Source organism: Amborella trichopoda, chromosome 9 (genome assembly GCF_054954075.1).
Source record: "Amborella trichopoda isolate Santa Cruz 75 chromosome 9, AtrichopodaSantaCruz75HAP2 v2.0, whole genome shotgun sequence".
In the NCBI taxonomy this organism is placed as follows: Eukaryota; Viridiplantae; Streptophyta; class Magnoliopsida; order Amborellales; family Amborellaceae; genus Amborella; species Amborella trichopoda.
The window spans coordinates 10,186,694-10,258,782 of NC_142344.1; the positions used below are offsets into that span (position 1 = coordinate 10,186,694).

Below are 72,089 nucleotides of genomic sequence, written 5' to 3' on the forward strand. Positions count from 1 at the left end.
ATATATGTTTGATTACAATGGAAATGGAAATGATTCCATGCAAGAAAATCCAAAAAAAAGAATAGTCGTTTTTAAAATTACACGTTACTCCTCCCATCAAAACGTGTCTTAAGAGGATCTTTTATAGGCTCATTGAGTAAAAATACCCAACTTTTGAACCATAACCTAATTTTATCTGGCTCCGCTAAAACTTGGTTATTGGGATATAACTTTTGGATAGCATCTGAATAGACCCCAAGTTATACAAATCCATGCCATGATTGTGTGAATAAATTATCGCATATTATTTTAATAACAATAACAACAACAACAACCACAACCACTACTACTGTTACTGTTACTGCTGCTGCTGATGCTACTATTACTACCATTGTTATTATTATATATTACTATTATGCATAGTACTATACTATGATCATATTTCTTAGTATTATATGCAATTATTTTTTTATTATAATATTAGCAACATTTTTTTATTAATGATACATTTTTATTATAATTCTATTATATGAATATTCATGTTACTATTCTCATGATATTATATGTGTGACACTCCTTCATGGCTGAGGGAATTTCACAAAACCGAAAACCCTGGCTCTGTAGGGACCTTGACCTAGTCACATTCTTGAACTTAAAACCTAAACCTTAGATACACCTGAATACCTTAAATTACTCATTCTAGATATATATATAAGCTTAAGAAACATAAGAAACTAATTCATACACCAATATGACACTCAAACCCCCCCCCCGTTAAAAAATTAGTCAAATTGATTCCAGTTGGATTTTAAATTTTAGAGGAGGTTAAGAGTTCAAAAATCTCTCAAATCCGATATATGGTTTGAAAGTTATAGTAAAAAACAAGTTTGTTTACCGAAGTTCTATTTTGGTCACTGTGTACGCAAGGTTTATTCACACGTAAGAAAGCCCAATGTGTATGGGACTTATGTCAATGCGCCGGCAAAATTTAGGGCATTTGTGGAGCTTTTTTTTTGCCTAGATTTTTCGGTAATCTCCGAATAAGACTTTTTCTCATCCAAGTAACCTTAGCTCGCAAACCACAAAACTGCCCCAAACGCCTAAAAACACTCGCCTTTAACCGTTCATGCCGTCCACGTTCGAGGACTAACCGTGCGAGTTAGAATTGCTCGTAAAAGATCGACGGCTCAGATTGAGCCACCGTTTGGTCGGGGTGTTAACTTTTTAATGGCTGGAAGGTCTCCATCCTACCAAATTTACTATTTTACTCCTATGCTCTGAAAACCCTAGGTTCCACCTACATCTAACCCTAGGCTCCCTAGGTGCCCCAGCAACCACAGAGAACTCACCACCTCTCCAACTCTTAAAAAGACTTCAAAAGCCGTAAAAATTATGTTACGGACCACTACAGGACTACCGTAGACTACCATGGTCCATACACACCTCGAGGCAACTTCAGGTTTGATCAATTTTTGACAGCAAGCCTCTCTGGCCCAACTCCCAAACTAACGATGGGAGGGAATAGTAATGTGGGCCCAATTTTGCTTCAAATAGCTTGATATGTTTATTATTATAATATTATTATTATTGTTATTATTATTATTCATAATATGTAATAATATATTATTATTATTATTATTATTATTATTATTATTATACATACTATTTTACTATTAAGATTTTGTCATTAATATATTATATTATATTTTTTATAATAATATTATATTACTAATACTAGTCAAATACAATAATAATTACATTTTTTATTCTTATAATGTTATATATTAATGATATTATTGATATATTATATAATCATCATCATCTGAGCCTTATCCTAACTATTTGGGTTCAGCTACACGAATTCTATTCTGTCATTTTGCGCTATCAAGGACCACACCTCAATCAAGTCATAGGTCACCATATCTTTTCTCATTACTTCTATCTATGTTCTTTTAGGCCTTCTTTTTACCCTTTTAAAGCCTTCTACTTGAAATAAATCGCTAACCGGTGTTGTTTTAAGTCAACACTATACATGGTCAATCCACTTAAATCTACTTTTCTTCATCTTATCACCTATTAGAGCCACTCATAAGTTCCCTAATATGTATTAATTTGGGATTCTATCGTTTCTTGTTGTACCACTCATCCATCTCAACTGCACTCCTTCTATGGATATGTTGTCTCCTGACTGCCCAATATTTAGCTCATAAAGTATGGTTGGTCTTACAACCATCTTATAAAACTTATCCTTCAGTTTCACATTCAATTTCATTGGTATACAACAATCATATAAAACTCTAGAAGCACATTTCTATTTTAATCATCCATCTCTAATTCTATGTGCGATATCTTGCTTAATCTCTCCATTTTTATAGATTATTGATCTCAAATGTAGAAAATAATATCTTTTAGATACTTCCTGATCATCAATATTAAGCTACTTCTTCGTTTCTATTCCTATTATTGCTAAACATACATTCTATATATTATGTTTTAGTCCAACTAATTTTAACAACCTTTAGATTTTAGAGTGTACTTCTAATATTCTAATTTTACATTGATCTCATCTCTAGTCTCATCAATCAAAACTATGTCATCCACAAACAACATATACCATGGTACGTCATTCTATAGATGTTGAGTTAAATTTTATCCATAACCAAAACAAAGAAGTATGGGCTTAATGCTAACTCCTGATATATGCTTACTATCACTTAAAACTCACTTGTCGCTCTATTACTTGTCCTCGAATTAGTTAGCGCTCCCTTGTGTATATCTCTCACTATGTTAATATATCCTCTAGCGATTCTTTTTTTTTTTTTTTTCTAATACGTACTAAATAACTCTTTAGATGCCCTATTAATGCTTTCTCTAAATCAATAAATACTATGCATAGATCTTTTCACTTTTCCCTAAACTTTTCAATCAATTGCTTTAAGTGAGAAAATATCCTTAATTATTGACCTCCTTGACATAAAACCAAACTGATTCTTTGATACACATGTTTTATATCTTAATTTTGCTTTAGGGTAATTCAATAGGGATGATGAGCCCTTACCCTTTTTTTGAAATTGTTAGTGATTTTTTGAATGAGTTAGGTGAGAATGGAAGCCTAGACTTTAGCTGGAATACAAATGGTACTACCACCACGACCCAAACCTTATTCTCAAGTGTCCCAATGCTTTTCATCTATTCATATGCACTTTCTTTGTTCTCACGATCTTGTTGGAAGGCTTGGTTAAACATAATATATTACTATCTACCATGCACTCTGAAACTTCTATTGGGATATCATCTGGTCCTAAAGTCTTTTCTATTTTCATCTTTCTCAAAGCTTCTTTCACTTCAAATATCTCAATCTTATAAATGAATTTTTGAATCTGACCTTATTGTCAAAGGTTCCTCCTAATACTATGCTCCCATAGTGTTTATTATTAATAATTTTTCAATAAAAAAAATTTCTTCGCCTTATGTTGACCTTGTCATCTTTCACCAAGACCACTGTTATATAATACATTAATTTTGACAATAAATTCCTTTATTATTTGTTCGATTGATTGGTGTATTTATAATATATATTTATTTGATGGAAGGCATTCTCATTATTGCTATTATGTATTATATAGAATAAAATACATGGTATATATTCATAAATAAGTACTAACTAATATAATATTTTGTATATATTATATTATATTGTATTGTATAGTATTATATTTTAATCAAATAATTTATTTATTAGGATCATATACAAAAAATATAATAATAATAACAATAACAATGATAATAATAATAATAATAATAATAGTAGTAGAGGTGGAAAGGTTAGTGGGCAATATTCTCCCAAGTGAATCAAAGCTTACTTCTCCATGGTCATGTTATTCATAAAGCAATTTTTTTGCTTTAAGATAAATGTTTTTTGGGGTAAGTCGTGGGGAAGACATGCCCCTATCCATTTTTTTTAGATATATAAAGAAATTAGTTTTTTTTGAAGGTGTCAATAGGTGATATCAGGAGGATTGAAAACCATAATGTGGTAATTAGGCATGGGGTGCCATCACCAACTAAGTATAGGGTGCGATCACCACGACCCAGCCCCTTTCCTAGTCGGTCAAATAACTTGAGTTTGCATACTTTAGGATCAAAACGACCCATAAGAGTTAGCGTCAATCGCGCTGGGAGATGGGCCGCTCCACCCCATCAATCCACTTTAGGCTAGAACATTTGTTTCTCTGTTGGAGCAAATTGTTCAGTCGCTGAGCAAAATGCCAAGCCTGGGAGTCTTACTTTAAACTTTCATCTAATCTTTATTCATCTCAGTGATCAATTTGAGAGAGTGAAAGAGGTGTTTTTGTGTACTGTAAATAATACAAATGAATGTCAAAAATAATTTAAAAAAATCCAAATGACTGTCTATTTCAGTAGTGAACATGAGCAGAAACCAATAATAACAAATATGAATTTTTAAGAGCTAAAAATTCATTTTTTTTTTATTTTTCATTTATTTCATTTATTTTTTATTGATTAAAAGAAGATGCGTTAGGGGATGCACTTGTACAATAGCATCCCATGACACATTAAACATCCATTTACAAGATGGATCTTAAAAAGTAATAATCCCACTAAATTTTGAAATTAATGGTGTTGAAATTTTATCAAGAGATTTTATTTTTTATTTTAAAATTTTACATTTTTTTCGTATTCCTACTTGGTTAAGATTTTCATTCCCTAAAATTTTAAATTCAAAATCCAAATCTAAAATAATTTTAAATCCAAAATCCACATCTAAAATAGATCTTAGGAAGAGGACGAGATGACTCATTTGAATAATGGAGTCGGCCGAGTCGTATAAACCTTGTCGTTCAATCAAATAACCCCGCTAGCAGGGTCTGACTTGGCCGAGGTGGCCAATTTGTAAAGGGTTCTCAACGGTGATCCTTGCCCTGCCACCAATGGTCATCCCTTGTCGGCGTTTTACTAATCAGACCTGCAGGTTGAATCCGGCACCCACCGGTTTCGGGCCGACCAGACCGACTCAACAACACCTAAGCCAATTTAGAAAAAAAAAAAAAAAAAAGCAAAAAAATTGTAAACAAAATCTATAAAATTTAAACAAAATTTGGAAACTTTAAATCATATAAAAACAATAAATACATGATAAACAGTATTTTTTAATCTAATTTTTAGGTACATTTGGCAAACTCTCGAGTTGGGGATAAAATTTGACCAACTGTTTTCTAGTTCGACTCGGACGGTTCTGAGTTGACTTCTGTTTTTCAAACAGGATCCCACCAAAACATGATGTCGGGCAAAGCGTGAGGTGAGGTCTATATCCTCTCTTGAGCCCAGTGCAATACAACAGGGAACACGTGCGATAGAGAAGAGCTGACTGGTGAACATGGGTAGATGAAGAAGCTGAAATGTAATGTTCAATTTTGATGAGCCCTAGGAGATGAGGAAATTTCAAATATAGGGTGCTTGCATCCATGAAACTCTAGAGATTTGAGACTTGAATATTAAATGTACTTCATATGAAAGAGCCTTAAAATACCCTTATTTCTTAAAATAAGCTTGAATAGGTCAATGAAATTCCAAAGACCAAAGTATTTGTTACAACTAAAACTTTAAACACACATTGAAAATGAAACAATCTTGAAAGAAATTATTTACCTTGAATATTTGAATACACAACTGTACATATTATACATGTTAATTGTCCTTCAATAGGGGGAAGATAAAACATTAAAACCCCTTTCATGAAGATATGAACTTCATGTTGAAAGTTCAAATCTAGGCTGAGTCAATTGACATGAAGGGAAGATGATTGTGGAGTATCATGTTGCATATTTTGTTGAATGTTGTCTTCTTCAAAGTCATGAGGCCATGGAATGAGGCTTGATGGAGGGAAGCAACAGTCACAGTCAGTTTGGCAGGGCATTGGTCTCCCCCAATGGCTCTTTGGGCCCTCTTCTTTCACAGTGGACCATTCTGCTAAACCCTCACCACTCGCTTCCACTGTCTTATGGGCCCCCTGTGATAGCACAAAAAGATCAATAACCAAGGGAAAAAGATCTCTTCTAAGTAATCATATACTCTATAATCTGAAGGACTATGGAAGAAACCTTACTCCACTTGATCATCACAATCCATTGAAATCATGGATGGTGCGACCCACCACTGAGCTCGATATTATGTTTATAAGGAACTCCCTCTATTTATCCATCACTGTCCAGCATATAGATGAGCAGTGATTATCCAGTGGACTACATTTTTCTTGATGCTCCATAGTCACCGTATATCTTTTTGGTTTCTTTTTTTTAACGTTAACCGTTATTAGTGTGAAGCAACTTTTTGAAAATGTTAGTATTTTTGGAAAGGGTTTAGTATTAGTAAGAATGGAAACCGGCAGCTAAGTGACGGGTGGTGCTACTACTACTTTGAACTCAACCCGATTCCTACTTGTTATATCTTTTCTTTCAATAAATTTATTAAAAAATACGTAAGAGATCAAATATTTAACCTTTTATCCATATCTTTTGATTTAATCTCAAAGCACCAATCAAAACTCCCATGATTACGAGTACAAAGACTTAAAAGCGTTGTTCGCAAATCGTCCGATCTAACCGCTAACCACCCAGTTAGATCTGGCCAGTTTCGATTTTGAGCGGTTAGGGAGATCAATTGGTATTTTTTAAAAAAAAGTATATAAATTCCCAAAAATAAGAAATTTGATTTGTAATGCATTTTTAAATATTCTTTACATTATGGTAAAGATTAAAAATTCTTTTGGTCATTAATACTCACTTTTATATTTTCCCATCTTTTTTAAAAAAAATTAAAAATAGCCCTTGAAAAATATAAAATGGGTTAAAATCTATTTTTTCATTAATTTTTAACTTCATTTAAATGTGTTTTGTTTTATCATTCTTTCTATGTTTTTTATATTTTATTAGATTTTTTTGTACTTTTATTTTATTTTTTAACACTTTTTTTACCGCCCCAAGCTTGTTCGATTAGAGTGGTTGAATCAACCGATTTACCGATTAGGCCGATTAAACCGCTTTCATACCCATATCCAGGTAACCGTTCCGAAACTTAAAAGTGACGACCATGTTAAATAATTGAGAAATCCTTTTGGGTGCAATTTGTACAAAGCCTAGGCTCTAAACAATCACATTAAAGCCTACCTTGAAATAGTATCAAGAAATATGGTTTCAATACTGAAAATCTATGTAATAGCTTTAAAATATATTTTAATCTTTATTTATGAAGTTTAAAGCTTAAAAAATAGTGTAAATCTACATATCTATGAAAATTTGAAAATCTTGAAAATTGACAGTCCAAAATGCATTACAAAAACACTATTTTCAAAACTTGAAATCTATTTTTTTCTCTTGTTCATACATCTTGATGTCGAGATGATCAATTAGAAGATATTTGGGCATCATAATAACGTTTTCTAGTGAAATTTTTGTAATGGGCTCCAATTTGATTGTTTAAAGCCTCGACTCTATATAAACTTTTTCCAATCCTTTTTGACCTTTTCCTTTTGCGTCTCATGAGATAGGGACCCTAGGCATCTTCGTGTGGTCCCATTAGAGTACACGTGGGATCGCTATCTTCTCTTTTTCTATTCCATAAGAATCCACGTAATATAGCTATCTTTGAAAAGAGAATTCTCTTCTATTTCTTTTTTTAGAAATGCACTTGATCCTATGACAAGTATTTTTCTTTAGGAACTTTAGGGAACAAATGATTAAATATGAGCAGCAGGGATGTCTTGATCTCCATTCTCACTAACGGAATTTCCCGAGCCCATATCTAAATGTCGGCGTAGCAATAGACCAGGACCCGAGGGATAGACCCGATCTGGGTACAGGTAAAGGTCCACAAATTAGATCCACCGGGGGCGGGTCTAGAAATTTGGACCTGAACACTATTCAGATATGGGTCTAGTAATATTTTTTGGATCTTAATATATTAAATATATTTATAATACATAAATATTTTAATTTTTGAATCGGATCCAATTGATTTAGGTCCAGGAAATTTGGATCCAAGCCCGGGCCCAACCCGAACCGTTGCCACCCCTATCGAAATGTTCCTCTTGGAACTCAACATTTTCTAGTCCTTGTAGAGTAATTATTTAGGAGAAAATGAAAGGTTTAAAATTGCACTCATTCAGATAGCCGTTGATTGATCAGGATAGCTGCTACTAACCTTAGTTAAAGATTTAACTACGACTAAAGTAACCTCGGTCAACAATGGCCCATATAGATATGTTTTTTCCATATTACATAATACGATACCCGATGATATCCATTAAAGAAAGGCTAGGAGTGGTGGGAAATCTTTACACCAGCGTTTTAAAAAACGCCGAGTCGAATCGGAAATCACAAAAAGTGGATCGTATCGGCTAAAAAATTGGAAATCGTCCGGTTCTAGAGAGAACCGGACGATTCTGTACAGTGACTTGCCGATTCACCATACGGAATCGGCGAGTCCGAACAGTGAATCGGTGAGTCCCATACGGATTTTTTTTTTTTTTTTTTTTAAATGTAATCCATGATAGATTTTTTTGTAATACTTGATCGATTTTTTTGTAATCCATGATTGAATTGTTTTTGTTTTTTTGTAATCCATGATCGAATTTTTTGTTTTTTTGTAACCCATGATAGAATTTTTTGTAATCCATGATCGAATTTTTTGTAATCCATGATCGAAATGTTTGTTTTTTTTTCTTGTAATCTATGATCGAATTTTTTGTTTTTTGTTTTTTTTTTTGTAACCCATGATAGAATTTTTTGTAATCCATGATCGAATGTTTTGTAATACATGATCTAAATGTTTGTTTTTTTTTTGTAATCCATGATCAAATTGTTTGTTTTTTTTTTTGTAATCCATGATTGAATTTTTTGTTTTTTGCTTTTTTTGTAACCCATGATAGAGTTTTTTGTAATCCATGATTGAATTTTTTGTAATCCATGATCGAATTGTTTTTTACTTTTTTTGTAATCCACGATTGAATTTTTTGTTTTTTTTGTAATCCATGATCGAATTTTATGTAATCCATGATCGAATTTTACATGATCGAATTTTTTGTAATCCATGATTGAATTTTTTGAAAATTTGTGATTTTTTTTTTTTAATCCATGATCGATTTTTTTTTTGTAATCCATGGTAGAATTTTTGGAAAATTTGTGATTTTTTTTTTTTTAATCCATGATCGAATTTTTTTTTGTAATCCATGATAGAATTTTTTGAAAATTTGTGATTTTTTTTTTTTAATCCATGATCGATTTTTTTGAAAATTTGTTATTTTTTTTTTTAATCCATATTATTCAAAGAGAAAATGAGAGAGATGATGATTCTGAAGCCACCCTATCCCAGCCATATTATTCACATATCGAGTCCCAACAGCAACAGTGTAGGGATGAGTACGACAATGCAGGTGAGCATGAAGGATGGACAATCTTCGGGGATTTTAGATTGGGAGCACAACAAAACACTAACACTCAGGGATTTGGAAATAGTCAGACGCCTGCTAATATCGATGATTCGTTTTTAGATCGAATCAATAAATTGTTAAACGAATTCAATCAATGGCACCAGCGTGACCAAGAAGAACAATAACGTGGTCTATCATTTTATTTTTAGATCATATGTTACTAATTTTATGCTTTATTGTAGTCCATGTATGTTGATATACTTATTCTATGATAATTCTATGTTTATCCTTTTGTGTGATGTAAATTAAATGCTGAATGGCGATTCATGCAGGGAAAGAACATATCAATATTCGCATATTCATTCAAAAACATGAAAATTCTTAATGGAGTACCCTCATTTCTTATTGAATTCCTAAAAAATAATATTTATAATGAATTTTAATAATTTTTTCGGATTTTTTTTAAGCTTTATCCTGATCGATTCACCCGATTCCCGATCCGGATCGCCGATTCGCCGATCCGGATAGATTTTTTGGAAGCCCGATCCGGGTCACCAATCCGTTTTTTAAACCATTGCTTTACACACGGAGCCCAAATTATAAGGACGCGTAGCCATGCGTACACCATGTACCCAAAATTGCCTTGCACCTTCCCGTTAGGGGTCACAGCGGATCGGGTCGGGTCCACATCGACCTCGACCTAAACCTACGCGTCTAGCTTTCACCTAGACTTGGATTTAGGTCTAGAAATTAAAAAAATAAAAATAAATTATTTTATACATTATTTAGTACATATTTTATATACTTTACATAACCGGATCGGGTCAGGTCAACCCCGACGTGGACCCAACTCGACCTCATAGGGGTCCACACTGGACTCGGACCCAATTTGGGTTGACCCATTTAAGTGCTAATGCTTCCACGGTGTGTGTGATAAAGAGAAAGTTAACGAGGTTGGATTGATTGTGCGTGTGAGAAACATGTTTGCTTTTTCTCAATAAAGTTAAGGGAAAGGTTTCTATGCTTCTCCTCCAGCATAAAAGTTCTATCCTCCTACCATCCAGCCGTCCAATTTTGATGAAAAGAACTACTCACTGTTTGATCTTTGATCTGATGTCTCAAAGTATTTTATTTTTATTTTATTTTATACAAATTGTATGAATATGAAATTTGGTACGTGCCATTTTCTCATTGGGACGCACCTACAAAAAATATTAAAAATAATTTTTTGATAAAATATAATGACCAAAATACCTATTGAAACTTTTAGGGGTATTTTAGTCATTTTATTTTATTGAAAAGAATTTTTTTATATTTTTCACTAGTGCGAGTTTAATAGATGAGTGAACGTCCAAAATTTGGTTTCAAAATAAATAAAATAGTATAAAAAAGTGACATTGTGATTGGGGCAATCTTAACCCTCCATTCAGAATGGACGGTTAGATAAGGAAGAAAATAGAACTTCTATGCTATAGAGGAAGCATAATAAGCTTACCCTAAAGTTAAAGTAAAGTGATTGGATTGATTGTGCATGTAAGAAACATTTTGCTGCGTTTTTTTGGGTAATTAAACATGTTTGCTTTTCCGCAAGAAAATATCAGGTTTCAACAAAAAATCTAATGATAAAAGATGAAAACATAGATAAAATATTTTATACGCTATACTCTTTTTGAAATGTATAGAAGTTTTTGTCATTTTTAAAAGGTTATATCTAATACTAACTCTCAAAAAATACATAATGTTTTCAATTATACGGCCTTCTATTCAGAATTCAATTATTTAAATAAGAAAAAAGTTTATATAAAGTTGCAACCTTAAAATGTATAATCAAAGATGCACCAAAAAAATCCATCATAAAATGTTGTTTGGATGTTGGAAAACCCTCTAATTGATCATCTCGACATTGGGATGTATGGATATGAAGAGAAAAAAAAAATTTTGAGTCCACAAAATAGTGTATCTTGCAACACACTATCCGGACCGTCCATTTTCAAGATTTTCATGTGTGTTTAGATCTACATTGTTTGAACCATTTTTAGAGTTTAAAAGTTTATAATCATAGATGAAAATACATTCTCAAACCACCCTAAAAATTTTTTATATCAAAATTATATTCATGATAAAAAATAAAGGTACACCTTAATTGGATTGCTTAAAGTTGCAACATTATGCAAACTACACCCTTTAAATAATAAAAGAATCATCACGTACACCATAAAAAATATTGTAATGAATAGCAAAATTTTATATTAATTTCATTAAAAATATTTAGATTACTCAGGAGACGGGGATAGGGTTTAAAAGGTGGTCAAGAGTGGAAGTTTGAATCACCATTGAAAATTCTATCAAATTGGTATTGGAAAGAGCCGTGGAAGAACAGATTTTCGACCTATTAACTGCTAAAAGTGCAAAAGAGAGAGAGAGAAAAAGAAAAAAGAAAAAAGAAAAAAGAGCCCTTTACAATGAAAATGAAGATGTTATAATTTCTATTTTTTGACATACATCTTAGAGATGGACGTTAGATAGACCAGGGACATATGACCCCCTAATGTTACCCACATGCCTTAACTTATATGACCCCCACATGTCACCCGCATGCCTTAACTTATATGACCCCCTCATGTCAACCATCTCTGTTTATTTAATTTCACCCTCAAAGGCAGTATAATAATGAGTTAAAAAATAGTTGATATTTTAGTTGTATTAATGAGTAAAATTAGTGTTTAGAAAACTAGATTGGCCAAGCGAACCGGTCATAAGACAATTTGGTATGGATCAATGAATTGCCAATATGGATCGACAACTAGGATCAATTCTCTAATGTGAGAATCAGCCAATAAAAAATAAATAATAATATAATGTGGGGAAACCAGGCGCTTTGTGTGGTCTTGATTATCTAGTTCCTTAATAGATTCATCCAATGGTTTAAAAAGCGGATGGTGACCCGGATTGGGTACCTCCAAAACCGATCCGGATCGGCGAATCAGCGATCCGGATCGAGAATCAGCTGAATCGGTCTGATTAAAGCTTCAAAGAAATCCAAAAAAATGATTAAAATTCATTATAAATGTTTTTTTTTAGGAATCCAATAAGAAATGAGGGTACTACATTATTAACTTTCGTTTTTCTCATCAATTTTTATATATTGAGATGCTCTTTCCCTGTATAAACTTAAATATTAAATTTGCATCGCATAAAAAAAAAATCATAGAATTATCATGGATAAAATATATAATTATACATGGACTATTATAAAGTGTAGACTAATCAATGAAAGAATGGCCATTAAAATCTCGTTTTGGCGAAAAACCCTAATTCGCTAAAAAAACCCAAATTATTACAGCCTAACTAACTATACTCCAAAATTATTACAACCTAACTAATTATAATATTATATACTGAAATTATAATTATTAGTTTATATTTTATAATTATTTTATTAAACAAATAATAACAAATTAAAAATATTTTAGAATATTATCTAATTGAAAAGTGATTAAAAAATTATTAGAAGAGGCTTCCATATCATATGACTAAAATTAAAAATGAAACCACCAATAAATTCTAATGTAATTATATTAAAAAATTCAAAATAACTTTACCCAAAAAAATGAAAAATAAAGATGACAAAATTAAAAAAAAAAATCCCATCGGCAATATGCACAATAGCTACAAAAAAATAAAAATAAAAATAAAATATTGCAATAAAACTCATCGAAAAAACTATTTACTAGTAAACATCAAAAAAATTTATATGGCTATTTTTTAATTTGACACACTAAATTAATGAGTGCTATTAATTTTTTTAAAATTTTATATAGCCGTTTATTAGTGCTATTAATTTGACACGCTAAATTAAAACGCTACAAATATGGACAATGGCTTGCAATAGTTAACGGCTTGGAAAAATTATATGGCCGTTTATTAGGTAATGGCTTGTGTGACGATGGCTTGCACGCTGTTGAAGGTAAGTGGGAATTGTCCCACATCGGAAATATCAAGCAACTTCCAAGTTTATAAAAGATGTGAGGATGAGCATTCAACAGCATGCAGGCGAACGGTACATGGGGTAACACGTGATTGCATGTGAATGTGGTGCTGCCGTCCAACAATGTCGAAAATTATCTTTATTTTTAAAACAAATATCCCAATTACCCTTGGAAACGTCATACATGCCTAGACATGATGTCACCATCCGATTCTATGCAGTGATTCGGCCGGAATCGCCGATTCTCTTCTAGAAGCGGGCGATGTGCAAAAATATGGGGGCAACCTTGCACGTGCGCACGTGTGAGTGCGCACGGACGTACAAGAGCATGTGCGTGAACCGGCTGAACCGGATGGGAATCGGCGGTTCTACTCTAGAACCGAGCGGTTTCGATTTTGTGATGGAACTGGTACGGGCTGTGCCGGTTCTCGAGTTGAAGCGGGCGAGTCCCGTTCGACTTGTCGATTTTTAAAACACTGGATTCATCTAGTTCCAAATGGGAACGGGTGGTCCCAAAGGAACCAATCCCATTAGGAACCAGATTGACACTCGGCTTGGATAAAAGAAGTCCGAACCCCATGTGGGTAGGCTAGGCACAATGAATATCTAAATAGACACGAACTGTGATTATGGAAGAAATGAAATATCATTAGTTTACGTAGTTCGATGTATTAAACTCTTTACAAAGGGGTTGGGGTCGTGATGGTAGCATCTACGCACCCGATTAGCACGTGGTATCCATTCCTACCGTTGACACTTTTAATTAACACTTTCAAAATGTAACTCCCTAATCTATTAAAAAAACGGGTAGCGGCTTGTATTCCCCATTGAAAATTACCACAAAAAAAAAAAAAAAAAGAGGTAGCGGCTTGTATTCCCCATTGAAAATTACCCAAAAAAAAAAAAGAGGTCTTTACAAAGGATGCGGTCTACGTGCTTAAATTCTTCACTGGGATAATTTACTAATGAAAAATCTCGCGCATCTTGCTTGCAGTAATCCACCCATGTGTGGAAAAAAGTATGTACCCAAAACAGAGTTTAAAACCCAGCAAGTTCTGATCCGGATTGTTGATTTGGATGGGAATATGCGGTGACCAAACCAATTCCCTGTAAAAGTCCCCTCTTGTATTTTTCTCTTTTTCTTTTAAGCCAAGTTCCCTTAAATCTCTATAGATCCCTATTTTATTTTAATTTTTTAATTTTATTATCATCAATTTGGTTCGATCGAACCAGCTGACTCATATTTGTGGGTGAAGGATTTAAACAATTAGGCCAAAACAAAATTGCTTTTCAAACCGGTTGGGTGGTTTAGTTAGGGACGCATCTTCATTCTAGAAGCACAACGAGTTAGCTCGTCTTTTACGGCATTGTTTAATTTTTAAAAAAACATTTCTGTTGGTGGGTGGGTTTTTTATTTTTTCTTAAACAATTATTTTTGTGAGGTGGCTTAGACTAAGATGAAATTAGAGTTAAGAGGAGAGATAAAGACCTGATCGTCATCTTTGAGACGGCCCCAACACTCCACCCGGTTGAATTGAGGGAGATTAGAGTGGAAATAAACCCAAACTAATGCATCTTCAAGCTCAGGGTGCTTGCTAAATAGGTTCCCATCGCCATGAACCACCGCCTTCAATACCTATTCATTACAATTCACAACAAATCAGCTTTAAAATAAGAGTGAGAGAGTCCAAAAGTAACAAGGAAACAGGGGAGGAGGAGCACCAAAAAGTCACAAGAAACAGAGAGATAGATCATTCAATTCAATGGATCCAGGTCAAAAGTTAAAAGAAAAAGTAAAAGGAGAGAGAAGTACCACAGGTAGTTCCTTGCAGAAGATGTAGTATCTGAGTTTGGCGATGAGGTCAAGCAAGAAATGACCACCACTTATGTGACAGTGAACATGCAGTGACATCTTCCCCTTCACCTTCTTCCACTCTGCTACCACCTCATCCCTCTGTAATCTATTATACCATCCCTGCAACTGCAATAAAAAATAAACAGCAAAAACCACAGATCAAACCCAAAAAACCAAGAAACAAGAAACTCCTTCCTCTCCTTCAAGAAGTTAACCTTAGAAAAAGAGAGATAGAGAGAGAGAAATTGATTTAAGAATGTTTTATGCCTGAGCTCTGTTGATGGTTTGGGAGATGGCAAGGGTGAGCTTCGCGGTGATGTCGCTATGGGTGAGAGTGTAAGTTCTTGGGAGTTTTGCAGGATGCTTGTCTTCCTCCACTCCCAAGAAGAGCACCTTCAGCTTTGATGCCTCAAATATAGCAGGTCCAAAGATCCTTGCAACCTAACAAATCCATGTAACACCAAACTTCTTAATCATGGTTAAAGTTAAAAAAACAAACACCAAACCTCTTAACCAACCTCTCTCTTTTTACATATAAACCAGGCATATAATAGAACAAGAGCTATCCAAAGTCCATACAACACCAATCCTCTTAATGTCTCTGTCTTTCACACGCACCCACATAAAAGCGAGAGAGAGGGAGAGAGAGAGAGCATACAGGGAAAATGGATATTTTACTTCTGGATTTCTTAGAGAGAAGGATTTGGTTTCCGAAAAGAAGGGGATTCCGGCCCAACAGGCTCGACGAATAAGGGGTTATGGAACCCTGCTTGAAGATGGGTTTCCTGGTTAAAGAAGAGAGAGAAACAGCAGGGTTTGCAATAGCCATGGAACTGCTTTTCAGAGTCTTAGAGAGAGAAAGAGATCCAAAGCTATGTGCAATTACCTCCCCCCAGTTTCAGGAGGTTTTTTTATGTCAGAATTGAGAGTGTTAAGGCATGAAAAATAATTGCAATTTTGAATTGGGGTGACTAAGAAAGGTAGTATATATTTATATGAATGGATACAAGAATGAGTGTAGCGGTGGGTGAGCCGGTATGAATATCAGCTCCTTAATTATAGGAAGAAAGGTTCGATGGCTGAAAGGGAAAGCCTGCAGATTTGTTTGCTTGCAAGCGTTTCTTTGCCCTCTCTTTCTCTCTCCACACTTTGAATATAGAATTGATCCAATAATTTTTTTTGTATCGGATTGGCGTTATACTCAAGTTACGTCTAGCAGACCCGCGCAAGTTGGTTTGATACATTTGCTCGTCGGGCCGACACATGTTGGACGTGACATTTTGAAACACGCGTTAAAGTTCAAGGTATGTTGATAAAAACAATTCATTTTTTTACTGGAAATTGGTTGTAAGAAAAAATATTGCCCGAGTATCAAAATTATTGAAGGGAAAATGCCCAAAAAGTAAAGGTGGATTTACAACAGAAAATTTGTTTCTAGTGGATATACATAAAAGGAATAAAATAGATAGATTTATAAGAACAAAATTGTTTAATTTCAACAATATGGAGATCGAAATTATAAAACTGCATGCATATAGGTGGTCCATCTAAAAACAAATTTAAAGGCCGACTCAGTTCTACGTCACCGTGTCCTTTATGATATTCCGTGTTAAGTACAATTTACTCTCCTGTCTCTCCCTATCTAAAAGTCTCAAGTAATATAACCTTACTCTCTCTATCTAAAAGTCTCACGTAATATAACCTTTTGCTTCAGGCACTCTCTCTCTAGTGATATGACGTTTACTTCACTAAATGCTTATATACTAATCACATCATTACGAGTGCTTCGCTACTTCCCCTTGGCTTTTTTCCTCGTTTCTCAGTCTCTACATATTTCTATTTCTGTCTCGTTTTCTTTATGTTTTTGCACTATCATTTTTTGTTTTCTACACATTCCTATTTTTATTTCGGTTTCCCTCTCTCGTATTCAACCTACTTTTGGTCTCTGTTTTTTTTTTTTTTTTTTGGTACTTCATTATGGCTGACAAGCCCCTATCCATTTTATAAAAAGAAAAGATTGTATAGAGCCGTGGCTTTAAACAATCAAATTCGAGTTCACCTCAAAAATCTCACTAGAAGAGGTTGTATTGATGCCCAAATATCCTCAAACTGATTATCTCGACATCAAGATTATTGACATGAGAAAAAAATAAATTCTACGTTTTAAAAATAATGTATTTTGTAACGCATTTTTTTACTGTCAATTTTCAAGATTTTCAAATTTTTATAGATTTATCAATCTACACTATTTTTGAAGCTTTAAACTATATAAATAAAGATATAAATATATTTTAAGGCTACCAAAAAGATTTCTAATATTAAAATCATAATTCTCAATACTAATTGAAGGTAAGCTCTAATTTGATGGTTTAGAGCCTAGGCTCCATACAAACCGTACATTTTTATAAATCATTAGTGGTTTTTTTTAATACGTTGGGTGACAATGGAAGTTTAAACTTTAGCTGCGGCATGGTACTACCACCACTACCCCATCACTTGAAAAAATCTCCCTCTTTGCTGACGAGTTTGAAGCTTCATTTGCAAATATATAAACATGATTAAAAGAAGCCTCCATTTCTCTGCATAAATCCACAGTCTCTGCCCATATTATAAAAAATCGTCATGGGGTTCGCTCGTCCATCCGAATTTCTTATCACACCTCCGATTCATGCACTTCCTGGACTCTATGCTCTTATCAAAATTCAATTTAAGACATCTACAGTTGCGTGTAAGAGGAGGTCTATGAAAGCTGTCGGTTAGGTGAGAGAGAGAGATGAGGAGAGAGAGAGGGCCAACGAAATGACTGATTCTGTGAGTTAGTTCTTAGAGAGAGATAAACGTCGAGAGGGAAAGGGAGAGACAGAGGGTTGATGTCCATGGCCCGACCAAATCATTTCAAGAGAGAGAGATACGTCCTCCAAACTCATTTCTATCAATTGCAAACGCTGCAACTTTTGAGGGATGGTGATGGATCCGGGTTGGGTCACGGGTCGATCCCTACCGGACTTAAGTTTCATATGGACCTGAACAAGGTTCCATGTCGAATCCAAATCATGTGGACCGGTCCTGACCAGGATCCTAGTCAACAGGTTCAAAAGTATAAAATTCCTTCATAAAATGTGTAATATATATTTTTATGTATCTGATATATTTTACACCGTGTTGAACATCGACCCGATTCAGGTCAGGTCGGCGTCATTTGAATACAGATCCAATTTGCCGGGTCCATGACGTGGACCGGATAGGTTGAAACTCACCCCTATTGCCACCCTTATATTATTTTATTTTACTTTCCCAAACTCCCCCCATAAACCGAAATCAACCACAACGTAGCTTTTCCTTTCAAATGAGACTTAAAGTCACGGCATTGCTTTTCCAAGAAAATGCAAAATTTCTTAGTGTGAGATAAATTAGAGTAAATAACGAAAAGGTTTTATTTATTTTTGGTATTTAAAAAATAGAAGAGTATATAAAGAGACAATTTATTTTTAATACCAGAAGATTACAATATTTTTATCCATAAGCTTTCAAATTGGGTGGTTATGAGAGTGTCATTAACAACTCAAAGTTCAACAAGAAATTTCTTGAAGTTCATAACACATCTTATACCATGCAATCCGACATCTAATGATTAGGAGCAACTGTAACCTTCTTGTGACAAAGATAAATGGTCTTGTAAAACGCACTCCCTTTAAAAATAGTCATGTAAACTTCATAGCTTTTTATCCCTGTCTCTCACTGATTTAAAATATAAACTGTATTTTTATCTTATTACTTTTATATATATTACATTAATTTAAATATATTATTCTATACTTCTCACCATTACACACCTATAAAAATATCAAAAATAATTTTAATATAATAAATGACAATGATAACCATAAAATGCTCAAAGCTATTATGATAATTTTATTTATATTATAGTAATTGTTAGTATTTTTTATAAGTGGGCGATGTCAAGAATCATGACATATCAATTTGAGTTTAATATAAGGTATAAAAACGATAAAATTAAAATACATTATACGTTTTCAAAAAGTGGGACTAGAGGATTTTTCTACAAATTACCTAATAAATAAATATGTTGTCAGATGTTTGGGGAAAAAAATCCGAAAGGTCATTTAAGGGATTTGTCAGCTAGACTAAGGGGTATCCATACTCAATAATGATGATAATGATGGTCATAACACCAAAAACAACAACAACAACAATAAGGGTGTGGTTTCTATAAGGTTGCAACCTTAAATGATCCAATTAAGGCGCACTTCCAAATTGTATCCTAACATGTAATTTTGGTGAAAATGATTATTGGGATTATCTCAAAATCTATTTTCATACCTCATTATAAAAGCTTATATTAAAAAAATAGTTGAAATCTAGTAAATCTATAAACATATGAAAATCTTGAAAATAGACGGTTTAGATAATGTATTGCAAGAAGTACTATTTTTGAGATTCAAATTTCTTTTCTTTTTTTTTTTTGCCATATTCATACATCTGAATGTCGAGATGACCAATTAGAAGTTTTTTCAACATTAAAACAACATTTTCCAATGGATTTTTGAGATGCATATGCAATTCTACATTTTAAGCTTGCAACTTTATATAAACTTTTTCCTAATAATCATAAACTCAGAATTTCCAACTAGATAAGCTCTCCAATAGATTTATCGAAATTGACTTCCAACAAAAAAAAAAAGTTAAAATAACCAATTAAAATAAAGAAATAGAGAAAAAGGTGCACGAATCTTTTGCGTATATGGTTGTTTGATTATCTAGAGTTTATATATATATATATATATATATATATATATATATATATATATATATATATATATATATATATATATATATATATATATATATATATATATATATGTGGAAAAATCTTATATGAAGATGCAACCTTATAATGTAGAACTACGGATATGCCTCAAAAATCCATTGGAAAAGGTAGTTTTAATGTTGAAAATTTGATTGATCATCTCGACATCGAGATGTATGACCATGAAAAATAAAAAGATTTTAAGTATAAAAAAAAGTACATTTCACAACATATTATCTGCACTGTCCATTTTCAAGATTTTCATATGTTTAACCATTTTTGAAATTTAAAATTTTATAATTAAATATGAAAATAGATTTTGCGATAATCCTAAGAACCTTTTACATCAAAATTATATACCATGTTAAAATTTGAAGGTGCACCTTACCTCTTACCACGAGAGAGAAAGAGAGAAGAAATGTTTGAGGTTAACCCACTAGCTCGCAGCTACATATGAACCCAACGACCTAGGTTGAATCTGGGATGATCTGACAGTCACAACCTCATTTCGTATTTTAATTTTAATTTTTTTTTATAAACCTAAATCACTTGAAATTTTAGTCGTATATTCTTTAAAAATAAGAGAATCTAATAAATGAAAATGATTGTGACTTCCATATACAAAAGATAAATAGATTCTTTGTAGACAATCCATATCATTGTAATATAACGAAACCACACTTCTAGAAAACCATATTTGTAGTGTATGTATGATCGTAAAACTTGCACACACCTTTTCTTCATCCCAATCATCAATACCAAAAAAAATTTAAATTCAATTTGGACGCTAGATGTAGTCCAAATGAGTCCCCCTCTAATAATGAATCTAGACCATCCATTTGGTGAATTTCAAGATTTAGACTTTTACCAGTTCATTAGATGAACAAGCTATCTAATAATTTTGGAAAGGGAAACAATATTTCTAAGGCATGGATCCAAGCATCCCACCAAATGGGCGGCCTATGTTAATTGCGATAAAAAAGCATTTTCTATGGCGTGTTTTCAAATTTTACTTTATTTTATTGTTCACTGGAAAAAAAATGTATTTAAAAATTAGGGTCAAACAAGTTGTAGACACCCCAATCCCGACTGAAGAAATTGCAGGAAATCGAAAACTACTAGAACAACGACCATGAGCCCTGGAACCACCTAGGATCTCAAAATTAGTACCCTCACATCCAAACCGCCATGTTTGGTCCACCACAAAGACTTGGCCATGAACCCAAAACTCTGTGAGATCCCTAATAAGCCGACAATGGCCCCAAGACAAGAGGAGTTTTGAAACAAAACGCCTGAAATCAAAGGAAAACCAATATGTGATCAATGACAACAACAGTATCTGCAACACCAGGGTTAGCCTTGACGAATATCGGCACGACATTGGTGACACTAGTGTCAACGACAGTGACAGTAGCATTCAATGAGCGGTGGCCAAGTCACCAAACTAACACCTCAGAATGTGGATTGAGAAAGCCATCATTGTCTTCAACACAGGGATCAACAATGTTGATGCCAGTATCAATAAAATCAATAATTGATTGGCTCAAATTGCTGCCAATAGCTCAACTTTTGATTGCACAACTGAGCTGAAAAGTAACCATCATTTCACCAATGGCGGAGTCACCATCGTCTGACGAGGGCACAATCAATTATTGCCCCTGATTGGCCGAAATCATCACCCACATCATCTATGGACACTTGCATTCTAGCCAAATTTGAACCAACAGGTGCTAGTAGTGACTCCAACGCTACTAGTAGTGTTGTCAGCCATCCGATATGCCACTGCCCATGATCATGTCAACCGTAAATCGAGGGGTTGCATCTTATGCAATAAATGATTATGACAGATCAACAACACCATCACTATTTGTATTTGTAGACACCCCATTTTGAAACTGGTACATTCTATAGTTTTTTTTAACTCTTAGGATCACATTATTTCAATAGACCCCTAAACCATAGATCACCATAGTTCATGGTCCCCATCATGTGATCCAATATCCTAGCAGATTTTGTGGTTTTTGGTACTTATCCATTTACACACTTTTTTCGATCTTTTAAAAAATATTTGGGCGACCATTATGGAGAGAAAAAAAGTAGGGAAAATCAGAGAACGTGTGAGTTAAGAAACCAGATAGAGCCATAAAGCAACCCTAGATCTAAAGAAGCAACCTTGAAGCCCTAGCGCCCTGAAACCAACTTTTAGCCTAGATAAAAAAATGCTACATTTAAATATTTGAAATTGTCAAACCCTTGAAGTTAAGTGGCATGGCTAGAATATCCAACTTGAGTCCCAAGTTTGCGTAAATCACCGGAACATCTCACACCGAAAACTCTACGATGAAAATGTCCCAAGTAAGTGAGCGGGGAGAGAATATCTTTGATGGATAGTTGGTGTGCGGAATTTAAAATGTCTACAGTGTCTACTTCCTTTCCACCTAGCTGTCCCTTGAAGGACAGGGAGTGCCAAAGAGGGGCAACTGTAGACACCCCATTTTGAAACTGGTAAATTCTATGGTTTTCTTGAACCCTTATGATCACACTATTTTAGTAAACTCCTAAACTATAAATCACCATAGTCCATGGTCCCCATCATGTGATCTAGTATCCTAGCACATTTGGTGGTTTTTGGTACTTATATGTTTACACGCTCTTTTCATTCTTTAAAAGGATATTTGGGCGACAGAGACAAAAAGCTAAGAAAATCAAAGAACGTGTGAGTTAAGACACCAGAGAGAGACAGAGAGCAACCTTATATCTAGAGAAGCAACCTTGAAGCCCTAGCTCCCTGAAACCAAATTTTAGCCTAGATCAATAAAACTCTAGTTCAACCAAGCCAAGACTTGGTCAAGTTTGAAGAGAGAACAACGAAGGACACACTGTGTAAACATAGCCGTGATTTTGATACGGGTGAGGCCTCGAAGCCTTGGGTGCTCTGAGCCAACTGGCCCAACTAAGGATTTTCCATATCTTTTCCTCTTATTTTTCAGTTATTTTTGTTAGATTTATAGTTTTATTTGTTTTTCATTCAAACTTTCGTGTTTTTTTATCAACGCTGGCTCTGCTACTGATCTGAGAGCATATATGCTCATTTCTGAGTAGATCTGGCCTCATATTAGAATTCGATTACCCCCACTCTTTATCAATTTTTTTAAAAAAATCATTTTGTGGTTCGGATCCAAGGGATCTTTCTCTAAAGATCTCTTCGATCTGCATCTTCAATAGTTTGGAGCCCACCGTGGGGCATTTCAAACTAGATCCGTGCACAAAAAAAAAAAAAAAAATTTGAGGGATTAAAGATTAAAAAAAAAAAAATCGCTTTGCTTTATCATTCTTGTTGGCATTGTTTGACTGTTTGCCACAAAAAACAGAAACAGAGATCACTTGGTTGCCTTCTAAAAAGAGCAAGTTTATTGTTTTGGTTTATCTTTCGCCTCTAAGGTTATCCTTTTGGTTTATCTTATGTATGTATCATTATTTTGCTTTGGTTTATCTTATGCTACTAAAAGATTAGGAAAGAAGGCTTTTCTCAAAGGTTTATCTTTACTGCTTTAACTTTTAGATGGTCAACGTAGGAGATGGGCTTATCTTGTTTGTTTTAGGTTATCACAATAGCATAGTCACCTTTATTATTGTGACTATTATCGTATCACATGGCTCTATACAATAATGTTTGTTTAGTTCACTTGTTCTCTTGCAGCCCTAATCGATTTTGTTCCGTGAGATTTTTGAGGGCCTCGTAAAAGGATTAAAGTTAGAGATGGTCGGCCGTGAGTTGTAGAGAAAGGGACGCATCTTAGAAAAAAAAAAAAAAAAAAAAAATTATAATAATAATAATAATTTTATTAAAAAAAAAGGTTTTGTTAGGCAACACCATTTATAGTATAAACGCTTAAAGTGCTCAACATTTTTAGACATTTAGATACTCTTATCCTATAGTATAATAACTTTTTGTTTAGGAGTATTTTAAGTAATTAATCAAGGATAAACTAGAAATTCTTAATAAAAACAAAAGCATTTATTAACAATAGTAGATAATGACATCACCCATGACATCACCCACAAGATGCACTAATTGCTTTTAACTACTAATAAAATGCCACTATTTTTTATAAAAATTTCCCTTTTACCCTTCTAAATGACCAAAAATGCCCCTACTTGAAAAAATTTGTATTACAATTAAAGGTTATTTTAGTATTAAAAAATGTTGAGTATTTTAAGGGTAGCCTAACAAAACTCTAAAAAAAGAATAACTGCAGCCATTTTCATCCTAAAAAAAAATCATGTTCCTAAAAAAATGTCTGCAATGTCTACTTCTTTGCCACCGACCTGTCCCTTAAAGGACAGAGAGTGCCAAAGAGGGGCAACTATAGACATCTTATTTTGAAACTGGTAAATTCTATAGTTATCTTGAACCCTTAGGATCACACTATTTCAGTAGACCTCTAAACCATAGATTACCACAGTCCATGGTCCCTATCCTGTGATCCAGTATTCTAACAGATTTGGTAGTTTTTGGTACTTATCCGTTTACATATTTTTCAATCTTTAAAAAGATATTTGGGCAACCATTATGGACCTAAAAAAAGCTAGGAAAATAAAAAAACATGTGAGTTAAGAAACCTGAGAGCAACTCTAGATCTAGATAAGCAACATTGAGGCCCTAGCCCCCTGAAACCAACTTTTAGCCTAGATCAGTAAAATTCGAGTTCACCCAAGCCAAGGCTTGGTCATGTTTGAAAAGAGAACAACAGATGACACACAGTGTAAACACAGCTGTGGTTCTGATACAGGTGAGGCCTCAAAGCTTTTGATGTTATTTTTCTCATCATCTTTTCTTCTTATTTTTCAATTATTTTTATTAGATTTATGATTTTCTTTTCTTTTCATTCAATCTTTCATGCTTATGGATCAACGATGGTTCTGCCATTGATCTAAGCACAGATCTGCTCATTTTTTAGAAATCTGACATCAAATTAGAATTCGATTGACCCCCACTCTCTATCATTTTTTTTTTTAAAAATCAGTTTGTGGTTCGGATCCGTGGGATCTTCCTCTGAAGATCTCTCCAATCTGCATCATGAACAGTATTTTCAACAAAACAATACTGATAACAACATTGACGAGGCCATTAGTGCTGTTTGTAAGGAACGGTCGAGATTTGACCACAGATTCTTGACAGTGATTAAGGAGGAAAAATGTCTATAAGTAGTGGTCGAATCCCCACATTTTGAGGACTAGATCCTAAACTATATAGCCAGACTCTGTCGGCACTAAGCCAAACCTTGTCCAACCAAAATTCGACCATGAGCCTATCCAACCCACGATACTCAAGCCTCGACCTACCATACCTCAATTTTAAAATATATTTTTTCATTCCAATAAAAAATCCATAAAAAACAAAAAAATAATAATGAAAAACATACCTTAGAAAATGTTTTATTATTCAATCAACATAAGCCATCCATTTTTGTGAGATGTCTAGATCTTGGGTTAAGAAAGATTTTTTTTCCCTTACTAAAATTTTTAAATGGTTTTATTTTTATTAGATATTAAAAAATAAATTTTTGATTATGAGTTCGTAAATGCCTAGATCTTAAAATTCGTCAAATGGACAGCCTAGATTCATTGGGGGAGGAGGACTCATTTTTAGTATATCTAAAATGAAAATTGAATTTTACTTTTTCTTAGATTGATTATTGGGTTGAAGAACGGTCTGTGTGCAATTTTTTAAATCATACAAATGCCACGAACATGATTTTTTAGAAGTGTAGTTTCAATATAATATAATAATATGGTTACACGAAATCACTCCTATATGTGTGTGTGAGTGTTGAACATAGTCTTATTGTTAAATAAAGGTATTAGGGCCGATTCTCGAAGCCGGTGGAAATCGGTCCGTCACTGTGATTTTGATCCCGATCAATGATTCGCATACCAAATCAGTAGTTTTCATAATACGAATAATGAAGGACGAGAGAGGATGCTTAGAACAGCGGAAAGTGACATGACACAGAATATCAAAGAGAGAAGAAAATTAAAATCAAAAGAAGAGAAAGAAGAAAGACATGAAAATATAAAATAGGCTGCAAAATTCTCAAATTGGTAAGCTAATCTCCCCCCAAAATACAAAGAAAAGAAGTAAAATAAGAACCTTTTCTTTGAACTTTTAAACGAAAATGAGAACCTTTTGGTCACCCTCTTAATGGTGCTATTTTGAAATTGTGAAGAAAAAAACTACATACTTTAAATTTCGACAAAGATTAGTTAAACATTTCCAAGTTACCGTTGAAAAAATGGGCAAGCTTGCTGTACTTTTCCTAATGTCTATGAGTTATGTACTTCCCCTTATCTGGCCTTCAGATCTGAATGAGCGACTGAGATGGATCTAATTACAATGTCACACATCTATACTGTTTTATTTTTAATTATTTTATCTAAAAAAAATTGACACTAAATTTTGAACATCCACTCTTCTCTTAAACTCGCGATTGTAAAAAATATTAAAAAATATTTCCAATAAAATAAAATGACCATAATACCCCTAACAATTTCATAGGTATTTTGGTCATTTCATTTTGTTGAAAATATTAGTTTTAGTGCCCCATTGAGATGATGGCACATATCATTTAAAAAAAAAATTATAGAATAAGACCATTTATCTTTGATACAAGATAGTCACAATAATCTTAACCATTGGATGTGAAATTAGGTAGCTGCAATTATTCCATTACTAAGCTCAAATTTCAAAATAAATTTTTTCAAACTTTGTGACACATCCAAGCTATAAAATTTCACATCAAATGATTGTAAAGAATTGCGACCACATTGTATAAAAGGGAAATGGTCTCATTATATACAGTCCCAATTTCATATTCATATAATTTGTAGTATGAAAACTAAAAATAAAATACTGTAAAGCATCGGGTCTAGATCATACAGTCAATGGCTTATTTGATCTAAATTCAACTGCTGGATGGGTAATGAATTTCTATACAGTAGGGAAATAATAAAAATCTTTAAAAAAAAAAAAAAAAAAAAAAAAAGGCTTTTGATTCCAAAAAATGGTTTTGTTTGGGTTCTCAACGATATCTTGCGAATATCCAAACGATGTACGCAGCACCAACTATAAAACATCACATGCTCCCTCATGCATGTGCAAAACGTTTTGTTCGTTCCTTTTGTTTTTTTGTGTATGGTATATTTATAGTCCTAAATAATTCATAAGGTACAGACAAAATTTGGCCTTCACGGGCTATCTTTCGTTTGGGCACATAATAATTCAAATGATGGTTTAAAGGGGTTTTTATTGCCGTCAAATATTAGCAGCAATTAAAACAATATGAGCAAAATTATAATCTTTGGGTTCTGTATATTTATATATGGGTAATGATCTTATAGGACCCTCTCCCATCTATCTGTGTAGGACCCTAAAGGATCACCATTAAATTTGATACGGATCTCTAAAAAAGTCAAGTCCTACACCTATGTGATAACTTTTTTAAAAATCCGTATCAAATTTAATGGTAATCCTTTAGGATCCTACACACATAAGTGGGGAATGATTCTATAAGATCATATCTCTTTATACATATATATATATATATATGAAGAGAGCCGAGATTGTAAAGCCCTTTGGAGGACACTAGTGTAGGTATTTTCACATAGAGTCAACGCCAAAAATACTCTAGGGGCCGTTTCAATAAGAGGAAATTAGGAATCTTAGATATTTGAAATCGAAGAAAATCTATGGATTTTCAATATCAAGAATTTTTGTCACGGATTCCTCCTCTAATCTCTTGGTTAGAAAAACTATACAAAATTCATGGATTCCTTGCAATCACTCCCATGTCCATTGTTTGGTAACAAAACTTGACACAATTTCTCTCTCCAAAATTTTTATATACTTTGTCTCTCTAAAACTCAAATTTTGGAATATTGTATCTATAAGTTTTTTGAAATAGTTTCTCTCTCTAAAATTTGATATGGTTTGTCTCTCTAAAATTTGATATGGTTGGTCTCTCTACAATTTAATATACTTTCTATCCAAAATTGAAAATTTAAAATTTGAAATTGTCTGTCGAAAAATTTTGAGATAATTTCTTCTCTAAAATGTTTAGGTGCTTTACTATCTCTAAAATTTAATATGGTTTTTCTTTTTAAAATTTTAAGATACTCTCTCTCTAAAACTTAAAACTTGAGAACTTTCCTCTCTTCAATAATTTTGATTTAGTTTCTCTCTATAAACATTTTTAAGTAGTTTCTCTCTCTAAAATATGATGTAGTTTTTCTCTCAAATTTTGAGATACTTTCTCTTTATAAAAGCTAACATTTGAGATCTCTAAAAATTTTGCGATAGTTTCTTTTTCTAAAAGTTTTTATGCACTCTCTCTCTAAAATTTGATATAGTTACACTCTTAAATTTTAAAAAGTTCTCTCTCTAAAACTTCTTGTTTGAGATAGTTTTTAAAATTTTGAAATAGTTTCTCGCTTTAAAATTAATTTGATATAGTGTCTCTCTAAACCTTGATATACTTTATCTCTCTAAAGTTTAAAATTTGAGATACTTTCTCTATCTAAAACTTAAATTTTGAAAAAATTTGATGTAGTTTATCTCTCTAAAAATTAAAATATGAGATTTTTCTCCCTCTAAAAATTTTGAAATAGTTTATCTCTCTAAATATTTGCATATACTTTCTCTCTCTAAAATATGATAGTTTATCTCTAAAACTTAAATTTTGAGATAGTTTATCTCTCTAAAATTTTGAGGTAGTTTCTCTCTAAAAAAAATTGGTACTTTCTCTTTTTAAAATTTTAACATTCTTTCTCTCTCTAAAAGTTAGAACTTGAGATAGTTTCTCTCTCTAAAATTTTGAGATAGATCATCTCTCTAAAAAAATTGGTACTTTTTCTCTCTAAAACTTTAACATACTTTCTCTCTCTAAAAATTAAAATTTGAGATAGTTTTTCTCTTTAAAAATTTTGAGATAGTTTTTCTCTCTAAAAATTTTGAGATAGTTTCTCTCTTTAAAAAATTTAGATACTTTCTCTCTCTAAAATTTTCATACCTACCAAATGCTCCCTATGTTTCGGGTCGAGAGAGCCAATAAGTGAAATCCATGGGCCTTGAAAATGTAAAAAAAAAGGTTGTGGCGTGAAAATGAAATCATGGCAAAGTAGGCCTTATTTCCACGATTTTGATTTTCCTGATTATAAGTATCCTATCCAAACAGTGGATTTTGATAATATCCAAGATATTAAAAATCCATGCCTTCAAATCCATACACCCAAACAGGCCTAAGTTAAGGTGAAGTGTACATAAAACATAAATAAATGAAAAAAGTTTATATGAGGTTGTTACCTTAAAATGTAAAATTGCATATGCACCTCAAAAATCTATTGGAAAGGTTTTAATGTTGAAAAACCTCTAAGTGATCATCTCGACATCGAAACGTATGATATGAAAAAAAAAAAGGAGTTTGAGTCCTAAAAATAGTGCGTCTTACAATACATTATCTAGACCAATCCATTTTCAAGATTTTCATATGTTTATAGATTTACTTGATTTTAATAATTTTTGGAGTTTAAAATTTATAATTAGATATTAAATTAGATTTTGAGATAATCCTAAGAATTTTTTTCAGCAAAATTGCATGTTATGATATAAGTTGGAGGTACACGTTAATTGGATTGTTTAATGTAGCAACCTTATAGAAACCAATGTAGTGTTTCAATCTGTCAAATGGCTTCTCCCTCTCACCTTTGTAAAATGAAAATACAATTTGTGATCCTGAAAAGTGGGACTTAGGCGTAAAATATAAAATATAAAAATAATTTTTACATTTTGATCATGTATCAGATGTTTTTATAATTTTTTGTTAAATTTAATTGCCGACGACATAGGTTTAATAACGTTAAAAATATATAGTGTATCAATCTTTCAAATGGCTTCTCTGTCACCTTTGTAAAATGAAAAGTGGGAATTGAGCGTCAAATATAAAATAAAAGGAACATTTTTTTAATTTTGATCATAAAATCATATTTTTTTCATAAATTTTTGTTAAATTTAATTGCCGATGATATACTACTACTCGATATTTATTTAATAAATTTCTTTCACATTTTCTTAGTTTTTCCATGTGTCCATTCCAGTGCTTAAAGAACCAGAACAAATGTTTAATAAAAGAAGATATAAAAGTGTTGGTCAGTTTCACATCTCCAAACATTCAAGTTTAACATAAAGAGTCAATCGTTTGTACTGATGCTTCGGCACCTGTTTTAAGTCACTATGCAAAAATACAGTTTCCACATCTAATTTTTCCAACTCTATATCAAAAACAGCAGTCATAGCCAAGTCAACTTAAGTAAACTCTAATAATGGACATATGCACAGCATAAAAAAAAATCTCATCAAAATCAATACTTGATTTCTGAGCCTTTCTTATTTTTTAAAGACCCACCTGCAATCAATTGTCTTTTTCCCCTTTGATAATTCGACGATGTCTCATGTTTTACTTTTTTTGTAAGTCATCCATCTCTTCTTCCATAGATGCTCTCCATTGATCGGCTTCCTCGACCTCATACGCTGCACGATAAGAAATCGGCTCACCCTCATCTGTTAAGCAAGCAGTGGATAAGATATAGTCGTTAAGCTTCATATGAGCTTTTTTAGGGCTATTAGATCTTCTTAATCGACACTATCTAAATATTCTTCAAGCATTTGGGCAATTTCAAGTTCTTGATCTGACCACTATCTCACCGGTTGCCATGGGTGCATTCCATCTTAATAGTTTTTGCATCTACCTCATCGTTCTTTTTTTACATGGAATTTTCATTGAAAGCAACATCTCGTCTAACTAGAATATTGTGGTCAATAGGATCCTACAATCTATATCCCTATGTACCATAATATAGTCAAGAAAACACACTTTTTGGATTTTGCATCCAACTTAGTTCTCTCCTCCTTTGGAATCAAAGTATATGCATCAAGGAAAAAATAATCACAAGTTTACACGTTTTTAATGTCTTGTAGTTAATAGCAGAATTGGGAGACTTAAAAATTAGGAAACAAGTTGTACGAACTGCTTATTCCTAGAAATACTGCTCTGACCCTATAGCGCTCAACATACACTTGGCACGCTCCATAATGGTCAGATTCATCCCAATACTACCATTCTGTCGAGGTGTTCCAAGAACTATCAACTTCCTAGCAATACCATGCTCATTACAAAAATTATTAAATTTACCAGAACAAAATTCTCTCGCACTATCAATTCTTATACACTTGATGCTCTTACTTTTCTGATTTTCTAACAATGCCTTAAATTTTTTGAAACAATTGAAGCCATATGATTTCTTTTTCAGCATATAAACTTACATTTTTCTTAAAAATCATCAATAAAAGTGACAAAATATGCAGCACCCCCCATAGAACTAACATGTAATTCTCATGAATCCAAATGATTCAATTTCAACAAATTCATACTTTTAACGATGGAGAAAGAAAAATGCAATTTGTTATGCTTTCCCAATAAGCATGACTCGAACAAATCTACATTAAAATATTTTAAACCAATGAGAAGGTTTTTATCGAGAAGTACCTTGACTCCACGCTCTCTCATGCGACCCAAACTTGTATGTCATGTCATGACGGAGTCCACCTTTGCAATATCGGCATATCTCAAAATCGTTATACCAACAATCTATATAAATTGTGTTCTAACTCTCCTTTTGCAACAACTAGTACTCCCTTTGAAATTTTTAGACATTTCTTTTCACCTATAAATTTGAAGCTTTGCTCATCAAATTTTTCCAAAGATAAGAGACTCATTCTGAGACCTAGAATATATCTGACACCCGGAATTGTGCATATGACTCTATTGAACATCTTGATTCTCACATCTCCAACTCCTACTATTTTACTGGAGTAATTGTTTATCATGTAAACAATACATCCATCACATGGTTGGTACCTATATAACCAATCCCTATGTGGAGTCATGCCAAAGGATGTACTTGAATCAAGTAGCCAATACTAAAAAACTTCACCCCTATTTACAAACAACTCTTCTCCTTCTTCAGAAAACTCAATTTATTCTATTAGATTTCTTTGATAATCATTTGAATTAGGCTTCTCAGTAGAACCAGATTAGGAGTTTCCTCACTCATTTTTCATGTCTTACAATCTTTTTTCACATGGCCTAATTTTTCACAGTTCAAACACTTCACTTTCCTACTCCCTCTGGATTTGGATATTGACTAATCTCTTATTGTAGTTCTCTCTACTAGTCTTCATCGTGCTACAAACATATTCCCAGAGGAATCTTGACCGGGCTTTTGCCTTAACTCCTTTGTTAGAAGTGTTGAAACAACATAATCGATTTCAAGAGATTTTGCTCTACTGAGATTCATAAAATCCATCCCACGATATCGACATAGAACAATGTAATATAGTTGCCTTATCTTTTTCATCAATTTTTACATCTAGTGACATCAATTTACTAATTAAGGTATTAAACTCATTCAAGTGCCCTTACAAAGATGCATTATCACTCATCTTGAGATTGTAAAGTCTTCAACAAAGAGAGATTTTATTAGGAAGAGATTTACCTTCATAAGTATTTTTCAGCTTGTCCTATAAATCTTTCACAACAATTTTAGATGACATATTAAATGAAACAGACTCATCAAACATGAAGAAAATATCTGCTCTGGCCAATTCATCAATCTCATTATATTCTTCATCATTCATCTTTTCAAGTTTATTTTCTCTGCCTTTTAAAGCTACTACACAATCATTTTAACGGCATGCATCTTTAATTTCTAGGTTGAGAAACCTGAACCATTAAATTTTGAAATTTCTTATCTGGCTGAACTTCCTCCAACCATCTTCAAAGATCTGTGATATGTCACAAACCTTATGCCTAGCAAAGATCTTAAACCTTAAAGCTCTGATACCAATTGTAGAGGGCAGAAACCAAGGTTTGGGGAAAACAAGGAAAACAAAAATAATGTCGAAAATTAAAAGAAGAGACTACAAAATTTTACGTAGCTTGGCAAGCTACCTACATTCACAGGACAATAAAGTTTACTTCCACTAATCAGAAAAATACCTCGCAAGTATGGTGAATACAATGGATACAAGCTCTCTCTCAAGCCCTAAGATCTTTCCCGCTCTAGAACATCTACTTAAGCACTAAACAAACCTAATTTTTTTCTCTATATTTGCATCTATTATTTTCTCTCTCTATAAAAACTACTTTTATAAAGCCAAGAGGCTATTCACATGATGCCTCACTCTTTTTTTTTCCTATTCCTATTGGTCTTCTTTCGAACTTTTTAGGTTTGGAAAAACTTTGCTTCTCCCAATAGAAATCACATGCTATACAAAACTCCAAAAGATTCATACACCATAAAAAAGGGTGCCCATTAATACAGGAATAAAGGGTTACTATGAAATAGATGAGTTCCTAAAATCAAGGATACCATATCCAACACGGCTTCACGCCAACACTCTTCATGGTGCTATTATGATTTTGGGAAGAAAACTACATACTTGTATATTTTGACAAAGGTTAATGACACATTTTTAAGTTATTATTAAAAAAAAGAAAAAGTTTATATAAGGTTGAGACCTTAGACAATCAAATTAAAGTGTACCTAAAAAATCAATAGAAAAAGTTGTTTCAATGCTAAAATCCTTCAAATCCGATCATCTTAACCTTGAGACTTCAAGTCTTGGTAATAGTGCATCTTGTAATGCATTATTTAGACCTTTAATTTTCAATATTTTCAAGCAGCGTTTTAAAAATCGCCGAGTCGAACCGGACTCGCCCGGTTCGACTCGGAATTCGTGAAAAAGGGACCGGATCGGTTCAAAAATCGGGAATCGTCCGGTTCTAGAGAGAACCGGACGATTCCGCACAGTGACTCGCCGATTCACTGTGCGGAATCGGCGAGTCCGTGAAGAACACGGGTTGCACAGTGTTCTTCACGGATTTTTTTCAAATTTGTCATTTTTTGATCATTTTTTTTGTTTTTTTCGGCACGTGATCTGTTTTTCAGGCTGTAAACAGCTTTATTCAGCTTTTTTAACGATTTAATGGTGGAAAAATTGGTTTTTTTTGGATCAAGAAAAATTCGGGGTTTAGGGTTTCCGCCATTTTTGAAATTTCATGCCAAATAGGGCATGAATCTTTCAAAATTTGTTGGCATATTGATCTTAAAGCTGTGAATCAAAAGATTTTGTTACTAATTTGTGAAAATCGTTGAGAAAAACAGACTTTTTTGGAGATTGAAGGCTTCGGTTCACAAAAACAGGTAAGAACTTTGGGTTTTTTTGTTTTTCCGCCATTTGATTTATTTCATGGTATATTTTGAACAAAATGAGTTCAATAATTAGGGTTTTTAATCTTTATTGTGTCTAGTATGATTTAAAATTTTTAATTTTACGTAATCTGGTCAATTACAGCAAGAAATTTGATATGAACAGTGAGATGTCAGGGGAAAAAAATTCCGCTGTTTTTTTTTTTTTTTTTCCGCCTTTTGATTTTGTTTTCATGATATATTAGAAATAATGTGTTAAAAATTTAGGTTTTTGATTCCTTATATTGTTGTTTATCAGAAAATATAGTCAATTGGATGTAATTTATTCACTTGGAGGTGAATTTTTGAGTTAAAATCGCTTATGTAAAACGACTCTGTGAAGAACAATTTTTTTTTTTTTTTTTTTTTTTTTTTTTTTTTTTTTTTTTTTTTTTTTTTTTTTTTTTTTTTTGTAGCCCATGATAGAATTTTTTGTAATCTATGATCGAATTTTTTGTAATCCATGATCAAAATGTTTGTTTTTTTTTTCTTGTAATCCATGATCGAATTTTATTTTTTATTTTTTATTTTTGTAACCCATGATAGAATTTTTTGTAATCCATGATCGAATGTTTTGTAATCCATGATCGAAATGTTTGTTTGTTTTTGTAATCCATGATCGAATTTTTTGTTTTTTGTTTTTTATGTAACCCATGATAGAGTTTTTTGTAATCTATGATTGAATTTTTTGTTATCCATGATGTAATTGTTTTTTTCTTTTTTAGTAATCCACGATCGAATTTTTTGTTTTTTTTTGTTTTTTTTTTTTGTAATGCATGATCGAATTTTATGTAATCCATGAACGAATTTCTTGTAATCCATGATAGAATTTTCTGTAATCCATGATCGACTTTTTTGTAATCCATGATCGAATTTTATGTAATCCATGATCGAATTTTTTGTAATCCATGATCGAATTTTCTGTAATCCATGATCAACTTTTTTGTAATCCATGATCAATTTGTTTTTTTTACTTGTAATCCTTGATCGAATTTTTTGTGTTTTTTTTTTTTTTGTAACCCATGATTGAATTTTTTGTAATCCATGATGGAATTGTTTTTTTTTGTTCTTGTAATCCACGATCGAATTTTTTGTTTTTTTATGTTTTTTTTTTTTTTTGTAATCCATGATCGAATTTTATGTAATCCATGATCGAATTTTATGTAATCCATGATCGAATTTTTTGTAATCCATGATCGAATTTTTAGAAAATTTATGAATTTTTTTTTTTAATCCATGATCGAACTTTTTGAAAATTTGTTAATTTTTTTTTTAATCCATGATCGAATTTTTTGAAAATTTGCTGTACTTTTTTTTTTAATTTCTTTTTATCCATGATCGAATTTTTTGAAAAATGATGATTTTTCGAAAAGATGTGAAAATCGTGATAAAGTTTTGATTATCATGATGTATTAAACATTTAAACCTAATTTTTAATTTTTATTGTTTGAGTTTGCTGTAATTTTTTTTTTTTTTTTTTTCATGATCGAATTTTTTGAAAATTGATGATTTTCCGAAAAGATGTGAAAATCGTGACAAGGTTTTAATTATCATGAGGTATTAAACCATATTTTAAATTTTTATTGTTAAAGTTTTGGTTGAAAAAATTGTATGTTGATGGATTATTTATGCAAAAAAATGCATGTTATTATATTTTCAATACAAAACTGTATTTTTTTTATTTGTTGTTCATGGATTTTTAAGTTGGAATGACTGATGTTAGCCGGCTCTTTGAAGAATTGTTTTTATTATTAATTTTTTAATGCAAAAAATGTATGTTCTTGATAATTGAGTTGTAGCCATGTTTGGAGCTTGCATTTTGTATTATTCTAAATGTTTGTAATTGATATGTACGAAATATTATTGTCAAAAAAGGTATTTTGCAATAACAAATAACAACGAATATGACTACATGAACTACCGCAACATATTATCACTACATATTGTGATTATTTTTCTTTTTGAACTGTCAGGTTAATTTAAACTTTTTACATCTTAAAACAGTTGAATCATGTCAAGATCTATAGAAGACCCTGCATGGCAACATGGGGTCAGACTTGATCTCAACAAGAAAGACAAAATTGTTTGTAATTACTGTCAAAGAGTGATAAGTAGTGGGGTACATAGGTTCAAGCAACACTTGGCAGGGGTTAAGGGAGAAGTTTCTGCATGCACTAGTGTCCCTAGTAATGTAAAAAAACAGATGGTGGCAATTCTTAATGCTAGCAAAGGTAAAAAAATTGCCAAACATAGGACATATCAATATTCGCATATTCATCCAAAAACATGAAAATTCTTAATGGAGTACCCTCATTTTTTATTGAATTCCTAAAAAACAATATTTATAATGAATTTTAATAATTTTTTCGGATTTTTTTGAAGCTTTATTCTGACCGATTCACCCGATTCCGATCCGGACCGCCGATTCGCCGATCCGGATCGCCGATTCGCCGATCCGGATCGGTTTTTGAAAAGCCCGATCCGGGTCACCGATCCGGTTTTTAAACCATTGTTTTCAAGTGTTCATAATTAGATATAAAAATAAATTTTCAATCCATCACAAAAGATTGTCGGTGCTAGAACATCTTCGATACTATTTCAAGACACGTCTTACTTTGATTGTTTTGGGCCCCATACGAAGCACCAACAACATGTGTCATGTAGTGTACACATCACATGCTCCCTTATGCATTTGAAAAACATCTTGTTCTTTCATGTAATGCACGGGGCCCTTATACAGGACGCACGCTTAATATTTGGTCAGAAATAATTCATAAGGTACAGACACAATTTTGCCTTTGCAGGCTACTTTTTTTTTTGTCTCGGATCGTAATAATTAAAATGATAGTTTAAACTTTAATGGGGTTTTTATCGCATTCAAATATCAACAGCAATAAATAAAAAAAAGGATGCAGTTTGTATAGAGCCGAGGCTCTAAACAATCAAGTAAAACGCTCATTCAATTAACGTCGAGAAATGTGGTTTCAAAACTAAAAATCATGAAAATTGACGGTCCAAAAATGTGTTATAAGATGAACTATTTCCAAAACTTGAAATCCATTTTTTCTCATGTCTATGCATCTTGATGTCTAGATTATCAATTTGAGAATATTTGGGCACCAAAACAACATTTTGTAGTGAAATTTTTGAGGTAGGCTCTAATGTGATGGTTTAGAGCCTAGACTTTATATAAACTTTTTCCCAAAAGTATATAGTGTTTCAATCTATCAAATGGCTTCTCTCTCACCTTTGTATAATGAAAATACAATTTGCATTCGCAAAAAGTGGGACTTGAGCGTAAAATATAAAATATAAGGAACGGTTTTTTAAATTTTGATAATAAAATGAGACTTTTTAATAAACTTTCGTTAAATTTAATTGCCGATGATATACTACTAGACAAAGGTTTAATAATTTTCGTTCTTATTTTCCTAGTTTTGTCGTGTGCCATTCCAATGGTTAAAGAACCGGAACAAGTGTTTAATGAAGGAAAATTTGAGCCTAGGACTTATAAGTTGCAACCATTATTTTAAAAAAATACCTAACCCGAATGGAATCCACGGATCCAGATTGGTTTTCAATGATACCAGTTCGTTTCCTTATCTACTATATTATGAAGAAATGCATTAAACAAAATTATACATGCTTTCTAGTTTACTAGTTGGATAGCGTGCGTTACACGTAGGAAAGAAATAAACGATCGTGTAAATAATCGTCGGTTTAGGGAGAGAGATCCTGTTGGAAATAGGATTCAAGATGCTGCAAGATTTTAAATGTTAAAATCACATACATATAAAATCTTGAGACGTGTAAAAATATTTTATATACTAGTGTTACATTAGAATAGGGTACTGCGGTTTTTTTCAATAGGTGGCTGTAAGAGTGTCATTAAATAAACACAAAGTTCTAAAAAAAATTTAAACTTCGTGACTCATCCCAAACCATCCAATTTGACATTTAATGAGTAGGAATGATTGCAACCTCCATATAATAAAAATAAATAGTTTTTTTGTAGACAATCCCATAAGAACATCTTACCTTTCAAAGTGTTGCATTTAGATATTGACCGTTTCATGAGATTGTTTAAGGAGTTTGAGAAAGGCCTCCGTAATAATTCGTGCTTGTCTCTTTGGAGACATCCTATAAAATTAGAACGATACAGATAAGATTAGCATGGCCTTTGCGCAAGGATGACACTAACAAATCGAAAAATGGTCCAATTTTTTATTTGTCAAAAAATAATTCGTGCTTATTCTAAAGCCCGTGACGATGTAAAGATATATAGCGGTGGTAGTAGCAGTCGATGTTTTATTAAAATTGTGGTTCCAAATTAACTCTTTGAGAGGGCATTTGGCTTGTGGAAGCTCGAATAATAGTTGGAGACTTCTAATTCTTAAATTTGGAAGGTAGAAATTTGAGTATCTGGTGATAGAAAATATTGTGTTTAGTTACCCAGTCAAGATACGGGGATTTTTGAAAAATTATATTTGGTTTAAGTTGAAATTTTATACATTAGGAAATCTGAAATTAGCCAATTTCTACCAATGATTAAAGTTTTCATTAATAGAATGATAATATTTGTTAAATGAATGATATTTCGAAACCATAGCTCATCCATGGAAGCTCTATCGAAACGGACGATCTCATCATCATCATCAGAGCCTTGTCACAACTATTTTGGGTTGCCAACAAGAATCATATTCTTCCATTCTATTATGTCAATGGTCATACCATCGATAAGACCATAAATCCCCATATCTTTTCTCTCTATTTCTATTTGAGCCAACTTATACTTCTTAATCGGTGTTGTATTGGTATAAAAAAGTTTATTGGGGTTAATTTTTATCTTCAAAAGTGAATAAATGAGGGAGATAAAAGATGAGAGGTACGGTGAAATCTTTAAAAAAAATTTTATGTGCTTTGAAAGAACAATAAAAAAAAGGGTCTACCATGAAATAAGATAGGGAATTAGGGTTCTATACAAAATCTTTCCTATTTTATTTTATATAATTAAAAAAAATACCAAACTAGGTGTACATAACTAATAAATTTCATCTTCATATGATTTTAGGGAAAAAAAAAATATAAGAAGTTTTGTATCACATTTTCATAATGACCAAACAGTCCAAAACAATTGAGAACTCCGTGTTTCCTGTTTTTTGAGCAATTTGCTTTTCCATTCAGGGTGAACATAGTCCACGTTTCTTGGACTTCCTTTCAGCACTTTTCAGTTGCTAAATTAGAAAATACTACAATTTTTAATAAATTTTGGTGTCTGGTAACCAAATTTTTAATTTCCAAACACCCCTAAGTCAACTTGGAATCGTCGTAGTTAGCTTAGAACTTATGGGTAGGCGATTCCAGCTTGAGAAATCCCAAAACTACTTGATTCCCTTAGGTTTTGTAATCTTTTTATTTTTTATTGGATTTTGATGTGACCATTCGACTCGAGAATCGCCTGAGTAGATTTGGAAAGAACCCCTAGTCGATTTTGTTTTTTAGAACCTTGCTTTAAAAATAATCAATTTGGTGCTCATTTTCATCTCCATATATCCACTAATATTCGAGGCCTGTTAATGGGTTGAGTTTGGGCCTAAGCCAGGCCAGAGAAATCAGAATCGATCGAAATGGGTTGAGTTTGGGCCTAAGCCAGGCCAGAGAAATCAGAATCGATCGAAATGGGTTGGTCTAGGGCCACCCTGGTCCAAAAATCTAGATTCAAGCTCGGCCTGGGCCTGACCCAAAGTCATGGTTATGAGGCTCGAACATGCCGCAAACCCAAATCATGGTTATGAGGCTACGGCACAAACCCGATAAATCAAGCCTGGTTTGGGGCTAGGTTCTCGTGTTAGATTTGGGCCTTGGGCCATAACAATGTAGGGCCCGGCCCGCATACCTTTAAATGCCTCCCAATTATCATCATTTCTTTTGAATTACATTACAAGGTGAAGCAAATAAGATTTAAAAAATATCACGTCCTAAAATCCCGCTAACTAAGTTATCTGGCTGTTACGCCAAATGTACATTTTGGTCTAGTGGGATTACTATCCATGAACCTTCTTTTGCATAGTCAGAAAGATTTCGCCCGTTGTTCCCGGCTAGTCTAGTCCTGGCCTGGATAGGCTTACTTAACCTTGATCTTGGACTCCTATTGGGGATTTGGTCCTTGTTGCGGTATAAGTCTGACATATACATGGATGGAAGATACTATAAAACTTTTATAGGCGAAAATGAATAGTAATTTCACCTGACTTCATCACCGTTCAAAGTTCATCACACGGTCACAATTGTCTTGTAGTGTTTTATTTTTTATTTTATTTTTTACAAATCAAAAAGATCTAATTAACATTTTTCATCACACTGCCTACTTAATATTTTTCATGGATATGTTATTAATTGATATGTTTTTATATTTAATTATAAATTTTGAAATTTTAAAAATAGTTCAAATCAAGTAGATATATAAATACATGAAAATCTTGAAAATGGGCAAGATAAATTATTTTTGAGACTCGAAATGTTTTTTCTTTTCAGATTCATACATCTCGATGTTAAGATGATCATTTAGAAAGAACATCAAAACAACTTTCTTTTTATGATTGATTTTTGAGGTTCACTTTATTTCTACTTTTTAAAGTTTCAACCTTATATAAAAATTTTCCATCATAAATTATATAAAAAAAATTATATTATTTTATTTTGGTTCCAATTAACTTGGACCGGCTGGCTCTTGACCGATTTACAGCCCTACTTGCCGAACATAGGAGTTGAACACAAAACCTCGTTGAAGCCACAATAAGCGCATTCCAAACATGGCATGGCTCAAACCCCTTGGCTTCACAACATTGTTAAACATTGAGAAGCTAACAAAAAGAAAAAAAATGTTAAAAATTGAGAATCTAACAATTACGATGAGAGAGAGAACGGATGAATAGAAGATTGTAATTAAATGCCTTGTACAGTAGCATGCCTAGAGAGAGAGTATTATCGGGGTTAACTAATTTGTAGTTTATCATGAATGATAACATTGTTTTCATGCTTTAAGGTAAGGTTTGTATAGATCCAAGGATCTAAACAATCAAACTAAAGCGTACTTTTAAATAGTATTGAGAAATGTATTTTTAATATAAAAATTTTTATGATAAGTTTAAAATATATTTTCATCTTTAATTACAAAAATTAAAGCGTAAAAAATAGTATAGATCTTGCAATCTATGAAAAATTGAAATCTTGAAAATTGATGACGGTTCAAAAATGCATTACAAGAAGATGCCCTATTTTCAAAACTTAAAATCCATGTCCATACATCTTGATGACGAGATGATCGATTTGAGGATATTTAACCATCGAAACAACTTTTTCTAATGAAATTTTTTAGATGGTTCTAATTTGATTGTTTAGAACCTAGGCTCTATATTTTCTAATGAAATTTTTTAGATGGTTCTAATTTAATTGCTTAGAACCTAGGCTCTGTATAAATGTTTTCATAATGACTACAGGACAATATAGTTATGGAAATTTGGACAGCTTCCGTGCTGACCTCTCTCTTTTTCTCTCTCTAAGCACTGCACACATGGTGGCCAAGCCCATCACACGCCCACATAGAGAGACCACTTCCTTACGCAAACGCCCTGCCCAACCCCACCCCACCCCACCGCACCTGCATTGCACGCTTGTGACCCCACTACGCATGTGACTCTACCTTGGGGTAGAAATTCCATTTTGGTAAGGACATAAATGTTCCATTACTTACTTTATAGAACATAAGGTCATGAGCTCTTTTTAAAAGGTCATAGCCTCCATTCTCATTGACAGTTTCAAAAAAATTAACTCCATTACAAATCGGTAAGGGCCTGTAATCCCCATTGTTCTACCCAAAAACAAAAATATATAAGCCTTATTCTCAGCCTCAGCTATTAGATTTGATTAGATGGTTGGGATGGCTAGAGTCATAATGTTACAAGTTGGCTCATGAGCGTCAGATCATGATCTGATGACTCAGACCATTTTTTGTTTATATTCTACTAATCATTTTGTAGCAAAAATCGGCAGATGCATACATTTAACAAGGGCACACATGGTTAATATATATATATATATATATATATATATATATAATTACAAAAATACCTCTAAATCTTTCAGGGGCATTTTCATCATTTATTTTTGAGTAATGATCTTATGAGACCCTCCCACACCCATGTGTGTAGGACCTCAAAGGAACATCATTAAATTTGACACAGATCTCTAAAAACGTTATCACATAGGTGTGAGACTTGATTTTTCTAGAGACCTTAATCAAATTTAATGGTGATCCATTGGGGTCCTACACACATGGATGTGGAGGGTCACACAAGGTCATTTCCCTTTATTTTTATAATAAATTTTTGTTTTCTAAGTGCGTCTCAATAAGAATATGGTATGCCCAAATTCACTCAAAAATATTTTTATAGAAAAAATAAAAAATCAGACAGTAATTGGCATGATTTGTGACTGAGCAAATCCTAGTTGTCGATTGAAATCGAACTACTAAAAAGTGGGATCACGTGCACTTTATATGTGGGTGGGGTCACAGCTTCCCATACAAGCTTGCCAACCCGCTAAGTGCGGATTCTATAGCTCACGGTCACGGGCTGTCCTCGTCTATGTTTTTTGGTGATATTTTGGGTCAATACCTCAAGACAGGAGAGAATATACAATGTTCAAATTTTGTGCAACAGTTGTTTTTTTTTATATAATGATTTTTATTTGACGATGATTTTGTGCAAAAGCTGTTTGTTAAAGGGAAAATTCGAATATATTCTTCCAGTTTTGTACCTCTTCCTCCTATTTTTCTACAAAAAAAATGAAATTATCTCCTCGAAATCCTCTTGTTACTCCTTTCTTCTGGCCAACAAGATCATATGTTTCGATAAAAGAACTCCACGCCATCGGTTTCCCGGCTACTTTGCTTCCATTTTCCGGTGGGAACTCTAGTTTTGCAGCGAGAACGCCAAGAAGATCCCTTTTCCCGATAACAAATATAAACTCAGTCATTTTTTGGTGACCAGGATCCAGTTTTCTGGCCAAAAATATAATTTTACCGCAATCCAATTCCCATTTTCTGTTAAAGCCACTTATGTTCCAGTAACCTGGAACTGATTAACCTTCGAAATATCAGAGATTGGTCATTTACCGGTGAAGAGGGCTGCCTTTTCTTAACTATCAAATTAGTAAAAAGGAAATTTATCAAAATACGCAAGAGAAATGAAGTATTTTAACATTTTACCTAATTGCAACTATTCTAACGAATGACCATTTATTTTTTGAAGGTTATTTTGAAATTAAATAAAAAGATATAGGTAAAGTGTTGATAATTTTTTCTTAACAACAAGAGGGACAACATCATTTAAGAGGCTATAACACCTTAAATCATTAAAAATGGGGGTTTGTTTCATGGAAGATTTCCATGTACTTTGGAAGCAATGGCTTCCATGGGTTGGCATGGAAGTTGAAGCTTACCCAAATAATATCATTTTGACATTTGTTTTAGAAGCAGCTTCCAAATAACGTAAATATGTCTACAGTGATGGAAACCAAACACACCCTAAAGGCGTCAAAACATTTGGATTAATGTTAGGGATTTTAATTTTAATTTTTAATTTTTCACTTTACACAAGTAACTCCTTAAAAATTATGCTTAATAATGTAAAACTTCCACTATTCTAAATTGGAAAACGTAAAAAATAAAGGGCATTTAATAATTTGACCGACCTACTAAGCTCCATCAAATGATGGAAATACCCATAGTTGTTCAGGGTGATCAAATTGTTGAAGTACCTTTGCATGTTCACGGTTCCCAATTCTAAATAAGTGTAACTTGGTTATTTTTATAGAGAAAGCTTTCTATGTCCCCCTACAACATAGAAGTTTTATCTTCCCTCTTATCCAACCGTCTATTTTTTAATAGAGGATTAAGATTGCTTCAATCACAATGTCACGTCTCTACATTGCTTTATTTTTATTTTTTTCTATAAATTATTTTGACACCAAATTTTGGATGTCCATTCTTCTATGAAAATCGCACTAACGAAAAATAAAAAAAAAATATTTTCAAGAAAATAAAATGGCTAAAATACCCTTAAAATATTTAAGGGGTATTTTAGTTATTATTTTTTCTCAAAAAATTATTGTTAATATTTTTTATAGGTGCGCCCCAATGAGAAGATGACACGTACCAAATTTCATATTCAGAAAATTTTTATTAAAAAAATAAAAAATAAAATACTTTGAGACGTCGAATCTAAGATCAAACGGTGAGTGGCTCTCTTGATAAAAAATAGACGGCTGGATGGTAGGGGGAGGATAGAACTTTTATGTTATTGGGGGAACTTAGAAAGCTTTCCCATTTCTAAAAAAGATTGTCTACAAAGAAACAATTAATCTTTTATTACAAAGAAGTCACAAATATTCCTACCTATTAGATGTCAAATTGGATGGTTTGGGATGAATCATGAAGGGCAGAAATTTTTTTGGAATGTTGTGTCTATTTAATGACACTCTTACAACCACTCATTTGATAATGGGACCATTTACTTTTGTTAAAAAGTGGTCACAATTAACCTTAACCATAGGATGTAAAAGTGGGTAGCTGTATTTCTTTCATTGACCAAGTTCAAAGTTCAAGAAATTTATTCGAATTTTGTGACACACCAATGCTATCAGATTTCACATCAAATGGTTGTAAGTTATTATAACATTTCTATATTAAAATAAATGGTCTTATTCTCCTCAAACTTAAATGACAATAATGATTGTGACCTCCTTCCTTAAAAATACTAATTAATAATATATCCCCGTGAAATAAAAATTAAAATATTAGTCTTATAATGTCAATAATGATTATGCGAGAGATTTTGATCCAGAATCCTGAGCAAATATGAAATCATTTAATAAATTCAGCCGCCATTTTGGATAGATTTGGGCCAAAATTAGACATATGAACCACATGGTCTAAGGCGACCACAAAAAAATACAGCAGTTGTACCAACAATTTTTGGATATTTTTTGGGTAGGTTAGTTAGGATTAGAAATAGGAAACAATATCCGCCCATCCCTTGGAAAATTCGAGGCTCATATTTATACTTTATACTCTGAATCTTGGGTAGGACTAGAGGTATCAATCCCTTAAGGTCAATATTAGCCCATTATGCAAAGTTCAATGGTTTTGGTGTTTTTACTTTGAATTAATCAACTTTAATTCAAATTTGGACCCACCTCTTGAATTGTTTACGTAACAATTGTTGTTATTTTTAGACAGGGTCGTGGCCAGGGCTGCACCGACCAAGGCTAAGGTAAGGCCCACAGCTGGTTTAGACTTTAGACTTCCTGTCTTCATCAAGTGGACAGGGGAAGGGTGCACTTGGTGATTCATATTAGACATAGCTACATTTAAAAAAGAGTTGCGTATTTATTTTTGACTTTTATTTAAAAATAACATTTATTTGAAATTAGAAGTATTAATATATTTTTATATGGTGCAGTAAATAAAAATAATAATAAATATTTTTTTAAAAAAAAGCTAACCAAAATATGAAGTTTCTATAAGGGCTAGACTTTATGAAAACAAAATAAAGCATTGCCTCAAATCTTCGTCTTGAAAGCACGTTCGATAATGAAAATCTCTATGACGGCTCTAAAATCAATTTTCAACATCGAAAATAAAATAAAATTACAGATCTTGTGGATCTGTGAATATTTTTTTTAAGGAGAAATGTATGGTCTAGCTAATTTGTTATAATATACACTATTTTAAGAGCTTAAAATCCTAATTATTTTCCTCAACCGTAATGTTCAAGTCGAGATGATCCATTTAAAGGTTTTTCAATGCTGGAATTGTAATTTTCGATGAGTTATAATGTGAGCTTTATTTATTTTGATAGGGCTTCAGCCCGATCAAACCATTTGCCTTAAATTATTTCATAGGTATTTTGTCAACTTTTTTATTCAATTTTTTTTTAATGTGCCATATAAAAATAATGAATACATCTAATTCCTAGTAAATATCCCTTTTAAATAAAAATAAAAAGTATAAAATCCTTTTTGGGCCATTGGATGATACAAGGTTTAATCTGAACCATTGAAGGGTAGATGTGCACCCTTCAAACTAGCACATCATGTGGACATCATCCCGTGCCCAAATTTAGTTTGGTTAGGCTTGGATCGAGCACGGCCCAAAAACATATATTTGGATGGGGCCCCTGATTGGCCCGAATCTACAAGATGGTGGCCTGAGCTAGATCTGGCTCAAAAAGGCATTGGGGCAGGCTTAGGCCATAATATAGAGAAATATTTGTGTACCATTTATAGTACAATACATAAAAAAGAAACAATTTATATAAGATTGCAACCATATATGTTATGTCGAAGTGACCTGCATCTCGAAAATCCTATAGAGAAGAGTTTTTCAAATAAAAAAACCTTCTAATTGATGATCTGGACGTAGAGGTGTATGGATACAAAGAAAGAAAAAGAATGTCGAATCTAGAAAATAGTGCATCTTGTAATAAGTAATCTAGACCGTTATTTTTCAAGAATTTTAAGTATTTGTAAATATGGCTGATCTACACCATTTTTTATATTTTAAATTTTGTAACTAAGGTCAAGAACAAATTTTGAAGCTATCATAAGATTTATGACATTGAAAATACATATCGAGTCAAAATTTAGAAGTGTACAGTATAAGGAGACAACCTTATATAATAAACCTCAACCATATAAAAAAGAAAAAATTCATATAAGGGTGAGGCCCTAGACAATCAAATTAAGGCACGCCTCAAAAATTCACTAAAAGAGGTTGCTTTGATGCCCAAAATTCCTCGAATCAATCATCTCGAGCTCAAGATATATGAACATGAGAAAAAAAAGATTTCAAGTATAAGAAATAGTTCATCTTGTAATGCACTTTTTGGATCGTCAATTCTCAAGATTATATAGTGTTCGTAGATCTGCTCAATCTATACAATTTTTTAAGATTTAAATTTTATAATCATAGATGAAAATAAATTTTAGGGCCATCACGAAAGATAAATGATCTCTTCGTAGACAATCCCAATTTGCTCCCACTTTCAAATAAGGGGTTTGTCGACCTCAAAGGAGAACTCCACGATGAATGTACCCACGAAATTTTAAAAATCCAAATCCATGAGGAACAAACTTCTCGTGGATTTGTAAACCCTTCATTGAGGAATATTGCTTCCAAATTTCATCAGAAGAAATCCAATATTTTAGGAGAAATTTGGCGTCATGTCTAATGATCAAAGCTTGGCAACCTATCTATATAGACCTAACCTCCAATATAGATAGAAAATGGGCCAAATCCTACTTGGATTGTAGGCTTGTTCATTAATCCACTATCCAAGTTTCATATGGATCGGTAAAGGGCAGCAGCTGGACCTTGTACAGGCATCCTTGGCTCCTTGGCATCTATTTCCCCTCTTTGCATCATTTGAAGACAATCATCAGAAGTGTATATGGACTTCTATCATGATCCAAGACACACTCAAAAGTATGATAATTGAACACATTGTTGTTTCATCTGTCTCTTTTATAAGTATGATAATTGAACACGTTGTTGTTTTCATCTCTCTTTTATTTTATCTCTTTTTTGCTTGCCAAGGTTATAATCTAGGCTCCAAATGGCATAACCATATTGGATATATTCGGGCCCAATTCACTATGTTGTGATCAAACAAGTGTTTGGTCAAGATTGGGTTCTGGTATCATTCATTAGATGAATACTCTCTTGATAGGGAATCGAAAACACAAGTTAAATTCTATGTTAAGTCATATGTGGTCCATTCCTTGCCATACATGATTCAAGCTTTTGACTGGCTAGTGATCTTGGACAAAGTGCTCTTAGCCACAAGGATTGCAATACCCAATGTATCCCTTTTTCGTAAGTTGTACGTGAAATTAAATGTTAATTATATAAATAACTAAAAAAAACATTTGATTATTGAGAGAGAAAAAGTGATATTTTAATAGATCTATCTTCACATAATGCAAAGAGAGAATAAGAGCTAATTTGTAGGTCTTTCTTTATAGAAACAATTGTGAAATAGTTATTGAATATACAAAAATATGCAGATGTCACTCTGTCTTCTGATTAGAGGCATTCTATTGTTGTATAATTGAGAGTTTTGAGTCTCAACAAAAGCCAAAATACTTCTTTATTTATCTAATCGTTTCTCTTTCATATTTTTAATATCATTCACTGAACTATTTTTACTTGTATTAGTAAATCTATTATTTACTTATAAGTGATGCAAAAAAAGAAAACAATAAAGGAATTATCGTTTTTTTAATATTATTATAAAAATTTAAAAATAAAGGCATAAAAAAGAAAAAAGGAAAAAATAAGAGAAACAATGAAGGAATTATCTTTTTCTTTTTTTGCATTTACCAATATAAGTATAAATTTGTACCTTTCTTTTTTATAGTAAAATATTATTGACTTATATAATTCTCATCTTTTGTTGATTGTTTTAACCTATATAAGTATTATTTTATTGACCTATATAATTCACATTTTTTCTTAATAATTTTTCTTTTTTCTTAAGCATTTGATTTCTATTATTTTCTGACCTACTCGAAATTATTTTTAATTATCTCAGTACTATATTATATAACTATAAATAAATATTATTGTAAAAAATTACGAAGAATAAAAATGCTAAAACATGTCTCATACACTATAAAACATGATTATTATTCTATTTATAACTTGCATTTATGATCAATAATTATTTGTATCTATATATAAAGAGAGTACAATGGGAAAACATATTAAGAGAAAAATCCAAAATCTAAAAAATAGAAAGCATCTAAAGATTGAGTAAGACTTCATAAAAATAGTGAGAAAATTCTAAAAAATATGAAAGCATTTAAGATAGAAAGTTAGATAGAGGTGACATGGAAATAGGAAGAAACATATGAGAGAGAGAGAGAGATCATGTTAAGAAAGAAAATAAAAAATAAAAAGCCTTTAATAAGATAGAAAGATATAAATAAAAATATTTTTATTTGTATTAATAAATATATTATTTATTTATGGTAAGTATTAAAAGAAAAACTGAGAAAGAATTATCTTTTGTTTTTTGTTTTTTATATAAACATGAAAATTATTCTAGAAAGCAACTTGAATACAAAACAAACTTTTAATTAAAAATTACATGGAAGCCATTGGTTTCAATGTGGATCCTCCATATATAATGAACATAAACAAATAATACTAATCACGTCTCTCCAGAAAATCAATTTATAGAAAATAGCTAAAGGAATGAAATGGGGACTCACCATTTTCAGTCACATATATTAGTGGTCTACTCTATTTCCTAGCCACGTATCTCAGAGATCTTCTAATGCCCCAAGGAACTATGTAAAGCCACATATATTAGTGGTCTACTATATTTCTCAACCATGCATCTCAGAGATCTTCTAATGCCCCAAGGAACTATGCAAAGCCACAAGTGCATCCTGCAAAAATATGGAAAGAATTTCAAGATATCCAAGTCTAATAACATGCTAAGAATGCACGCATGGCCCTATATACACATCAAGGCGAGAGAGAGAGAGAGATTTACCCTCTCCAATTGCATATTCATCTCACTTAACTATAAAGACAATCACATAAATTAAATAACTGCCATAAAAAAATTGAAATAAATTCTCAAATTAGTCTCGAAAAGCTGTTTCTTATTCTCTCCAATTCTCGCTCATCATAGAAAATATTCCATTGGACACCTCGAGGACTGGCTTGGTGAACCTCAATATGCCGGGATTGGGCCCAAAAAAGTCCAATGATCCTCGCAATAATTTGATCTCATTATTTGTGAAAAATCCAGAAGGCGATCTCGAAGTTTCTCATCCACAATCGTTAGGTAATCCCCAAAATATATTGGATCAAGGAACCAGCACCATCTCAACTAAAAGCCAAAGATTAATCCAGATAAGAAAATAATGTAAAGCAAAAACATAAGAGGCCTGCAAAACAATGCATTATTTTTTCTAAAACTAATCCAAAAATGAATAATATATTTGTTAGAAGACAATACCATCCAAGTTAAATTCAACATGCCTTTGTGCTACTTCTTTACCTTCTAATCCATTAATTTTCTATGGAGAGAAAGAGAGAGGGGGAGAGAATCAGTTGCGTATGTTTATGTTTATCAATATATGTAGGAGAGAGATAAATTTTGCCAATCCATATATGTCGGAGAGAGAGACTTTGCCTATCGATATATGTAGAAGAGATATTGCATGTTCATAGTGGAAGAGAGAAAGATAGTAGGGGAAGAGAAAGGTGAGAAGTAGATATATGCATGGAAAGAGAGATGGGGTAAAGAGAATTTTTAATATAGTGGAACACGTGGCTCACGAATAGGGAGGGTGTTGCTCTCGCTTAATATATAACTAGTGATATGCACACGTGTTGTGAAATAAATTATTAGTTATAAAAAAAAATTTATTTTGAAATAATATTTTAAAAGGACATTCAATTAGAGAGAGAGCTTCTAATAAATCCATCTTCAAAAAATTATAGAGAGAGAAGATAGACCTACTTTGCCCGTCTTATTTGATAAAAATAATACAATGAATACTAAAATATGAATATTTTTCTCTTCTTCTAATTTAATGCATTTTGTTCATTTATGTGTCTAAACCAAAGCCCAAAAACTTCATTATTATGTTTTTTTTAAAAAAAAAATTTATCTCATTCACTAAATTAGTTTTACTTATATTAATATGTTTTACTTATTTATTTATAAGTTAGAATTATTTTGAAAAATTACCAAAACTAACAATACAAAGGATAAAAACAATAAAGAAATTATCTTTTTCTTTTTTTCATTTAGCAATATAAGTTTTACTATATTATTAACTTATATAATTTGTATTTTTATTAATTATTTTTCTTTTTTTTATATTTTCGGTTATATTATTTTTTATATAATTAATTTTATTTTTCATTACAAAAGTATAAATAATAAAATACAAAAATATGTCACATAATACATATAATAAAATCATAATAAACATGTATCTATTGCAAATCAAAACTAATCATAATCTTGGTATTATTTATTTTTCTGCCTTTTATAGTATTAAAAATTGTCTTTTTTTTTATTTTATTTTGAATTTTGAAAATTATAAAAAAAGTACAGATAAAAAAATGAAAGGACTATAAAAAGAAAAAATAAATGAATAAAGCAAATCAAAGAGTTTTCTTTTATTTTTTTGCAATTACTAACTATAGTGATACTATAATTTTAAATTTTTTTTATTTAATGATATGACTTGTATTTTGAGGTAGTTATTTCTACCAAAAATATTTTCAATTATGTACCCCTATAGTTTGTATTTATGGTTAATTATAATTATGTTTTTTTTTCTATTTTTTGCATTTACAATAATATAAGCCATTAACATAAATTGAATTATTTTTACGCAAACTATAAAAAAAGTTCTTCAAAATTGAAACAAATAACATTAATGATTTCAAATATATGAAAAAAAATTTTACATAGATAAAAAGGTACATTTTATATCATACATTCAAGCTCTCACTAATTAGAAAAAATTTTTATTGAGACATAAAAGAAAATAAAGTATAATAAGTGTAAATAGAAGTCATGAAAGAGATAAGTTTTGAAATATGGGGATAGAGGTGGAAAATTTTTAGGAATGTTTATTTATTAGGGAAGAGAGAGCAGATGTATGTAAGAATATTAGTGAGAAGAGAGAAGAGAGACAAAATCATGGGGGAGGGGGAGGGGGAGGGGGAGGGGGAGGGGGAGAGATTTATTAGAAGAGAAAAAATAGGAGATAAATGTTAGGAAAGTTGATTTATTAGGAGAGAGAAATGAGGTACATGAGAATATTGGTCAAGAGAGAATAGAAAAACCTGGGAGGGGAGAAGATTTATTAAGAAAGAGAAAATAGGGACAATGGCACAAAAATAGAGAAGGTGTTACTCTTGCTTAATATAGAAATATCAATTACTAAAATAAATTTTATATCGGTATATATTTGATTATAGAGAGAGTTATAAAAGGAGAGATGAAAATAATGGTGAGAGAGTCAAATAATTATCCATTAGAGTTGAATAATCAATACATATTAAAAAAGTAGATTCCAATTCATTAAATATTAATGTTCTCATATACAAAAATATCATTATTGTATATAATGACAGTTAAACAATAATTATATTATACTATATTGTATAATAATTCAATAATTATTATTGAAAATTATAATAAAACTATTTTATTTTTGTTACCGCTTATAACTAAACAGTTACAATTGTAGTATTAAATATATTTATTACCAGATGATTATTATTTTCTTAAATTACGCTATACTTATATGATTCATATATTAAAAAAAAAAAAAAAATCTGCAATTAAACATCATATAAAAAATGAAAATTCTCTTAATGCAAATAGGACAATGTAACATTCACTCATCTTCATGAATTTTGCATGGGTCCGAGCATGACCACTAATATATTTTATTAGGGTGTATTTTATCATCTATATAAGCCTAACTTTATTACACATATAGAAGTACAACTGATAGACAATTAAAATATTTAGTTTTTAAATTAAATACTATACACATTTCTAAACAAAAGTAATACCGAACAACCTAATATTTAATGAGCAGCCAATGAAGCCTCATCTAGGCTCTCTCTCAAAGTAGCCAAGGCTACTATATACATATTTCTTACTTCTTCCAGGGTGTGTAGCTCGGCTTCATCTATAAGTTCCTGGAAAAAAAAAAAACCAAAAAAAAAGAAGAAAAAACATAAATCCAAACAATATATAATATCAAAAGAAAATGGAAATCAACATACTTATGTAGAGAAAAAAATATGCTTGCCTTAGAGAGAATTAGCATAGTCGTATTTGTCATATGTGAAGCACATGTTAAAACTTGAGAGAGAGATAGAGATGAGTGCATTATCAACGAAAAGAGAGAGGGAGTTGTGGCATGTAAGAGAGAGGAAGAGAGGAGAGAGAATTGTGTTATGCATGCAAGAGAGAGAGAATATGGATAGAAGAGTTGTGAGAGAAGGAGAGAAAAAGTAGGAAGGAGAAACATTGAAGAGAGAAAGGAATTTACTTAAATTGGGGAGAGAGAAGATAAAGTGTTACCATATTAAAAAAAGAGTTACTGGAAGATGAAGCGTCATCATACTAAAAAAGAAGTCACCTATTTGTATGCCTTTGCATGTATGTAGAGAGAGGGATAATGAGAATGAAAATGCAGAACGTGGGAGAGATGAAAAGATGAGTAAATTAAGTTTCCTTTAATTGGCAGAAAGAGAAGATGAGGTGCTATCACACAACGAAAGGAGTTACCTATTTGTATATATTTTTGTATATATTTTTATGCATGTGTGATATATATATATAGATATAGGGAAAAGTTTATATAAAGTTGCAACCTTAAAATGTAGAACTACGGATGCACCTCAAAAATCCATTGGTAAAGGTTGTTTTAATGTTAAAAATCCTCTAATTGATCATCTCGACATCGAGATGTATGACTATGAAAGAAAAAAAGGATTTGGGGTCCTAGAAATGGTGCATCTTACAACGCATTATCTTAACCGTCCATTTTCAAGATTTTCATATGCTTATAGATCTACTTGATTTTAATAATTTTTGGAGTTTAAAATTTTATATTAGATTTGAAAATAAATTTTGAGATAATTTTAAGAATATTTTACATCAAAAATATATGTTATGACAAAATTTGAAGGTGCGCTTTAAATGGATTGTTTAAGGTTGCAACCTTATGGAAACCACACCCATGTATATATATATATATAGGAGAGATGGAGAGAAGGAGAGATGCCATCACACAACCAAAGGAGTTACCTATTTTTTATGTATGCATGTGTATAGGATGGAGAGAGAGATCATGGAGAAACGTCTTAGAGATTGAAAGAAGAGTAAATTAAAAGAAATAAAAGAGAGAGAGAGGGAGAGAATGTGTAAAAATATGGGAGGGAGAAAGATAAAAATTGAATAAAAAAAGACACGTGGCGCGATAATATGAGGGGTGTTGCTCTCGTTTAATATGTAATAGATGACTATGAACTTCATTAAAATCAAGAGGTTACAAGGTGAAAAGTTGTACACAATAATTATAGGGAACCGAGACAACATCTAGCTCCGAAAGCATCACCTTTGCTTGGCCAGCCGATCTGCCTCAACATTAGCTTCTCTTTATACATAAGTAAAAATTATGGCAAACTTGTCTAGTATGTCTGAAATATGCACCCATAGTGATCTAAATTTCAAAGGAATTTTCTACTCACTATTACACCATTGAAATTTATTTTGTGACCCCTTCCACTTATAAAATGTTACTAATTCTAAGCTTAGTCAAGAAGCTTCAAACGCTACAACACAGCACTTACCTCAACCTCATTGGCAGTAACATTACCACTTGGACTTGAATATGAGGGAAAGACTTTCCCCATATGGTCTCTAAATGGACCTCCAACTCCTCCTCGACCTCGATTACCTAAAGAACTACAATCAAAGTTTAGTTTAAGCATTCCCTGGGAAGGTGTATCCTTCTACATATAATTCTTCTTTTCGATAAGCCCATTTTAATGGCATTGTCTATGTTCAAAACTAGATCCACTTTAGTAATTTCGAAACAATCCTTATTAGTTGTTATCCAATTGAACATATCCTCCAAGATCCTACATTTGATGGTATCCACACCCAAAATCCTTCCTTTAAAAACTATTATGTTCCTTTCTTTTCTAAATTACCATGCAGTCAATGCTCTAGAAGCTTTCCATATAATCTTGTCAATTTTAGGAAGGAGAAATACATTTAAATGATCCACATTTAAATGATCTATGATACTAGAACACTTACCATGCAAACACATAGAAATCCCCATCTTACTAAAAGTCTAGCTCCAAAACTACTGAGAAAGCAACGATTAAAAAACAAAGATGATATGCATTTTATTCATCACTCTTGCAAATCAAATATATGTTAACTAATAATAGTTGTGAGAGTATCAGGTTTCTCTTAAGAGACTCTGTGTCCATTAATCGTATGAATATATAGACTTGTCTTTTACAAACAGATTACAGATAATCAGAATAGAAATAAATCACATATTTCTATACTCTACCCAGACTTACCATCAAATACAATATATTGTACTTACCATTCCCATATATACTAGTTACAATATACACCTTCCCAAATATACAGATTACCATATACACCTTCTATATAAACCTGATAGGGAATATATACTTTCCTTTCACACTCCCCCTCAAACTCAAGATGCTATGACTGAGAGTAATTGGAGTTTGAACACTAATTGCATAAACGAGCACTTGGATCTTCAGGTGTATACTCAGATTGCTTGATCAACAAGCACAGAAATAAGCGGCAGAGCAGCATCGGATCAACAAGTCTTAGAAACAGAAGGCAAGAACAGAGCAGCATACTAGAGTTCAGCAATGAACAAAAAACTTAAAATCTTCACGAGAGATAAAAAAAGAGGCGGAGGAGATCAAACAAATCAAAGAGTCAAAACACGACTCGACAGAGAGACAGATCAGAGAGTCGGAACACGACTCGACAGAGAGACAGATCCAAGAGTTGAAATACTACTCGACAGAAGTTGTACCAACTGGGTGAGCAACATACTAATCTTGAAAATCAATGATAATGCTTCAGAGATGAGGAGTGAACACAACTAAGATGAATTTGTCTCTGATGCCATGTGAAGAGTATCAGATTTCTCTGAAGAGACTCAGTGTCCATTAATTGTATGAATACATAGACTTGTTTTTTATAAACAGATTACAGATAATCAGAATATAAATATATCACATATTCTTATACTCTACCCAAACTTACCATAAAATATAAGATATCATACCTACCCTTCCCATATATATATTGATTACATTACACACCTTTCCAAATATACAGATTACTATATACACCTTCAACCTGATAAGCAATATATACTTTCCTTACACAATACTCTCCCTCTCTTCCTTAAGGGGCCATTTGGGAACCTAAAAATTTATTACATGAAAATAGATTACTCGGGAAATATGACGTTCAATTGTTTGGGTACTGGTAAGGAAATGGAAAAAGATTACTCACGATTTCCCAAAAATCAGGAAATTACCGAGATTACCGACGGTGAAGGGTGAAAAATCTATTACGCGTTTGACGGGTAATCGAGGGAAATCTTTCGGGTGTAACCTTGTGACGACCCTAAAATTTGTGAAATTAAAACAAAATATTAATAGTGTTGATAGATATAAACAATAAATAAATAAATAAAATAAAATGCTTACAACTAGCTGGCCTAGATTACAAGCTTTGGTAATGTTGTGCTTTAACAAAATATTTCCCACCAATTAGTATTATTTTTATTTAAATTGGTGATAGTCTACTTTTATAGTGTAAACCTTATGGTCTACACTTCCTTTACATTGTGTTTTATTTTAAACGAGATGTTTACCACCTTACGTGGCAACCCAACAAACTACGTTCATGTAGTTAAGACACCTTTTATAAAAAGTGTTAACATTTTAAAAGCTCTCTCTCTCATGCTATACTCTCTCTCTCTCTCTCTAAAAAGGTATTTTAACTTTAGAAAGTCTCTCTCTTATACCTCTCATCACACTCTTGCTTGCACTGCAGCACCTCTCTCTCTCTCTCTCTCTCTCTCTCTCTCTCTCTCTCGCTAGACCTCTCACAATCCCTGCCCTGCCCTGCCTTTTCTCTTTCATAGCATTAAGCTTCATGGCCTTCCCGGTTTGGAGTGAAAACCCTGTAAATAGTTGGGTCACAGAGAATAATGAAGCCAACCTTTAAATATGCTACTCATGGCTGTCATTGTTCATCCATGAGAATAATTTTGTTCTTCTTTTTCAGATTTCAAGAAGATTTGTTATTGGATAGTCATAGTAGCTTTAAGAGTGAAGGTATCGTTTCTTGCGGTTCCATTAATAGCAAATCTATCATCTTGTCTTCTTCCTGGTTATGCACTATGCCTAGTCCCTGTAATGCCAAGGGGCCGCAAACTGTTACCTATGGTTTCAGAAATAGAGCAAAGGCTCTGAAAATGAAAATGGTCTCCACAATTCCTCTTCTCAAAGTAACACATAAGTAAATGATCTCATTCTCCTGAAAAGTAGTTTGCTTTTAATACAATTGTGTTATTTTCGTCCATCAACTTTATTTTATAAGATTTATGTGTGAGCGATCACAATTTCCTATAAAATAGTTATTTAAAAACTGTTGTTTCCGTATTTCTGTTTATCAGTATTAATTTTGATATTGTAAGTATTATGTGCAGGTAGCCTTAATTTTCCTAAAAAACAGTTGGTTAAAAAATTTGGAATTTTGTGTTATAAGTTTTACATGTTTATGTAACATGAGTTGTGATATGTCTGTTTATTGTTAAGGATATTAAACAGTTGAGAATTCTGTATTTACCTATGGATTTTTATGAGAGTTCTTCTATTAATAATAAATTATTTATCATGTTACATTTCAAGAATGTCTCAACCTTTCTGGAATTATCGCTCAAGATGTTTGACTGGCTACTTGCAGATGTTTCAATGGAAGTGATTGTTATTAAATTGCTTCAAGTGAATTCATGTTAATGTTTTCAATGATACTTCACATATATGATATTGTTGCTTTATGATGTTTAAAGAGTTTCAGAGATAATTTGAGTATAAGTGGACCTGCAGTGATCGTTAGGACCTATCCGGTTATGTCGGTAGGGACTATTTGGACTCATCTGATACGCCGGTGAGGTATGATCGGACCTGCAAGGATTGTTAGGACCTATCCGATTACGCATGTAGAGACTATTTGGACTCATCCGGGACGCAGGTGAGGTATGTTTGGACCGGCAGGGATTGTTTAGACCTATCCGGTAGGGGCTATTTGGAGTCATCCGGTACACCGGTGAGGTATGTTTGGACCTGCACGGATTGTTCAGACCCATCAAGACGCTGATGGTGTATATAGGTGACCTACTTGGGATGCCAGTAGGGTATTTTGTGAAATCCTTTGAATTATGCATTTTTTGTTAAAATGTTTATATGCATTTCAATCATTTGGATTATGTTTAACTGTATATTTGTGAAAGTGCAATTGTTATCTATAAATGCTTTTGCTCGCAATTCTTCCTCAGGTGGTTTTTAACATACATTCTTCAGAAAATGTTTATATCTTCCAACCATGATTTTTTTTTTGGACCATGATGATCACTTACTGAGTAGCCAAACTCATCAAACTATAGTAAATATTTTTCAGGGTAATTGAAGTCTCATAGTTTGAATATAGCAAGACCATCTTTAAAGAATTTTATGGCATGATTGATGTTCCCCTTGTAACTTTTGATCAAATGCACCATTGTATATATCAAGAGATGTATATATCTAGCCCTTCATATTAATATCGGTTGTGGGTAGACTTTGTACAGATTAAAAGAAATGGAAAGAATCTGTTTTAGTGCGAATATAGTAGTAGAAATTTTAAAATTGTTATATATATAGATAATATAAGAATAGTCTGTCGCACCTCAGGAAAGTTAGTAAACTTGGGGTGTGACAAAATAGTATCAGAGCAATAGGTTTAAGATTCCAGGGAAATTTGAAAAGAATGTACTTTAAGTCATATTTATTGTATATACAGACCGGTACGAGGTCAAGATCCTGAATGGCTGAAGCTAATATGGAAGGAATTCATAAAGCCTTGAAAAATATGGTTGCCCTAATGCAACATCAGATGGAGAACAACAATTTACCCAGGCAGTCAGCTACGAGAAATGGTGGGTGTAATATCGAACAATTTAAGAAATTGAACCCACCTTCTTTTGAGGGTGTTGTAGACCCACTAAAAGCCGAGGGATGGATTATGCAAATTGGAGAAAATATTCGAGGTAATGGAATGTCTCGATGATAAGAAGGTGGCCTTGGCAGTTTTTATGTTAGAAGGTGAAGCACAACATTGGTGGCGAATGGCAAAAGGAGTATTGGTCCAAGAAAATAAACCCTTGACTTGGGAGGTATTTCTAGAGACATTTAATGAAAAGTACTTCCCAGATTTTATTCGAGACCAAAACGAAATAGAATTCCTGGAATTAGTCCAAAGAACATAAAGGTAACACAATATGAAGTCAAATTTACTAAATTGACCAGGTTAATCCACAAATGGTCAAGAATGAGGCAAGAAAGGGAAGTTGAATATGAAAAGTTGAGCATCAGTAGAAAAATAAAAGTTTGCTAATAAGCATACGAGGTGGCAATGTTTTCTTATTAAAAGAATTGGGCATGAGAATATGGAAGACATCTGAACAAGAGTATATGTGCCATAGCCATGGTGCAGCGGAGTCGTGGTGGGCCCATAACCGATAGGGACAAAAATTTGGAGGACAAAATTTCTCTAAGGGATGGAGAATGTGACGACCCTAAAATTTGTGAAATTAAAACATAATATTAATAGTGTTGATAGATATAAATGATAAATAAATAAATAAAATAAAATGCTTACAACTAGCTGGCCTAGATTACAAGCTTTGGTAATGTTGTGCTTTAACAAAATATTTCCAACCAATTGGTATTATTTTTATTTAAATTGGTGCTAGTCTACTTTTATAGTGTAGACCTTATGGTCTACACTTCCTTTGCACTATGTTTTAGTTTAAAAGAGATGTTTATCACCTTACGTGGCAACTCAACAAACCACGTTCATGTAGTTAAGATACCTTTTATAAAAGGTGTTGACATTTTAAAAGCTGTCTCTCTGTCTCATGCTATACTATCTCTCTCCCTCTAAAAAGGTTTTTTAACTTTAGAAAGTCTATCTCTTATACCTCTCATCACACTCTTGCTTGCACTGCGGCACCTCACGCTCTCTCTCTCTCTCAGTCCATGCCCTGCCTTGCCTTTTCTCTTTCATAACATTAAGCTTCATGGCCTTCTCAGTTTGGAGTGAAAACCCTGTAAATAGTTGGGTTACAGAGAATAATGAAGCTAGCCTTTGAATATACTACTCATGGCTGCTATTGGATTTCAGCCATGAGAATAATTTTGCTTTTCTTTTCCAGATTTCAAGAAGATTTGTTATTAGATAGTCAGAGTAGCATTAAGAATAAAGGTATCGTTTCTTGCGGTTCCATTAATGGCAAATCTATCATCTTGTCTTCTTCCTGGTTATGCACTGTGCCTAGTCCCTGTAATGCCAAGGGGCCGCAAATTGTTACCTATGGTTTCAGAAATGGAGCAAAGACTCTAAAAATGAAAATGGTCTCCGCAATTCCACTTCTCAAAGTGACACATAAGTAAGTGATCTCATTCTCCTAAAAAGTAGTTTGCTTTTTAATATAATTGTGTTATTTTCGTCCATCATCTTTATTTTATAAGTTTTATGTGTGAGAGATGACAATTTCCTATAAAAAAGTTATTTAAAAACTATTGTTTCCGTATTTCTGTTTATCAATATGAATTTTGATATTGTAAGTATTATGTGCAAGTGACGTTACTTTTCCTAAAAAACAGTTCGTTAAAAAATTTGGACTTTTGTGTTATAAGTTTTACATGTTTATGTAACATGATTTGTGAAATGTCTATTTATTGTTAAGGATATTAAACAGTTGAGAATTTTGTATTTACCTATAGATTTTTATGAGAGTTCTTCTATTAATAATAAATTATTTATCATGTCATATTTCAAGAATGTCTCAACCTTTCTGGAATTATTGCCCAAAATGTTTGACTGGCTACTTACAGATATTTCAATGGAAGTAATTGTTATTAAATTGCTTCAAGTGAATTCATGTTAATGTTTTCAATGATACTTCACATATATGATATTGCTGCTTTATGATGTTTAAAGATTTTCAGAAATAATTTGAGTATAAGTGGACCTGCAGTGATCGTTAGGACCAATCTGGTTATGTCGGTAGGGACTATTTGGACTCATCTGATACGCCGGTGAGGTATGATCGGACCTGCAAGGATTGTTAGGACCTATCCGATTACGCATGTAGAGACTATTTGGACTCATCCGGGACGCAGGTGAGGTATGTTTGGACCGGCAGGGATTGTTTAGACCTATCCGGTAGGGGCTATTTGGAGTCATCCGGTACATCGGTGAGGTATGTTTGGACCTGCACGGATTGTTCAGACCCATCAAGACGCTGATGGTGTATATAGGTGACCTACTTGGGATGCCAGTAGGGTATTTTGTGAAATCCTTTGAATTATGCATTTTTTGTTAAAATGTTTATATGCATTTCAATCATTTGGATTATGTTTAACTGTGTATTTGTGAAAGTACAATTGTTATCTATAAATGCTTTTGCTCGCAATTCTTCCTCAGGTGGTTTTTAACATACATTCTTCAGAAAATGTTTATATCTTCCAACCATGATTTTTTTTTTGGACCATGATGATCACTTACTGAGTAGCCAAACTCATCAAACTACGGTAAATATTTTTCAGGGTAATTGCAGCCTCAGTTCGAATACAGCAGGACCATTTTTGAAAAATTTGTAAGCATGATTGATATTCCCCTTGTAACTTTTGATCAAATGCACCATTGTAATTTTTGTTCTATCAAGATGTATATATCTAGCCCTTATGTTAATATCGGTTGTGGGTAGACTTTGTACAGATTAAAAGAAATGGATAAAATCTGTTTTAGTGCGAATATAGTAGTAGAACTTTTAAAATTGTTATATATATAGATAGTATAAGAATAGTCTATCACACCTCAGGAATGTTAGTAAACTTGGGTTTTGAGAGACCCAAAAACCCTTGACGGGGTAATCAGAGGGGCGCCTCTCTATCAACAAATCTGATGATTCACCTCCTAATAAACCACAAGAAAAAAAAAAATCTTCAACTACCAGCTAAAACGCGTTAGCCCCATTTTCTACCATAGCTCCCTTTGCAAACAGATTGGCATATATATTTAAACCTCAAAAATCACACAGCCCCAACCTCTTCAACTAGCAGCCAACCCGGCAACCCCATCTTTTGTAAACCAAATCGCATATATATTTAAATCTCAAAAATCACACAGCAGCCCCATCCTCTTCAACTTGGAGTTAAAACTCGGCAGCCTCATCTTTTTCAATTAGTAGCTAAAACCCTGCAGCCCCATCTTCTGCAACATGTAACTATTGTTTATTTCTAGATATCCAATATTTATTTTTTAGATTCTGCAACTACAGTTGTAGCTATTATTCTAAAAAATAAACGGATTTGGGTTTTCTGCTATAATCAATCTGTTTATTTTTTTGGCTTTATTTTTTCTTTTTTGCTGCTATTGTTTACTGATAAATTCGAAATACTTAAGTTCACTCACATATAATAGTCAAATCAATGTGCTTGAATTGTTTTTTTTTTCAAAACTTTTTAAAATTAATTTATCTCTTCAATCTCCTCCAATGCCCCAACATAATTTCTCCTTCGATAGATTTCATTTAGTCATAAATCCTTATAGGTAACTAGCCAAATTTCTCTAAACTTTTTTTTTTTCTTTTAAATTTGCCTATGGAAGTTTTTTGGAGAGAGATGATCGAAAGGCTTTAACATAAGAAAAGAAAATATAAAAAATATGATGGCTTATCATAATAAAAGTATATTATTCCAAAGTGTTAACATCTTAAAAACATGTGATTCCAAGTCAAGACGCAAAGGTATACAAATGGTGTGGCTAATTCTTATCCCTGATGCAATTATAAAGCTTAAGCTACATACTAATACGGATAAAGTTTAAGCTACATATTAGTAGGGATTGTACGCTCAACCGTGTTTTGGGTATAAAGCCAAAAAAGAAAAAACTTTATTTGGTAATGCATTTCCCATATTTCTTCTGGACATAGCCAAACAGTAAAAATGTATTTCCCAGGTTGCATCTAAATACTACCCAAATAGATTTGCAGGTAATGTATTATGCAATAATGTATTACGCCAGTAATATCTTTCACAGACAATATATTTCCAGGTATCCAAACGGCCCCTAATTGATCTACAATTAACACTTTTCCCATATTAATGACCTAAAAAAAAGCCGGAATTTTATAAGGAGTAGGCCATTCCATGCCTTTGTCATGTGAGGTTTAACACATCTTAACCTATCACAAAACATCAAACAAATATAATGATTTAAGTGAAAAATCATTCTACATCATGCTCCCATATAACTTTGTCTTCCACTTCAAAAGAAATACAACAATTCTTCAATTCTTGCAATAAGGACGACAACTGGTCAATCTCTGCATCTTGAACTCTATTATACCATTTACAAACATTCCAAATAACTCCAAGCTCACTCCCTGAAGCCATTTCACAGACCTTAATAAATGTGTTATTAACAACATTATTATTGTCTCCCTTGTACCGAGATCAAATGGGAGAGGACCTTCCTGTCGCAACCTATTTGGGTTTGTTCTTATTTTCCTTCTTAAACTTGTTCTTTACAACTGTTTCTTTAGTCATTTGAATGTTCTCTTTTATAGCATCAAAAGCCATATACAGAGGTTTACTAACACCAACCCCCAATCTCATCATATCTCCATAATCTTCCATTGAATGATTTACCTAAAAAATCTCAATATATCTCCTGATCTCCATAATCTTCCTTGAGTGGTTGAGTATTTCAAATCTCTATGCTTTTTAGAGTCTAGTGTAAATAGAATCAATTTTCTAAAGGAAAAAGTTTATATAAAGTTACAACTTAAAATGTAAAATTACAATCGCACCTCAAAAATTTATTGTAGAAGGTCGTTTTAACACTCTAATTGATCATCTCGACATTGAGATGTATGAATATTGAAAAAAGAAAAATGGATTTGAGTCCCAAAAATAATACGTCTTGCAAAGCATTATCTATTTGATTTTAACCATTTTTGGAGTTTAAAAATTTATAATTAGATATAAAAATAGATTTTCAGATAATCCTAAGAATTTTTTATACCAATTACATGTTATGATAAAATTTTGAGTAGCGCCTTAATTTTGGATTGCATAAAAAATAACATTTTAGTACATTGTCAAATATGATCAATACAATTTTGGAATAGGACCCGTTTCTATGCGGCCAAGCCCGCATATGTAAAAATGCGGACCTCTTAATAAATCTAATTATTTTAAGACTTAATTTTTATAAACATTTAATCTCTAATATAGAGTTCATGAATATGAATAAATAAATAAATTTTAAAAACTACAAATAATAATTCTAGTAAGGAAACATTGAGACTGTTAGTTTCCATTGTTTTTAGATGGAACACCTACTTGCTTCGCATCTTTACGATGGATGCTTTGCACTTTTTGGACCGCATATGTAGAAATGTGGTCCAGTTGGCATGAAACAATTTCCCTTTGGAATATAGTGAATGATACATGACATTGCAATGACCAAGATATCAGGTTTCAAATTGAAAAGTGAAAACCATTTATGTATGTTTAAATCTGTTAAATCGATTATTTCTTAAAATATCGCACAATATCTCCATCTCAGTCGGCTACTCCATTGTTTCAAAACTTATAAATTGAATACTAATTTTAGAACATATCATGAATGTATAGATAATAATTAAGGGAAATATCCTCGTACCCCTCATTTTTTGTTTTCATATCTCAATAGACCACAATATTCAAAATGTATCTCTTAATCTCCTGACTAACTTTACCCACTTTTAACTATTTTTTTATCCCTATCAAATATAAAAAAGACATGCTCATTCTAAACCCTTGATCTCTTTACGTAATATATTCCCCCCAAATTTCTCTTTCTAACATTCACCCTCTGTGTCTCTCTAACTGGGGGAGAGAGAGCGGGAAAAAAGGTAGAGAGGGAGAGATTTAAGAGAAAATCACGTGAAGAGAGATAAATGATAGTGTTTAAAAAGGATATGCCTTTCTTATATTTGTTTGATGCAAAAAAATAGGTTTAAAAGGGATAATGTTAGTTTAGGGGGTCAAACGATATAAAACTTATGATTTTTATGGCCCAATATATGTTTTGAAACATTGGTTCTATTGAGACATTAAACTAAAAAAAAAGGGGTATGGAGATATTTTGCCTAATAATTAATACCATTCTTGTTTGGATGCGGTTTGTGTAGAGCCAAGGCTCTAACAATCAAAGTAAAGCACACCTTCAAATAGTGTCAAGAAATATGGTTTCAGTATTGATTTTTTTTTTGATAGCTTTAAAATATATTTTTTTTTAATTATAAAATTTAAAGCTTCAAAAATAATGTAAATTGAGTAGATCTATGAAAACTTAAAAATCTTGAAAATTGACGATCCAAAAATGCGTTACAAGATGCACTATTTCCAAAACTTGAAATATATTTTTTTCTCCTGTTTATGGATCTTGACGTCGAGATGATCAATATGAGGATATTTAAGCATCAAAATAACCTCTTTTAGTGAAATTTTTGAATCTTGACGTCGAGATGATCAATATGAGGATATTTAAGCATCAAAATAACCTCTTTTAGTGAAATTTTTGAGTTGGACGCTGATTTCCTCTTTTAATGAAATTTTTGAGGTGGACGGCTGATTTGATTGATTAGAGCCTAGACTGTCTAAAATTTTTTCTTTCTTGTTTTGTTTCCCCATTTAACATCCGAGCGTATGTGATGACACCATTGTGTACACTAACACGACCTAGTCGGATATGCATGACCGTGACTTTCTTTGAACCTTCGTTATGATATCTTGACAATAGAAACTCGACAAAAAGTCTCTTAATGCTGGGGTTTTGGTGCGTCAGCTGCTGCATCCATTCAAATGCAATCTCCTTCAAAATGCCATCTTGGAGATGAACTTTGTACCTAAAATTTCATGAATCAATAATCTCACTCACTATAATTATGAATTTAAAATGGTATTGTATATAATGATACCATTTAATATAAAATGGTCACAATTACTTACAATCATCCCATGTGAAATTTGATAGCTTGGATGTGTCACAAAGTTTGAGAAAATTTCTTTTGAAGTTTGAGTTTGGTGAGTGGAATAATTGCAGCCACCCAATTTTATATCCAATGGTCAAGATTAATGTGACTACCTTGTACTAAAGGTAAATGGTCTCATTCTATACTTTCTCAAAATAATAGACGTTCAACTTTGAAAATACGTTCTTTTTTGTTAGGGCCATTTATCATCTTCTATGTTGTATGGCCAGTTTAGAAACATTTCCCTTATTGGGCAAGGTTTCTATACTTCTCCTATTTGCATAAAACTTATATACTTTCCCTATCCAACCGTTCATTGTGAATGGGCTGTTGAGATGGTCTCAATCACAATATCATGTCTCTACACTATTTTATTTTTATTTTTTTCTACAAAATATTTTGACACCAAATTTTGGATGTCCACTTCTCTCTTAAACTTGCACTTTTAAAAAATACAGAAACAATATTCTCAAAAAATAAAATGACCAAAATACCCTTAAAATATTCAAGGGGTATTTTGGTCATAATATTTTATCAAAAACATATTTTTAATATTTTTTTAGGTGCACCCCATTGAGAAGATGATGCATACCAAATTTCATATTCATACAATTTGTAGAAAAAACTAAAAATAAAATACTATGAGATATCGGGTCTAAGATTCAAAGTTTGAGAAAATTTCTTTTGAAGTTTGAGTTTGGTGAGTGTAATAATTGCAGCCACCCAATTTTATATCCAATGGTCAAGATTAATGTGACCACCTTGTACTAAAGGTAAATGGTCTCATTCTATACTTTCTCTAAATAATAGACGTTCAACTTTGAAAATACGTTCTTTTTTGTTAGGGCCATTTATCATCTTCTATGCTGTATGGCCAGTTTAGAAACATTTCCCTTATTGGGCAAGGTTTCTATACTTCTCCTATTTGCATAAAACTTATATACTTTCCCTATCCAACCGTTCATTGTGAATGGGCTGCTGAGATGGTCTCAATCACAATATCATGTCTCTACACTATTTTATTTTTATTTTTTTCTACAAAATATTTTGACACCAAATTTTGGATGTCCACTTCTCTCTTAAACTTGCACTTTTAAAAAATACAGAAACAATATTCTCAAAAAATAAAATGACCAAAATACCTTTAAAATATTCAAGGGGTATTTTGGTCATAATATTTTATCAAAAACATATTTTTAATATTTTTTTAGGTGCACCCCATTGAGAAGATGGTGCATACCAAATTTCATATTCATACAATTTGTAGAAAAAACTAAAAATAAAATACTATGAGATATCGGGTCTAAGATTCAAAGTTTGAGAAAATTTCTTTTGAAGTTTGAGTTTGGTGAGTGGAATAATTGCAGCCACCCAATTTTATATCCAATGGTCAAGATTAATGTGACCACCTTGTACTAAAGGTAAATGGTCTCATTCTATACTTTCTCAAAATAATAGACGTTCAACTTTGAAAATACGTTCTTTTTTGTTAGGGCCATTTATCATCTTCTATGTTGTATGGCCAGTTTAGAAACATTTCCCTTATTGGGCAAGGTTTCTATACTTCTCCTATTTGCATAAAACTTATATACTTTCCCTATCCAACCGTTCATTGTGAATGGGCTGCTGAGATGGTCTCAATCACAATATCATGTCTCTACACTATTTTATTTTTATTTTTTTCTACAAAATATTTTGACACCAAATTTTGGATGTCCACTTCTCTCTTAAACTTGCACTTTTAAAAAATACAGAAACAATATTCTCAAAAAATAAAATGACCAAAATACCTTTAAAATATTCAAGGGGTATTTTGGTCATAATATTTTATCAAAAACATATTTTTAATATTTTTTTATGTGCACCCCATTGAGAAGATGGTGCATACCAAATTTCATATTCATACAATTTGTAGAAAAAACTAAAAATAAAATACTATGAGATATCGGGTCTAAGATCAAACAGTTAGTTGCTCACTTAATCTAAATTGAATGGCTAGATGGGAGGGGAAGTATATATCTTCTATGTTGTAGAAAAAACATAAGAACCTTTCCCACCTTTCTCTTATATTATTTATTCGCAATTTGCAAATCATCAGATCTGCACTATTTTTGAAGCCGCATAATCATGGATCTAAAGCGGATATTTATCCAAAGTGACTTAAGATATGCTTTACACTTTAAAACTCTCTCTCTAATAATTTTTTGTAAGGGACCACGGATGATTCGATGAATTGATCTCATTTAAACTTTTCCCCTCTATTAAACCCCATATGCATTACATTGCTGAAAGCAATGAGATGGAAAGTGCTAAGTATCTTTGATTTTGGCCGAACAAAACGTTTTCTAAAAAACTGATGTTCTCATACATCATAATGGAAGAATTGTTGGCAAAATGTGATAACCCTAGTGTATAAGAAAAAAATAGGAAAAATTTTATAATTAAATATGAAAATATGTTTTAAAGCTATCACAAAAATTTCCAGTATTGGAACCACATTTTTTGACACTATTTGAAGGTGCCTTTTATTTTGATTGTTTAGAGCCTCGTCTATATACAAACCATACCCCAAAAATATAACTATTGTCACATCATGGATTGAGGGAAAAATTTTATATAAGGTTAAGGCCCTAAACAATCAAATTAAGGTGCACCTAAAAAATTCATTATAGGAAATTGTTTCGATGATAAAAAACCCTCAATTTAATCATCTTGACCTTAAGATATATAGACATGATAAAAAATCGATTTCAAGTCTTGAAAATAGAGCATATTATAATTTATTATCTAGGTCATCAGTTTCAAGTATACATATATCTTCTCCAACTACACTATTTTTTAACCCTTAAATTTTATTCTTAGAGATGAAAATAAATATTCAGCCATCATTAAGATTACGGATACTGAAATAACATGTTTCGGTACTATTTAAAGGTGTGCCCTATTTTGATTGTTTATGGCCTACAAACCACACCCTAGATTGAGTGGTTGAGGATATATATATATGTTCACAAATAATCAAAAGAAATATGTGTACATAGATGATCCTTGTCGCTAAGGAGTTGGACACATTTAGAAGTTTGACACCCACTGTCATATGCTCATAACTGGATTCCTTTTATAAATAGTTTTGTTGATTGATCTTTCGACACTGTATCGTGTCCCTCGTGTCCCTGTCCCCAAGTAGCCGGGAACCAGGTACTGAGAAATTAGATTTCATGGTCTTTGTAAGCCAACCGGAAATTTATCAAAAAAATACTTAACTTTTAATAATTTAACAGTTTATTTTTTCTCATCTATTTCTAGCTCATGGTCATGTGTATTTTAACTAGTACTTTAAAATTAAATAAAAATACAGACAAAAATTGAATACTTGATCTCTTATGTGTACTTCAACAAATTTCCCTGAACTAATGCAGTCCTAAAAGCGAGCTTAGTAGCAAGTACAGACCATCTCGCATTTTCAAATGAGTCTCATTTCTCTGTCATTTTTGTTTCCCATGCATTGCCTATTTGTTTTGGGTTTTAGCTTTTTTAAATCCAGAAAATGTTTTTCCTTTTCCATTTCTCTGTCATTTTTGTTTCCCATGCATTGCCTATTTGTTTTGGGTTTTAGCTTTTTTAAATCCAGAAAATGTTTTTCCTTTTCCATTTCTCTGTCATTTTTGTTTCCCATGCATTGCCTATTTGTTTTGGGTTTTAGCTTTTTTAAATCCAGAAAATATTTTTCCTTTTCAACACTTTAATAGTTCATATTTGGCTTCAATGGAGCTAGGGTTTGTAGAACGACTTTAGACACGCAATACTTCACCATGGTCGCTAGTTTTCCCAACTTGTGCCATGACTACTACAGCAGCATAGTCATACATGATGCTTACAACTATCAACAACGTGACAAATCATCATCTTTTAGGGTGCGTTTGACACGAGGAGTTTTTGGGAGTGGAAGGAAGTCTCCCAGAAATTTTGCAAGACCCCTTTCCTTCATTTTTTATGGAGGGGAGGTCTTTAAAAAATGAACCAATTTTGATGCTAAAAATATGCTTTGAGGTAGGCCGCCCTTCCACCCTGCAGCTTCCACATTGTAATATCAAACGTGGAAGTAGGATATTCAACTCCCACTTCCTGAATCTCCCATTATCAAACACACCCATGGAAAGATGACGGAATGCCCGTGCTACCCAAAAAAATATTATAGAAATGAACTTTCGGATTGCAAATACAAACAAATGAGGTTTTACTTACGGGTGTTGTTTGCATAAGGTTGCAACCTTAAACAATAGAATTAAGGTGCACCTCCAGACTTTGTCATGAGATGCATTTTTAGTGTCGAAAATTCTGAGGGTGGTGCGAGAATCTATTTTTATCTTTAACTATCAAATTTTAAACTTCAAAAATAGTTCAAATCAAGCAATTCTATAACTTCATGAAAATATTGAAAATAGACAGTCCTGATAATATGTTGCAAGATTATTATTTTTACGACTCGAAATCTCTTTTTTTTTCTCCATATCTATACATCTTGACGTTGAGATGATCAATTATATATTTTTTCTAACATCAAAACAATTTTTTTTGAGTTTTTTTTTTTTCCCAGATTCATGATCATGCCGGTCGAAACAATAGACTTTAGCAATTTTAGGTTAAAAATCAACCGCTAATATGAATTTTTGAAAGAGGTTGCTTTTGAATAGGTGGTGACCCACCAAAACCGGTCCATCTAATAATAACTTAGAAAAAGAACATATTTTCCCATATTCTAAAATAGTTGAAGGAAGCAAAGTATGGAACAAACTTGTCAAGGTTAACTTATTTATCTAAAGGAAAAAATTCATATAATGTTAACACCTTAAAATGTAGAATTAAGGTGCACCTAAAAAACCTTCGAAAAGGGTGATTTTGACATTTAAAAACCATCTAATTGATCATCTTGAACTCGAAATATGTGGATATGAAAAGAAAAAAGATTTCAAGTCTCAAAGATAGTACATCTTCAAACATATTATCTAGACCGTTGATTTTCAAAATTTTAATTCGTTTATAAATCTGCTTGATTTGAACCACTTTTGGAGTCAAAATTTTTATAATTAGAGATAAAAACAGATTCTCGAGCTATCCTAAGAATTTTTTACATCAAAATTACAGTTTATAACAAAATTTGAAGATGCACCTTACTTTGATTATTTGTTGCAACCTTATGCAACCCACGCCCTTGTCTAGACTCTAGAACCAAGCTCTCCCATGCTCTACTCCTACCTGCCATCTTAAATTTAAGTTTAGCAAGAGGATTCCCTAAGTTTCTTAATTGCTCTTGTCGACTTTTTGGGTTTTTATCCCAAAAGTACCCTTTAGCAGAGCTGAAAAGTTCCCAGGTCCCGCTGTGGCTATTAAAAGCATTAAATCTTTCTATCTGTATCCAAAGGCCAAAATCAAAAGGTTTAGGTTGTTTTGTCTATCTGTCTCCACCGAGACCAAAAAATAATCTCTGTTTTTTTGCTGCATCACTTTATTTTTTAATTTTTTGTATGGGCTTCAAAAGGGAAAGTGGTATCCTCAAGAGAAGATGGTTGGAAGTAGT

At 32.3% G+C, this 72,089-nt stretch overlaps 1 protein-coding gene, 1 long non-coding RNA gene and 1 other non-coding gene across 5 annotated transcripts; 1 reads left to right on the forward strand and 2 right to left on the reverse strand.

Annotated features, from left to right (window-relative positions):
- Window positions 1-5,535: 5,535 nt before the first annotated feature.
- LOC18424250 (protein STAY-GREEN homolog, chloroplastic) lies at window positions 5,536-16,136 on the reverse strand. Of its 3 annotated transcripts, none has more exons than XM_088845742.1 (5): window positions 15,949-16,136; window positions 15,538-15,711; window positions 15,229-15,396; window positions 14,905-15,051; window positions 5,536-6,010 (listed from the first exon to the last, which is right to left on the reverse strand). In XM_088845742.1, exons 3-5 carry the CDS (start codon window positions 15,325-15,327, stop codon window positions 5,780-5,782), a joined length of 477 nt encoding a protein of 158 aa, XP_088701868.1. In that variant the 5' UTR covers window positions 15,328-15,396; window positions 15,538-15,711; window positions 15,949-16,136; the 3' UTR covers window positions 5,536-5,779. The 3 variants fall into 3 exon arrangements, with proteins under 3 accessions (XP_088701868.1, XP_011628941.1, XP_088701869.1); XM_011630639.3 differs by having other exon boundaries at window positions 15,929-16,136; XM_088845743.1 differs by having other exon boundaries at window positions 15,789-16,136.
- Window positions 16,137-38,585: 22,449 nt separating this feature from the next.
- Window positions 38,586-38,688, forward strand: LOC148780362 (U6 spliceosomal RNA). The gene has a single exon (XR_016041830.1). It is a non-coding gene; the product is annotated as a U6 spliceosomal RNA (small nuclear RNA).
- Window positions 38,689-50,060: 11,372 nt separating this feature from the next.
- Window positions 50,061-50,675, reverse strand: LOC148780363 (uncharacterized). The gene is made up of 2 exons (XR_016040216.1): window positions 50,557-50,675; window positions 50,061-50,427 (listed from the first exon to the last, which is right to left on the reverse strand). It is a non-coding gene; the product is annotated as an uncharacterized LOC148780363 (long non-coding RNA).
- Window positions 50,676-72,089: the final 21,414 nt, after the last annotated feature.

Bases quoted from the DNA above. Each gene is read 5' to 3' on its own strand.
- LOC18424250 (XM_011630639.3), bottom strand. From the start codon at position 16,099: ATGGCTATTGCAAACCCTGCTGTTTCTCTCTCTTCTTTAACCAGGAAA. The intron at 15,712-15,928 runs GTATGCTCTCTC...TGGATTTGTTAG, and splicing joins GTAAAATATCCATTTTCCCT to GTTGCAAGGATCTTTGGACC. The intron at 15,052-15,228 runs GTACTTCTCTCT...TGTAATGAATAG, and splicing joins TCTGCAAGGAACTACCTGTG to GTATTGAAGGCGGTGGTTCA.